At 36.7% G+C, this 72,089-nt stretch overlaps 4 protein-coding genes across 6 annotated transcripts; 2 read left to right on the plus strand and 2 right to left on the minus strand.

The window, feature by feature from the left end:
• Window positions 1–26,262: 26,262 nt before the first annotated feature.
• LOC104090210 (receptor-like protein kinase HSL1) lies at window positions 26,263–30,352 on the plus strand. Of its 2 annotated transcripts, XM_009595261.4 has the most exons (4): window positions 26,485–26,625; window positions 26,826–26,878; window positions 27,442–29,609; window positions 29,761–30,352. In XM_009595261.4, exons 3-4 carry the CDS (start codon window positions 27,560–27,562, stop codon window positions 30,132–30,134), a joined length of 2,424 nt encoding a protein of 807 aa, XP_009593556.1. In that variant the 5' UTR covers window positions 26,485–26,625; window positions 26,826–26,878; window positions 27,442–27,559; the 3' UTR covers window positions 30,135–30,352. The 2 variants fall into 2 exon arrangements, with proteins under 2 accessions (XP_009593555.1, XP_009593556.1); XM_009595260.4 differs by having other exon boundaries at window positions 26,263–26,878.
• A 21,424-nt stretch (window positions 30,353–51,776) lies between these two features.
• Window positions 51,777–54,338, plus strand: LOC104085330 (NAC domain-containing protein 73-like). Its single transcript, XM_009589337.4, has 3 exons — window positions 51,777–52,217; window positions 52,493–52,682; window positions 53,386–54,338. Exons 1-3 carry the CDS (start codon window positions 52,071–52,073, stop codon window positions 53,919–53,921), a joined length of 873 nt encoding a protein of 290 aa, XP_009587632.1. The 5' UTR covers window positions 51,777–52,070; the 3' UTR covers window positions 53,922–54,338.
• Window positions 54,339–59,602: 5,264 nt separating this feature from the next.
• Window positions 59,603–63,915, minus strand: LOC104085331 (uncharacterized). 2 transcript variants are annotated; one of them, XM_009589338.4, is made up of 2 exons: window positions 63,089–63,908; window positions 59,603–60,069 (listed from the first exon to the last, which is right to left on the minus strand). In XM_009589338.4, exon 1 carries the CDS (start codon window positions 63,793–63,795, stop codon window positions 63,121–63,123), a length of 675 nt encoding a protein of 224 aa, XP_009587633.1. In that variant the 5' UTR covers window positions 63,796–63,908; the 3' UTR covers window positions 59,603–60,069; window positions 63,089–63,120. The 2 variants fall into 2 exon arrangements, with proteins under 2 accessions (XP_009587633.1, XP_018622569.1); XM_018767053.3 differs by lacking the exon at window positions 59,603–60,069 and adding an exon at window positions 62,836–62,998 and having other exon boundaries at window positions 63,089–63,915.
• A 3,028-nt stretch (window positions 63,916–66,943) lies between these two features.
• On the minus strand, window positions 66,944–69,875 carry LOC104085332 (zinc finger protein MAGPIE). The gene is made up of 3 exons (XM_009589339.4): window positions 69,556–69,875; window positions 68,847–69,243; window positions 66,944–68,022 (listed from the first exon to the last, which is right to left on the minus strand). The coding sequence occupies exons 1-3, from the start codon at window positions 69,647–69,649 to the stop codon at window positions 67,107–67,109; spliced, it is 1,407 nt and encodes a 468-aa protein (XP_009587634.1). The 5' UTR covers window positions 69,650–69,875; the 3' UTR covers window positions 66,944–67,106.
• Window positions 69,876–72,089: the final 2,214 nt, after the last annotated feature.

The following is a 72,089-nucleotide window of genomic DNA, read 5'->3' on the forward strand; positions in this document are numbered from 1 at the left end:
GGATTTTTTTCAGATTTTGTTTTTATTACTTTATTTTTTTATTATTTTTTAATTAAAAAGGATTCCCACTTCCCATTTTTCTTCTATTTTTTTAAAAAATTAATTCCCCACTTTCCTTTACTTTTCTTTTTTTAATTTCCCACATTTTACTTTTCTTTTTTTTTTTCCCACTTATTTAACTTTTTTTTTAATTTCCACTTATCTTACTTTTCCTTTTTTTTTTAATTTTTACTTTCTTTTACTTTTTTAAAAACCAATTTCAGCTACCTTTACTTTTATTTTTTAATTCCAACTTCTTTTACTTTTCATTTTTTAAATTTTCACATTCTTTTACTTTTATTTTTTTTAATTTTTCACTTTCTTTTACTTTTTTAAAAAAATAATATCCACCTACTTTTACTTTTAATTTTTTAATTCCATAATTTTAATTTTCCTATTATTTTATTCCCATCCGAAACTTAAAAAAAATATTTAATTTTTCGGTTTTGTTTAAATTTATTTTATTTAAAAATAAAGATAAAAAATAAAAATAATACTAATAGTAATAATTTGACCTTTTAAATTATTTTTAATTCTTACCCTATATAAAAAAAATATAACAAAGCTAAAAAAATATATATATATATTAAATTTCTAAAAGTAATTACATAGTAGAATGTGGTAAAAATTCAAATATAGTCAAAAATTAGGTGCTCACAGCTGCCCCTCTTTACTTGGAAACATGAAGAGTTTTCACGCAAAGACTAGGTGAGCCATGTGACTAATTTTTGACCAAACCGTTATTCAAAAGGAAAAGAAATAAAAGATAGGGTGCAACCGAGTCCTGGTTTTAAACAGCCTACAATCACTGGTTATAGGGGAATCAGGTCACGTGTAGTTCAAGGAGAATTATAGAATGATGAGTTGAGGGGTCGAGTGAGGTTTCATCGAGGCTCCGGTCTGCGGTCCTGCTATTATAAAAATAAAACTAAACAAGCCTATCAGCTATGAGTTACAAGATTCCTATCTATGAGTCTTCTGAAACTTGATCTTGAGTCTTGACTGGTTCTTCATGCAGACTCTGCTCTAAACCTTGATGTTTGCTAGCTGTAGATGCTAGTTCATTGTTCTATAGCTTCTTCTAATCAAAAAAGGACCCCAATGCTCATGGTTTCAGTCATGTCTTGAGTATTCCACATCTTTTCAACTGCTTTTGCATTTTGGATTCACTTATTTTTTCTTTTCTTTTATTCTGAATTGAGACTTCTTCTTTTGGTCATCTCGAACCCTGTGCCTTGAGGTAAAACCTACTCAGACACCAAAACAAATAAACGAACGAAATTTTTCTTCCCCAGTTTGCACTAGGAAAATTTTGTGAGTTATTGTAACAAAATTCTAAACTACTTCTTTATTGAAAGCAATAAAAGGTCATGAATGGTATACCCCGAAAAGAAATAGAGACTAGGGAATTGAGACCCTATATCTAAAATGAAAGAAACTAGGGAGTGGAGACCCTATATTAGAAAAAATGACTAGGGATTGGTGTACCCTGATACTGGTAAGGAAATGTAACCAGGGGTTGGTACCCTATATTACGGAAAAAGAATGTAATCAAGGGTTGGTACCCTGTATTACTGAAAAGAATGTAGTCGTGGGATGACATCCTGTATTACTAAAAGGAAATGTAACCAGGGGATGGTACCCTGTATTACGGAAAAGAAATGTAACCAGGGGTTGATGCCCTATATTACTGAAATAAAAATAAATCCCCTAGGCAAAAAGGTTATACCAAGGTTAAACTACGAAAACGAGCCTGGGTGAAGAGTACTTCTACCCGGAATATGAGCTAGATCCCCGTAGGCGAAAAGTTTCTACCTGGGTTAAGTGTTACGATCCCAAATTCTCTCCGTAGAATGCCGTGATGGAACCTAGTTTCTAAGACTAGGTAAGCCTATCAATGCGGAATATTAATAAATATATGAAATCAATAAGCTACAATTTAAACAATTTCAACTCCCAAAAATCGGTAGAAATAAGTCATAAGCTTCTAAGAATTTATTATCAATGTCTCTTTATATCAAGGTCTAAAGAGAAATAAGGAAGCAACATAAAAATGATATAAGGGGACTCCGGAGTCTGCGGACGCTGATAGATTGTGACGACCCAAATTTCCCTCCGTTTGGGTATCGTGATGGCACCTAGTCTTAAGGACTAGGTAATCCTAACAATAATTTAAACAACGACATCATTTAAATAGAATCTCTTACAATTCCCAAAACCGGCAGTACAAGTCATAAGCTCTACAGAGTGTTTTCTAGAAAACTTCTAGATACAACTGTCCAGAAATAAGAATAAATAGTGCAAAATGAAAACTGGAAGGTGACTCCAAAGCCTGCGAATGCAGCGTCAGGTTCACCTTGAGTCTCCACAGCTAGCTAACGAACAAGTACCTGGATCTGCACAAAAATGTGCAAAAGAGTAGCATGAGCACACCACAGCGGTGCCCAGTAAGTATCAAGACTAACCTCTGTAGAGTAGTGACAAGAAATAGTTAAGACACCCACTGGTCTAATAAACTGAACGGATATAAGTACACGAACAACAGAAGTATGATGTCTACATAAAGACTAAGCAATATGGCTCACAGTACAATAATGGCAATCAGGAAGAAAACAACAAGTATCAACGGAATATCATGAAAATGACACAGAAAGGTGAATGGAAAACAACCTAAGTCCGGAATCACAAATACAACAAGGACAAATAATAACTCAGGAACTACAACCGCTTTTACATCAGGTTTTAGTCAGCAACTCCACGAAGTACCGAACCTCGGGCAAATCACAACTTACGGGTCTCAATACCTGAACTCTAACACTTGGCCTCATGTGCCCTCATAACATCTCATAACCGCACTGACGACTCATGTGCCAATAGAGTCATTCTCCCATATAAGGCAAGTAAACAAGGGTGAGCATCTATGCTCAACAATATCAAGAACACCTCTTATCCGATAAGAGTACTTAACTACATGTATGCTGGTGCAAGTGTACTACCATAGTCCATATCAGCAATTAAGCATAAGGAAAAAAAGAACGGATATCACGTAGAATATTTTCACACAACTTTCATAAGATAAAGCTCACACAGGTATGTATACCACTATACAAATATAAACAACAAGAATGCCCCCAGGCCACAAATCATCACAAATCAACCCCTGACACAGCCCCCCTTGTCTCGCCACATGTGCAGTAGTAACATAAATGCCCGCCTTGTCTCGTCACACGTGCATAACAATGTTCCCACCTTGTCTTGCCACATGCGCAACCCACATATATATATATATATATATATATATATATATATACATACATATCCCGCCTTGTCACGCCGCATGTACAAATATCAATGGTAACAATAGCACGACAGAAACCTCGTGCAACCCCATAATAACAACCACACGGTAGAAACCTCGTGCATCACAATAATAAAAACCACACGATAGAAACCTCGTGCATCACCACAACAAGTACATCGGCAACAACGACAATAATACAAAGTACGACAAGTAAATCAACTCAAGAACTTTAACTCACAAGGAAAACGGTAGAACCAATTCATAAAGAATAACCACAGTAAATAATGCTAGGCGTAAAGTGAACAACTCAACAAAGGAAAAACTAAGGTGTAGCAACGAATCCCACAATATACACTTCAACAACAGGGAAGCTAATACGAATCCAATAATGCCAAATAAAATAAGTCGACTAAGATATAGAATATCTAAACTTCTTTTAAGGTTGAGGAAATTACGAAGGATATTCAACAATTCAATTAAGGATAACAACGGAAAAATAATCATAACCTCAATTAAGACTGAACAATTATAGGATAAAATAATATAAGTTCCAAATAAAGATAAGCAGCTATGAAAAGATAGCATGGCTATAAAAGAGATAACAATTTCAATTAAGGCACATATGAATCAAGTAACAATAATAGTGTATCATGAAGCAATTTATTCTAATTATGCAGGTAGATGTGAATCTAGTAATTAAGATACATAATCATAACAAGAACAATTGCATATTCAATAAATACAAGGACCTAAGAACTATAAAAGTCCAACTTTCCACAAATAAGTCCGTGCATGCACTCGTCACCTCATGTACACGGACTTCAATCAACATAGAAGACTCGAATCCTAAGGGAAAGTCCCCCACACAAGGTTAGGCAAGATACTTACCTTGAACCAAGCTCGAACAATCGGTCACAATGCCTTTCCATGAATATCCGGCTCCGAAAGGCCCAAATCTAGCCAAACACAACTGCATAACATGAATACAACAATAATAGACTCATCTAAACAATGAAATCAATATTTTAACAAAAATTCCAAAATTGCCCTAAAAAGTCGACCCGGGCCCACGTCTCGGGATCGGGTAAAAATCAAAAAATATGAACAGCCATTCACTCACGAGTCCAACCATATAAGAATTACTCAAATCCGACCACAAATCCCCTTTCAAAACTCAAAATCTTTATTGAAGAAGTTCTTCTAATTTTTTCCAATTTCAACCCCAAAAATCCGAAATTAAATGGAGAAAATAACTATAGATTAATAGAATACAACAAAAACGAGTTAGGAATCATTATCCCAAAGCTTCCTCTGGAAATCCCTCGAAAAATCGCCAAATTCCGAGCTCTCAAGTCCAAAAACGAAGAATGAAATCAAATCCTCGAATTTCTCTTTTCTGCCCAGGCGTGTCCGCACCTACGACATAACTAGCCGCATTTGCGCGACCGCAGGTGCGCACGTCCAAACCACACCTGTGCTTCCTCTCTCTTCTGTGTGCCAAAATCCGCTTCTGCGGAGCCTCTGATGCGCACAAATTCTCCGCACTTGCGGAGACTGTCAAGTCCAGCTCTTCTCACACCTGCGCCTCAATCTGCCAGCAGATGCAGATTTTTCCTCGCACCTGCGACCCTTGGCACTCCTCCACTTTTTCGCTTCTGCACTTGCCTTTCCGCACGTGCGCTTCTGCACCAGAAGCCTGAAGACTTAGGAGCAATACAAATCAAACTTTTAATCCGTTATGCACCCGAAACTCACCCGAGGCCCCCGGGATCTCAACCAAACATACCAACCAATCCTAAAACACCATACGAACTTAGTCGAGCCCTCAAATCACATCAACTAATGTTGAAACTACGAATCACACCATGAATCGAACTTATAAATTTTCAAATTTTTCAACTCCTAAAACCCGTGCCGAAGCCTATCAAATCAACTCGGAATGACATCAAATTTTGCAGGCAAGTCCTAAATAACATAACGGAGCTGTTCCAACTCTCGGAATTGCATTCCGACCTCGATATCAAAAATTCCACTTCCGGTCCAAATCTTCAAAAATTTGATTTTTGCCATTTCAATCCTAAATCAGCTACAGACCTCGGATTTACAGTCCAGACACGCTCCTAAGTCCAAAATCACCCAATGGAGCTAATGGAACCGACGGAACTCTATTCCGAAGTCGTCTTCACATAGTTTTGACTACTATCAAAATCCTAAGACTTAAGCTTCTGTTTTAGGGACTAAGTGTCCCAAATCACTCTGAAATATCCGGTAACCGAATTCAACCACGCACGCAAGTCAATACATATAATATGAAGCTGATTAGGGCCTTATGCCATCGGACGGGACTTAAATTCTCAAAACGACCGGCTGGGTCGTTACACAGATATACCTCGAAGTCTCCGTGTGCAGGTAACTCACTGACGTCTAAGCTGGAAAGATATACCTAGATCTGCACAAAAAGATATGCAGAAGCGTAGAATGAGTACACCACAACAGTACCCAGTAAGTGTCAAGCCTAACCTCGGTAGAGTAGTGACGAGGTCAGGTGAGACCCTACTAGAATATAATAATGGCATGATAAAATATTTAACAATATAGTAAAATAAAATGACATTAAAAATGAATCAAGTAGTGTGTCACCATTTAATTAAGCAAAATAATGGCAAATAATATCTCGTGGAAACAAAACAGAATTTCAAGTAATATCTCCGAAAACAAAATCGAATTTCCTTTCAACTTTAAGAAAATCACAACAAATAATAAAGGCAACTGCGGCCATAAATCAATATCAACAAGGGCACTCTCGAGGTACCGCCTCATAGTCCTAAATCATAAGCAAACTCACAATATCTCATTTTCTTATCTCACCGAGGGAGCCTTCACAATTTATTTGAAAGAAATGTTTTCCCGAAATAGCATCCCGCGTTTTAGCCATCCTTATCACACCGCATGACTTCTAGTAGTTCCCCCTACTAGCCACACGTATCAAGCCACCCTTATCTCACCGCATGCGTTTCAATACCCAGACCTTATACCACCGTATGTGTATTAATATCACAATATATCACAATTTACACCTCAAGTGCTCAAATAATGTAACTAGCCAAAATAATTCAACAACAATATTTTTCCACAATAAAGAGCTCACGGCTCATGCCAAAATAAATCATCAATAATATTTTTCCACAATAAAGAGCTCACGGCTCCATCACAATGAGTACAAAAATGTCAAATACTTCATATTAATAATGTTTAATTTAAATAAAATCACCCTTCAAGTAATGCACAGAAAAAAAAAGAAACCAAGTTTCAACTAAACAGGTATAACAATTAGCAGAAAAAAGTCAAACAAATTTAAGGTATATATCTCAAATCACTAATGAAGAATATAACAAGATAAAATAATTTAATAAATGCGCAACAATGATCTACACAATTTAAAAATATAATTTTTTATATTTAGCCCGTGTACACACTCGTCACCTCGTGTACATGACTTTCAACACATTTCAATAATCACATTAATATCAATTTTAGGGGAAATTTCCTCCACACAAGGTTAGACAAGTCACTTACCTCGACTTGCTCCAATTTAACCAAGTAGTATGCTTTTTCCTCGATTTTCCGATTCCGATCGACTCGTATCTAGTCATAATTAATTCGATACAGTCAACAAAAATTATAGAATCAATTCCATAAGAAAATACTATATTTTTCAATAAAATCCGAAATTAACTCAAAAATGGCCCATGGGGCCCATGTCTCGGAATCCTACAAAAGTTACGAAATATGAACGCCCATTCAACTACGAGTCCAAGCATACCATTTTTACAAAAATCAGACATCAACTTGACCTTCAAATCTCAAATTCTCATTTTGAAATCCCTAGGCCCAAATCTTCTAATTTCACCTCAAAAACATGTAATCTATTCGAAATATTCAATGATAATCCAATATAATTGACTAACAATGATAACATGTGACTTATCTCAAGTTTCCCCGTGAATTCTCTCTGAAAAATCACCCAAAAACTTGTTGAAAATGTCCAAATGACAAAAATATCGGAACCTCTCTGTTTTTGTAATCTGGTCAGTGCTTTCGCACCTGCGGACAAAATTCTCACACCTGCGGTCCCGCATCTGCGGTGAAATACCGCATCTGCGGAAATTGCTCAGCCCAGCTGCCTTCGCTTCTGCGAGCTTTGGACCGCATCTGCGCCTTCACAGGTGCGGAAAATTCCATCGCACCTACGGATCTGCCTGCACCTGCGCCCTTCCTCTCGCTTCTGCGCAAGCGCTTCTGCGAAACATGAGCCGCATATGCAGTTCCAACTGGGCAGCCCTTTGTCCGCTTTTGCGAGCAACAGCTCGCTTGTGCGAGTCCGCACCTGCGGTCAGTCCCTCCGTAGGTGCGATGACAACAGAAGCTGCAAATTTCAGGATTTGCCTAAGTCCAAAAATTGATCCGATTTAGATCCAGATCTCACTCGGGGTACTCGGGACACCACCCGAAAATACCAACAAGTCCTAAATCATCATACAGACTTAGTCGAGTCTTTAAATCACATACCACAATACTAAAAACACGAATCACACATAGATTCAAGCCTAATAAATCTTAAGAATTTTCAACTTCTACATTCGATGTCGAAACCTATCAAATCAAGTCCGATTGACATCAAATTTTGTACACAAGTCATAAATAACATAACGGAGCTGTTAAAATTTTCATAACTGGATTCTGACTCCGATATCAAAAAGTCAACTCCCCGGTCAAACTTCCAAACTTGACTTCCTATTTTAGTCATTTCAAGCCTAACTTCACTACGGACTTCCAAATAAAAATTCGATCACGCTCCTAAGTCCAAAATTACCATACGGAGCTATTGGAATCATCAAAATTCTATTCCGGGGTCGTTTGCACATAATTCGACATCCGATCACTATTTCAATTTAAACTTTTAATTTTTTTTCAAAATTCCATATCTCGGGCTAGGGACCTCGGAATTTGATTCCGGGCATACGCCCAAGTCCTAAATCACGATACGGACCTACCGAAACTGTCAAAACACTGATCCGAGTCTATTTGCTAAAAATATTGACCAAGGTCAACTCAGTTGAGTTTTAAAGCTCTAATTCATATTTTAATTCATTTTTCGCATAAAAACTTTCCGGACTATGCACGCAAGTCGAGTAATAATAAATAGTGCTTTTCGAGGTCTTAGAATATAGAATTAATTATTAAATTTAAAGAAGATATTTTGGGTCATCACATTAAGCTACGTAAAACTACCTGAGCGAAAAGTACTTCTACCTAGAACTATGAGCTGTATCCCCCTTGGAGAAAAGGTTCTACCTGGGTTAAGCTACGAAAAACAGCCTGGGCGAAGAGTACTTCTACCCGAAAACTATGAGCTGGATCCCCCTAGGAGAAAAGGTTCTACCTGGGTTAAGCTACGAAAAACAGCCTGGGCGAAGAGTACTTCTACCCGGAACTATGAGCCGGATCCCCCTAGGCGAAAAGTTCTACCTGGGTTAAGCTACAAAAAATAGCATGGGCAAATAGTACTTCTACTCCGAACTATGAGCTGGATCCCCCTAGGCGAAAAGGTTCTACCTGGGTTAAGCTACGCAAAATAGCCTGAGCGAAGAGTACTTCTACCCAGAACTATGGGCTGCATCCCCTAGGTGAAAAGGTTCTACCTGGGTTAAGCTACGTAAAACAACCTGGGCGAAGAGTACTTCTACCTGGAAATATGAGCTGGATCCCCCTAGGCGAAAAGGTTCTACCTGGGTTAAGCTACGAAAAATAACCTGAGCGAAGAGTACTTCTACCCGGAAACTATGAGTTGGATCCCCCTAGATGAAAAGGTTTTACCTGGGTTAAGCTACATAAAAAAGTCTGGGAGAATAGTATTTCTACCCGGAACTATGAGCTGGATGCCCTTAGGCGAAAAGGTTCTACCTGGGTTAAGCTACAAAAATAATCTGTAATAGTGATGCATGCTGAAAATAAAAGAAAATATAGATTTTGCGAAACTCACCTTTGGTGACATTCGTCCTTTAGGAATTGTCATTCTGCACTGCTTTGTTCCTGAAGCAAACAAAGAAAAATTGTGAGTTTTAAAAGTGGTGGTCGGTGTGTGGCCTTGATGTCTTTGGCAGCTTGGGTTTTTGCCCATCTTCTTTTGGTGATGATTTTAACCTACCACTAGATATTTCCTGAATATCACTTGCATTTCTAGCCCCAAAGAGTCTTTGACTTTTTAAACTTTTACATAACGGTTGGTCGCATGGGACTTCACCTTTTTAACTTTATTTTGCCTTTGTGGCATTTCACTTTCGACTTCTTTCCTCTAAAGCTTTCAATTTCAGAGCATTAGGGAACTTTTGGCTTTTCAAACTTTGCCAAAACGGTTAGCCACTTGGGACTTAACCTATTCAACTTTATTTTGCCTTGTAGGCACTTTTAATTTGATTTACTCCTTACAAGAGTTTTTGATTTCTAAGCATCGGCCGCCATGGCCAGTCGGGGTCGACTTGATGCCCCTGCCGAGTCTGGATGCCTCTTGAATATTAGCTTGTATCAAACGAAAGCCCTGTAAATCAGTCTTGCTATCCTTTCTTTGCCTTAGTTTTGGAACAGAGTTAGACCGAAAGGGATTTAAAGAACAACAAACAATGGAATGGACAATGAATTTAGACAAGAGATATCCCTTTCACGGGAAGGAAAAAAGGACTTATCTGGAGTATATGCGGACTTCACTGTACTTGTCATGGCTTTTGGACTGGGTGCCCGATCTGTGTCCACTGTACGACTCTCAGAAATTCATCACAACTTTTTCCTTGAAACCGAGAAACCTTGTCTAGGACTGTGTCAATGCCAATGGGTGTGAGGATCCTCTTTTCGATCAGTGGCGCCCTTTACGGGTTTTCACCAACTGACCTCTCTCATTTCTCTTCTCGCCATCGCCTTATAGTGCTCTTTGCGTATTTTCACTAACAAGACTCTCATTTTGGTGTCTTTACTCACCATCGCCTTGCAATGCCCGTAAGTTTTTTCACCAATAAGACTCTTTCATTTTACTTCTCTCATTTTGTTGTATCAGATCCAAGTAACTGTATCCTCTAATTCTTGAACATTCTCGTTGATTGATCGAAAGGACTTGAAAAGGATTTGGGTAAAAATGATTTGGATTGAATTACAACTTTGGAACCTTTCAGGAGAAACCATCGCCGAACCATTGTAACATCTGCCCCAGTTTCAACTTTTGGGGGAATGTGAATTTTTGTTTTGGTGTGACTGAACCCCAGAGAGAGGCTACCTACGTATCCTTTCGGAATTAAGTCAAACGTAGTTCAATGAAATATGAACTTCTTTGGATTTTTGTTTTGTTTTCTTTTGTTTTTTTCATTTTTTTCTCTCTTTTTTTCATTTCATTTTCTTTTTGTATTTTCTTCCTTTTTTTATTTTTTTTTATAATAACTTCCAGATTCCAAAGAGGATAATAAAAAAACCCAGCTAAAAGGGTTTGCAAAGGGTTGAATATTTGGATAGTGAGAAAGAAAGCCTTCTTCATCCCAACCGGAGAACATTAGTGATATATAAAGGATCTAACATAGTTCCTTTTGAGTACACTTGCGTTGACAGTTGTTGCACGGACATTTCCTTCGATGTTTCTTAGGTACAACGCTCTCTTTTGGTAGTACTCTCATTACCATGTATGGATCTTTCAAATCTGGAGCCAATTTTTCTTTAGTTGTTCTGAGTCTTTGTTTTATTTTCTTAAACTTATCTTTCTTGCATTCTGATTCTTGATTCATTATTTCGAAGTCTCACAGTATTTTATGATCTGGGCATGAAGTCCGCAAGCATGTCATATCATTAAAATCTGCATTAACAGAACTGAAAAGAGAATAAAAAAATGACAAGATTAAGAAAAGAGACCTTCCTGGACAACGAAATATTAATTTCATTTGATTTTTATTTTATTTTTTTGATTTTTTTGATTTTGAATTTTAAAGATAGAAGGGTTTACATTGGAAAGTAAGACAATAAAGTAAAACATCCGGATCACACCCTGAGATAATCCGAACACAGAAAGGATAGCAAGACTGGTTACCGAGACTCCCTTCTGATGGGGGACATTTAGGCTTGGCGACCCTTTTTTGGCTTTTATTCTGTCTCAGCAATGGCTGCAATGGCCTTTAGTGCAGATCAAATTCCCTATCTTCACAGATCATTCTGACTACTGGCCCATTGGTGTGAGTAGCAGAGGATTGTTCATCATATTAGGGGCCTCTTCATCCCTAAGTACTATTGCCTTGACCTCGATGAGGTCTTCCACTACTCTCTTAAGAGTCCAACAGTCTTCCGTATCATGTCCCACTACTCCAGAGTGGTATTCACATCTAGCATTAGCCCGGTGTGATGGGGACTCATAGTTTGGCCGGTTCGGGACTATTGGCTGCAGTAGACCTAGCCTAACTAGCTTTTGGAACAAGCTCGAGTATGATTCACCAACATGGGCGAACTAATTCCTTATCGGAGGCTCTTTTTTTTTTTCTTTTTCTTTTTTTTTTGAATTGTTTTTCATATCTTGATATCATTTTATTTCTCTTTTTGTTGTTCACCGCTCTTTGTTTTTCTCTGTTTTTTTTGTCACTTTATTCTTTCTTTTTCACTCAATTTATTTTTTGGTTTATTTTTTTACTCAATTTGTTTATGGCTATGATCGAATCCGATGGGGATTGCCTACGTATCATGACGCCGCATGAATCAGATCATTACTTAGTTCAGGGGAAGATCAGGAATAATAAATAAACTAACTCTTTTTTTTACTCATATACAAAACAGACCACGAAAGCTTCTAACAAGGAAAATATTTTTGAATTTTGAATTTTGATTTTTATTTTTGGGAAATTTTTGAAAGGAAAATTTCTTTATGAATAAAGAAAATATTTTTGGATTTTGATTTTTTAATATATTTTTTTATGTTTTCTTTTTTTGGTAATTTTTAAAAGAATATTATTTTTTTTTGGATTTTGATTTTTTGTTTTTGAGAATTTTTTAAAAGAAAGACTTCTAAAGAAGAAATAAAAACATATTTTTGGATTTTAATTTGATTTTCTTTTTCGAATGAAAGACTTCTAAAAAGAAAAAAAATATTATTGGTTTTTATTTTTTTTATTTGGGATTTTCTAAGGAAAGACTTCTAAAGAAGAAATTAAATAAAAATATTTTTGAATTTTTTAAAATTGGGATCGGAACCGATGAGGTTTGCCTACGTATCTCACATCCGGTGAGAATCAGACCCGCGTAGTTCAGTCCACTTTGAAAGAATAGGGGAAATATATAACTTGAAAATTTTGGCTCAATTTGAAATGCCTTTTTTTTAAAAAAAAATTTGGGCAGAATTTTGGGATTTTTCAAATACCATGATTTTTGAAAACCGGATGAATTTTCTCTCTCCCACCTCTCACTCCTGCTTTTCTCAATTTTCTGTTCTTATTCTATAAGCCGTTCAACATGCAAACCAGATCAAACAAAATGGACAAGTAGCACGTAGGATGCATTAGGATGGTCTTTTATTTTGGGTACAACTATCTTAGACGGACCCAACCCCTAAGTTGAGTCCCCAAAATCAAATGCACGTGATGCAAACAAATATTCCTACTAGGGGTCCGGCATGAGGCTATGTTATTCTAGGTTTAAATCCTAGGGGTGTGTTTTAGACCTGGCTTACCCAAGCAGACAGCTCGAGCCGTGGTGGGGGCAACGTGTCGGGAGCATGAAAGTCTACCCGGCCTAGTTATTGATCCAGCATCGTTCTATTTGGTATAACCTCTAACAGAAAAGTAGGCCACGCGCACGTATGCACCATAAATTCAGAAGACTCAGAAGGGAGGCGTAAGAAGGCAGTTTATATAGTTCAAATAATATCAAAGTGGTAAATGAGCGGCAATTAGCACACTAGGCCCACAAACACAGTAATATCAACAATCAAGAAAGCCAAGTATAGATCATATTACAAGCTCGAATTCTGAACCCTGAACCAGAAGTTCTGGGTTCTTTTCCCCAGCAGAGTCGCCAGAGCTGTCACACCCCCTTTTACCCCACAAAAAATATGTGTATGGATTGTTGTGGGTTAAAGAGTTTTTCTAATTAAAGTGACAAATTTGAGTAGGGATTATTTTATTTACAGAGCCGCCACTTGGAATTGATTTTTTGTGTGTTCCAAGTCACATTTTTATTTGAATCCCTATTCAAAGGAAGATTTGACTCTTTTATTATTGGTCTGCGAAAACAAAGTCTGAGTAAGGAATTCTGTTGACTAGGGAGAAGGTGTAAGGCATTCCCCAAGTCTCGTGGTTCCAGCACGGTCGCTTTATTGACTACAACTTGGCTTGCATTAATTTTGGATAAACTGTGATTTATTGGTTTTCATGTTTTATATATCCGCTTTTAATTATTAAAATATAAAATTATCTTTCAAACGAATCACGTGTGTGAATCCATTTTTTTTATTATGCCAAAATCTTGCCATGCGTACGTGTACACAATTAATAGAATTTTATTATTAAGATTGTTTTGGCCATAGTTAACACATACTTCAGTTTTATTTTTGGAAATCACAATTATGTCACGCGAACGTATACATAATCGCGATAAACTAATTAAAGGCGTGTCTAAAGCACTCTATCAATGTTCATTATTCTTCCTATATATTTGAGATTATTGTAAGGTCATAAATTATGGAATTACTTGTAGAAGAAGTGTATGATTTTAGATATTTGAATAAATAAACCGTCATATACCAATACCCTACAATCCAATAATTGAAGCCTAAACTTATTAGGGTCCTAATCTTCCCAACTTTAAAGCAAGTTTGAATACCATATTTCCAGAAACATGATTAAGTATATAGCATTTAAGGACTAATTTACATTATTATTTATAAAGTTTAAAGGCAAATAAGTAAAATCACATGAAATAAGATTAAAAGAATAGAGGAAATAATAAACCTTTAATGCAAAATTTCCAATTAAATGAGTTTTCAAGAACATGTACAGTAACTCAGACGAACATCAAACAAGCATAAGCGAAGAAGAACATCAAAGCTAGTGAACGAAGCTCCAACGGAATCCTCGATCTCGACTATTGACTTCACTTTTAGGCGTGTAAAAAGGGATGTTATGAAGTATTTTTGTTGGGTTTTGGTTGATGAATAGCTAGATCTTTCGAAAAGAAGGGACGAAAAAAGAATGACACGAGTAGAAATTCCCTTAGCATAGAAGAAGAAAATAAAATTTTCTCAATTCCCTCCTCTCTTTTTTTATTCTCTTTATCCTCCTTCTATCTCCTCACATTTCTCTTCTATTTATAGAAAAAAAAATTCGGAATTTTTTCAGATTTTTTAATTTATTTATTACTTTTTAATTAAAAAGAATTCCCACTTCCCATTTTTCTTCTGTTTTAAAAGAAAATAATTCCCCACTTTCCTTTACTTTTATTTTTTTTAATTTCCACTTATCTTACTTTTTTTTTTAATTTCTACTTTCTTTTAATTTTTTTAAAAACAATTAAGCTACCTTTACTTTTATTTTTTAATTCCAACTTCTTGTACTTTTTATTTTTTAAATTTCCACCTACTTTTACTTTTACTTTTTTTATTCCATACTTTTAATTTTTTTTATTATTTTATTTCCATCCGAAAATTAAAAAAATATTTAATTTTTTGGTTTTTTTAAATTTATTTTATTTACAAATAAAGATAAAAAATAAAAATAATACTAATAGTAATAATTTGACCTTTTAAATTATTTTTAATTCTTACCCTATATAAAAAAAAATATAACAAAGCTAAAAAAATATATATATTAAATTTCTAAAAGTAATTACATAGTAGAAGGTAGTAAAAAGTCAACTATAGTAACAAATTAGGTGCTCACAAGGAGCATGCGAGTAGTAGCAGTGTAGTATAAATAAGGTAAATAGATCGTAGGACTCCATAGTATAACGATTCAGAGATATTTTTGGGGTAAGACAACTAGGATTCGTAGAAGAAGAGAGCGTGTGAGGGCAGATGGGCAAAGAGAATGGTCTCTAGGGTTTGGGGTAGGGATATAAGGAGAGTGGGGTTTTATTTTGGGCCGTTGATCATTTGAAATCAGGGACCAAGATTAAAATGAGGGTAGGGCGGGTTGAGGAAACGGGTCCGACCAGGTTGGAATAAAGGGGTCGTTTGGTTTGGGCCAGGGCAGATTGGGCTAAGGTTTGGGGTGTTTGGGCCATTAATTTGGTCCGGAATTGGCTCCAAATTGGGCTACAAATTTAATACACAAATAATTATAAAACAAATTTATAAGAAGTAATTAACAAATAGTAAAAATATTATTTATGTTGTAAGATGCTTTAAAATAATAGTGTAACATTATAAAAATATAAAAATGCTATTTGGGCACAAATAATATAATAAAATATAATTATGCACAACATATAGACTATTACTGCAAAATTGTATAAAATAGCTTTAAAAATGCAAATATGATTATATAAAATAAAGTAAAATATTATGAATCATATATGTGGATGAAAATAATAAATTTGGATGATTAAGTTCTCAAAAAATAATTTAAAGGGATAATTAATACATATTTAAATAATTTAAATGCAAGAAAATCAATTTTAAAGCTTAAAAATTATGGAAAATTTTGAAAAATACTTATTCGACCCCTATAAATTGGGTAATAACACAAAAGTATATGGAATACTTTATAAAATATGAGGACAAATTTGGGTATCAACAACCATTGTGATTATTGATGACGATGGAGCAGCCAGTGATGAAGGAGCTTCCCTACAAAGGAGACAACGACCTTCATCGGCTCAACAAAATGCTCAATCTAAAGAGCTTGCAACCCCAATCGAGGATGACGCTCAAGTGCTCTACTGAGGGTTTGACTTGGTGAAGAATGCTAATTCTCGCTTTCCGGTCCCAGTTGCTGCTCCTGGTACTATGAGGCTGAGTACTGGGCCTCTTCCTTCTTCGGTTGGTGAGCAATCAACAAGCAGCACTACCTACGCCGTAGCTGCTTCTCAACCCACAATACCATCAACTTCATCTCCTTCCACGTCAGCCGTACCTTCATCACCAACAATTGTTACATCACCCCCACCGGTCGCAGATGCCCGAGAGGATAATGTCCATCCTCCTCAGCCCACTGACCATGAGAATTTGGGGCACAACTATTCACCCCTTGCTGCAGATCCCCTGAGGAGGAGGAGTGTCTCCCTCTCGGTATCTACCGATTGCCAACTGCTATCCCGACTGGTGGAACTTGCCAATTGTCTGAAGCCGTTGGCTTCAGAAAAAGATAAGAAGAAGATACACTCTTTCTCGGGAGAATGTTTGTTAAACAATGCCATGCACAATGCAGTAGTGGTAACATACTTGTTCTCTTTACTATTTGTTTCTTCTTGACTTGTTATGACATAGTTTCTAATTTGGGTTTTCGTTTCGCATGCCAACTTCCTTGCTCCCGAGGGCCTTCAGAAGTTGATCCTCGATAAAGAAAGGCTTAAGTCCGAGCGGGATAAACAGTTGGCTGAGAGGGATTAACTCGCCGCACGCCTCTCGGTATTAGAAGCAAAGGCCTCTAAAGCGAGTGATATCGAGGACCGGTTGCAGATTAGCGAGCATGAGGTAGTAACCTTGAGCTAAGAAGCTTCTCAATTAAAAGTCCAAGAGGCTAAGGCTAAGTGGTCTGAAGTCTTTGCTATGCTTGTTGCTGCCGAGCGCTGGACTACCTCCATTGAGCGAGTGAATAATTTGGAGGCAGCCTTGAATTCCAAGACTGCAGAGGATGTTGCTGCCGAGAAAAAATGTGCCCAGATGGAGGATAAGTATAAGAGGATCATGGATCAGAATAAGTTTCACATAACCACTATTTTTTATCTTAATCTTAGCCTTAACACCATGAGATCTGAGCGGGATGGCCATCTGACCGAGGTCGATTGGCTCAAATCAGAACTTCAACGCCGAGCTGATTCCCTCATCATTGAAAAAGCATATTCTATGTATAACATGAGGGGGAAAACCTTGGAAGAGGCCAAAGCGGACGTCATTGATATAGATGATGAAATCGCCAAGGCCCGAGAACTGGAATCAAATGCTCAAAGACGCCTCCCGACTCAGCCTGATGCAACTGACTCTTCTGGTTCCGGTTCCGAGTTCTCAAGAATTAAGGAGGAACTTGAGGAGAATAATGATGAAGGACAAGATCCTGAGCCGACGACAGATCCACCTACTTCTCCTGGGATGCTGGTGCTTCTCTTCCCCCAAGTTCTGGGGGCGATATAGTTTAGCTTTTTGCTTTCTTTTCTTTGTTATTTTCTTTTTGTATTTTTGTGCTTGTGCTGCTTGGGACGTTTGATAAATAAAAGTGCTTTTTGTTTAAGCATTGCACAAAGTTTACTTTTTTGCGTCGAATTATGCAGGCCTTTGGGTGCATTTTCCCCCAATAGCATTTGGGTTACGGACATAAATTCTTCCGGAACCAACCCTTTACTGTGAAGGTTTCATAAGAGAGGGACCTCTTATGTTTATGGTGCTCTTGAAGATGATGTCTCCTATTCATTCCGGCACTAGCATTTGAAGTACTTAATTAATTTTCAAATGATAAAATCAATTCATCGTTTGGACAAGAAACAAGGCAAAAATAAAAGGACTTTATTTTATTCCTTCTATATTCAAAAGTACATAAGCATTCGTTTTGTTGAAAGAAAAAAAATTGTCATTACATGTGGCTAATTTGTACAACTTATTTCTATGAGGCTGGCTGTGGAGTCCTCGGTCCTGATGAGACATTTTTGTTCCTGAATTTTGTAGTCCCAATTTCTGTGGCAATCAGATTGCCATATTCTCATATCATTCCCCCCAGTGTTCGAATGCGAAAAATGCGAATTGGAACACTAGAAGTCTTGCTCGTTTGAGGATTCCACTAGTGAATAGTTAGATAATCTTTAGTCCGGTAGCAAGCTTTGTTTCTCGTTAGGAACTTTACTACCGAGCCAAAGATTATCTAACCACCCCAATGACTTGTAGGAAAAGAGCACTCGTGAATGGTTAAATACCCTTTAGTCCGATAGCAAGCTTCATTTCCCGTTAGGAACTTTGCTATCAAGCCAAAGACTATCTAACCATCCCGTAGTGGCTTGTCATTTTCATGCCTTATCATTTAAAGGTCTTGCCAGAAAAACCCAATTGGGACAAAGACTAGACGAATGGAAAAAGAGTGCAACACATACTTTCAGTATAAGCGGTGCTCATCAGCAATAATACCTTTTGAGGTGAGTCACGTTCTAGTTACTCGATAATTTGACTCCATCTTTGTTTTCTAGTTTGTACGATCATTTTCTGTGATAACTGAAACCAGGTAGGGGCCTTCCCATGGACCTAGATTTCCTACCTCTCGGGTGATTTGAGTCACTTTTCTTAAAACCAAGTCTACCACTTTGAAATATCAGAGATTGGCACTTCGATTATAGTACCTTTCAATTCTTTGTTTCTGGGCCACCATCCTTATGTGCGCTAATTTCCTGCGTTTGTAAAGCAGCTCCAATTTTACTAGCAATGCTTCATTTTTTGTTTCTTCATCCGCCGGGAAGTACCTCAAGGTTGGTTCTCCTACTTCTACTGGAATCAGAGCTTCTACTCCGTATACGAGAGAGAAAGGTGTCTCTCCCGTTCTTGACTTGGCCGTTGTTCGGTATGCCCATAACACTCCCAGTAACTCTTTAGACCACTTGCCTTTGGTTGTTTCTAATCTTATTTTGAGGTTTTGAATAATCACTTTATTTGTTGATTCTGCTTGCCCATTTGCTCTCGGATGGTAAGGCGAAGAGGTAATTCTTTTGATTTTCAAGTCTTCAAAGAATTTTGTGACCTTTGAGCCTATGAACTGTGGCCCGTTGTCTCAGGCAATCTCCTTTGGTATTCCGAACTGGAAAATTATGTTCTCCCTTAGGGATTCTACCACTTTGCATTCGTCGATTTTTTGGTAAGGACATGGTTCAACCCACTTTGTAAAATTATCAGTTAAAATTAAAAGAAATCTTACCTTCCCATGAGCTGGTGACAACGGCCCGACTATATCCATCCCCCGTTTCATGAAAGGCCATGGGGATAATACTGAATGCAACAGTTCTGCCGTTTGGTGCACTAACAGTACATGGCATTGGCACTTGTCGCATTTCTGAATGAAAGATTTAGCGTCTTGTTCTATCTGTGGCCAGTAGTATCCTGCCCTAACTAATTTTAACACCAACGAATCTGCACCTGAATGATTTCTACAAATTCCTTCGTGAACCTCTCTCATGACGTAATTAGCCTCGGAGGCTCCTAAACATCGAGCCAACGGGCCTTAGAACGACCTTATGTATAATTGTCCTCCCCGGAAGCTGTAGCGAGCTTCTTTGGTGTGGAGTGCCCAGTATGCCTTCGGGTGTTTAGGCAGTTTGCCGTGCTCGAGCTAGTCAATGATCTTATTTCTTAAGTCCCAGACCAGGTTGGTTATATTTACTTCATAATAACCATCCACATCTATTACTGAGTGCATGAGCTGTACGACTGTACCGGAATTTGATCCCTTCATTTCCGCTGATAAGCCCAGATTGTCCAGTGCATCTGCTTCTGTGTTTTATTCTCTCGGGATATGAGTAATCGACCATTCCATAAATCGTGCGAGTAAACTTTGAACTTTCACCACATATTGCTGCATGCATTCCTCCTTGGTGTTGAAGATTCCATACACTTGATTTACCACCAGTTGGGAATCGCATTTGATTTCGATGACATCGGAGTCCAGTCCCCAGGCCAGTTCAAGTCCTACAATCAAATACTCATACTCGACTTTATTATTAGTCAAGGGAATAATTTTTATGGCCTACCTCAGTACTTCTCCCTAGGACGTGATTAAGATTACCTCGAGCCCAGACCCTTTCACGTTGGAAGCCCCGTCCGTGAACAAGGTCCAAGCTCCAGATGTCGTTTCTGACATCATCATCGCTTCCTTTGTGGCCAAAGACAGTAGTCCGGGACTGAAATCGGCCACGAAGTCAGCCAAAACTTATGAGATAATCGCAATCCCGGTTTTATATTCGATATTGAATTCACTAATTTTTACTGCCCATTTGGCTAATCGACCTGACAACTCGGGATTGTGAAGGATATTCCGCAGGGGAAAAATTATCACCGCGGCTATCAGGTGGCATTGAAAATAAGGCCTAAGCTTTTGAGCGATGACTACGAGAGCTAAGGCTAGTTTTTCGAGGTGCAGATACGAGTTTCTGCCCTCAATAAAATTTTGCTAACATAATAAATCGGAAATTGTGTACCTTCATTTTTCCGGACTAAAACGACACTTACCGCTACCTCCGAGATCGCTAAGTATACTAACAGTTGTTCGCCTTCCTCTAATTTTGATAGTAACATAAGGCTTGATAGATACCATTTCAGATCTTTCAGAGCCTGTTGGAATTGCGGAGTCCACTCAAAATTGTTCTTCTTCTTCTTCATAAGTGAGAAGAAGTGACGACATTTTTCCAAGGACCGAGAAATAAACTTGCTTAGAGCGGCCAATATTTCTATTAGTATTTGGACTCCTTTCATGTTTGTCAACTGGTCTGGAATGTCCTCGATGGCTTTAATCTTGCTAGGACTTGCCGATATTGACTTCGATCCCCCTTTGTGACACCAGAAAACCTAAAAGTTTACCGGAGCTGACTCCGAACGCATATTTTTCGGGGTTGAGCTTCATGTTGTGCTTTCCAGGATATCGAAGGTTTCCTGGAGGTGCTTCAAATGGTCACCTGCATTCAAAGACTTAACTAGCATATAATCTATGTAGACTTCTATTGTTTTCCCTATTTGCTTTTCGAACATTTTGTTCACGAGCCTCTGATAAGTGGCTCCGGTGTTTTTAAGCCCAAAGGGCATCACATTGTAGAAATATGTGCCAAAGTTCGTGATGAACAAAGTTTTTTCCTGATCCTCCAGGTTCATCTTGTTTTGGTTGTACCCGGAATAGGTATCGAGGAAACTCATCAATTCGTGTTCGACCGTTGCATCAATCATTTGATTAATGTTTGACAATGGGAGCGAGTCTTTTGGGCACGCCTTATTCAAATCTTTATAATCTATGCACATACAGAATTTATTATTCTTTTTTGGAACTATACTACGTTAGCTGGCCAGTCGGGATACTTTACCTACCGGATTGAATCGATATCGAGCAATCGAGTTACCTCTTCTTTGACAAACTTGTTTTTGACCTTGGCAATTGGGCGCTTCTTTTGCCTTACCGGCGAGATACTGGGGTCTAGACATAGCATATGCACGACCACCTCTAGCAGGATACCTATCATATCCGTGTGCGACCATGTAAAATAATCAATATTAGTTTTAAGAAATTCTATAAATCCTGACCTGAGCTTGGGGTTTAATGTTGTCCCCAAGTGGAACTTCCTCTCTAAAAACTTTTCGAACAATGCCACTTGTTCGAATTCGTCTGTCGTGGATTTGGTCGTGTCCTTCTCTTCCGGTACCTGGAAATACCTTGGTACCTGGTGGGATTCCGACGACTCATCCCCTTTGCCATCTTAGTTTGATTCGGGAGCAGGCATCGGTTCCTATAATTGCTATGTCGTGTGTTCCTTCCCTTTACTGCTGGAAATCGAGACCGCGTTCATTTTCCTTGCCACTAGTTGATCTCCTCTTATTTGTTTGATTCTCTCTAGAGTTGGGAATTTAAGAAGTTAGTGATATGTTGATGGTACGACCTTCATCTCGTGCAGCCATGGTCTACAAAGAATTATGTTGTAGCCCATGTCGCCGTCTACTACTTCAAATAAAGTAGTCTTCATGACCCATTCAACGTTCATGGGCAGCAAGATCTCCCCTCAAGTTGTCACACTTGCTAAGTTGAACCCGACGAAGAGCTTTGTTTCCGGAATGATGCTTCCGGTTAGCTTGGCTTGCTCCAGCACTCTCCATTAAATAATGTTGGCTAAACTTCCTGGGTCCACCAAAACATGTTTAATTTTAAAATCTAGAACATTAAGAGAAATTACCAGGGCATCATTGTGCGGTAGTAGAAGTCCATCGGCGTCCTCCTTTGTGAAGGTCATATCATCCTCGGCGAATTCCCAGAGTCTCTTGCTATGAGTCACCGATACCTTTGTCTTTTTTATTGCTGAAAAGGTTACACCGTTAATCTTGTCCCCCCTGAAAATCATGTTGATATTTAGTCGAGGAGGGTCTTCTCCTATCTTTGAGGGCTCTGTGTTGTCCCAGTTGCGGCCGTAGTTATTTTAGCCCGGTCTCTTAAGAACTCTTTGAGATGGCCGATTTTCAACAACGTTGCCACCTCCTCGCGCAGATGTCGATAGTCCTCAGTCCAATGGCCGTTAGTCCTATGATACTCACACCATAAATTAGGATCCCTCTGACTGGGATCATATCTTATCAGTCTCGTGAATCGTGCTTTCTTGATGTTCCTCATCGGGGATACCAGCTCCACTATGCTGCCATTGAAATTGTATTCGGACAACCTTAGATAGGTGGAGTCTCGGGAACCCAATACCTCTTTATCTTGCAATGACCTGCTATTCCGGCCATGGTCAGTTCTTCTATCGGGAGCGAACCTATCCGCTGACCGGAACCCTTTGCCGCGTCCTTTGACCCTTTCGTAGGGCAAAAACTGGACCTTAGAAGATCGCCGATCTATATCAAAATCATCCTTTGATTTATCCCTGTTCTTTTCTCGATCCCGACCCTTGGTTGATGCCGAAAACCCGAGCTGATCATCTTCTATTCTTATCTTTGACTTGTAACAGTTATGTACATTCACCCATGTAGTCGCATGGAACTGAAGTAGGTTTTCTTTTAGTTTTCGGGAGGCGTCGGAGCTCCTAGGGTTCTGTCCCTTAGTAAATGCCTCACCTACGCATTTATCCGGCACGATCGGTAGCAACATCCTTTCTTTCTAAAACCTGATTACGAACTCATGCAGCAATTCGAACTCTCTTTGCGCAATTCTGAATATGTCCGTCTTCTGGGCATGTACCTTCCTGGCCCCGGCATGGGCCTTGATGAAAGAGTCTACGAGCATCTCAAAGAAATCTATTGGGTGTTCTGGTAAGAGTGAGTACCATGTCAGGGCCCCCTTCGTGAGGGTTTCTCTGAACATCTTCAGCAGGACCGATTCAATCTCGTGTGGAGCCAAGTCGTTCCCTTTCACCCCCGTTGTATAGGTGTGAAGTCCCATCATATTTTGGTACATCTAGCATTTTGAATTGCTTCGGAATTAACTCTGATGTTGCTCTCAGTTTAAATGACAACTAGTATATTTCATTGAGTTCGTTCCTTTCAACACTGGCGGTGCGCCTGGAATTTTATCCATTCAGGCATTTATTTCCCTCATAAATCGCATGTGCTCGATTTTGAAGGGATCATTACTATTGTTGTCACCAGATCCGCTGCCGATCCCCCCGGCCTCGTCGAAGTCGACCTATCGCCTCGGGGTGTTGTTATCAACCCTTTGTGTTGTTTGATTCACGGGAGCACCGGGAGGAACTGGATTTCTTCCATTCGCGTTGTTGGAAGCACCCGCCAACGCTTGCCTTAATTCTGTCATGACCTGGTCTTGCCGTGAGAGATGGTCCATGATGGCCTTTTGTTGTTCTCCTAAGATCCCCACTATTTCCGTAACGTGCTCGACTTTAGCATCGTCAGGAGTCGCCTCACGTTCGTGTCATGGATATCGCCCGCCATGAACCGGCGTGGCTACGTCCTCCTCGTTGTGGGTTTCGCTGATCGAATCCTCGTGTTGAGGCAGATTTTCTTGTGCCTCAATATTGTGTGCGATGTTGCCATTGTTAGCTGCCATCTTTTGCGATTTTTGCTAAAAAACAAAGAATCAAACGTGTTAGTAATAGATGCAAGGATCAACTCAATTACGCAATTGTCTAAGGCCCACGGTGGACGCCAAATTGTTTACCCGTAAAATAGTACAGTTGAATTTATAGCGTGGTTTATAGATAAGCGAATTGATTTGATCCCAAAATGATAAATAAATTAAATAAAATGTAAGACTTAGCGTTGAAATCGAGATAAAATAGCAGACAACTTGGTTCCGGGAGCAAGGCTTCCGAAGGCAACAATAGGAATATCGTTAGACAGAAAATAAAGTACTATTATTTAGCTTGGAATAATGTGTAGCATAAGATTGCTAGAATTTTTATGTCTTACAATGGCTGTTGAAGTCACTATTTATAGATATACTTAGGGAACAAGGTCCGAGGATCAAGCCCCTCTTAAATGACGATATTGAGGGCCATTGATGAGTATGTAACGGCAGGTCATGAATGCCAAAATTTCCTGGAACGGATGCGTATTTAATATTGAGAAATATTTTTCATTGAATGTCATCTGGTGGTAAATATTCGTTTGTCCTCGTTGATAATGTTCTCTTCGGGGTTTATCCGGTGCCAACTGAAGCTGTTGTTCTCGGTATTGACTTCCACTCGCTTCGTCTTCCGTCTATCCTCGATTCCACATGTCACTTTACCATTCGAGTATTTAATATGAACTGATTTTACTCTATATAGATGTTTGTTTCTGTTGTTGTAGTATACTGGAAAACTTGTCTCATAAATATCGGTATATGCTAAAGAAACAGCTTCAGAACCATCACAGACGAATTATGCATTTGGTAGGGATGAGAAAGTTTTCCGTTGAAAAGTATTTTACTTTGAGAAGTAGATTTCAAGATAATTTTCCAGCGAATCATATGATTTCTCCACTAAGTGTTGGAAAAACAAAGTACAGTATTGTTAAATATGGGAAAACAGAAGTAAACCATGAGTCTTTGTGGGAGCTAGGCCGCTCTCTTTTAAAAGATTCAAAGTTCACTTTTTATGTTCAAAGGAAATAGAACTGTGAGAGTCCCCACAGCCACACCAAATTGTGGCAGTGAGACTTTTACTGCTGAATATTCTTCTAAATACTGCTTTCTTTCCTTTTCAGTTTGACTACACATACATGCTCAGTTACTGCTCTTACCACTAATTAACCGCAAGGCATGGGGAAAAATACAGTTCCATTTGCTCCAATTCCCAAAAGTACTGAACCTTATGCATTTACTTCCATTCAGTAAATAAATGAAGGAAAATTGCTTTCCTTCTAGCTTTATTTTAACTAGGAATACATTCTTATTGAGTTTGCCACCAACATTTTACACATGCAATGAACTGGAGGTAGTATTTCACTAATGTTTTAACTGGTCACTAATGGTGAAACTGAAACTAGTATATAAGCAGTCAGAAATTTCACGTGTTAAATATAAAGAAGTAAACACGTAAAAAAATTTAAAAAAATTAACATAAAATATTATATATATAAAAATAAAAGTTTAATTTAGCTATACAGTATATAAGCATCAAGAAAATATGGCAAAAATAAGTTGCTCTTTATTAATATCCCTTTGTTACCCTAGTCTCGTGAGGTAATACTCTCAGCTGCAAATTTCTTCGACCCTTTTTCAAAATTATTGTTAAGAAAACGTGAAATGAATATCATGCTAAATCTCTTTACTGTAGTGATTTACTCTTTTATTTTGACCATAACAACCTAACTACTAACAGCAACTTTATGAGAGAATTTCTTTTAACTTAAAATAAAAGGAGGACACTGTTTTTAACAATAACAAGAATAGTAGGAGCAATTAATTATATGGACAATATCAACATCACAAAAAACAGTAGGCCCCAAACAACTTGGACTAAGTTTTCACATTAAACCACCCCTTGTCCTTTCCCAATCCTACAGTTTCCCAATAACTCATTTTTCTTCCCTCAGTCCTATAGGCCGCTGTCTCATCCACCCCTAAACTAAAGTAGAAAACAACAAACTAAAGGCTAAAGCTACATTCTTCTCCTATCTCTTTCTTCACAAATTCCCTCCAAAATTTACATTACTTAAACAATTTCAGCAACATCCATTTCACCATTTTTATATGATACTTATAACATAAACAATTAAACATCTTTTCTCTTTGCATGAAAAGCCATGCAACTATTCATCTTCTTTTTGAGTACTCTGCCTTTGATCTTTGCTTTAAATCAAGATGGGCTATATCTGCAAAGACTAAAACTTTCTCTTTCCGACACAGAAGGTGCATTTTCTTCTTGGTCTGAACAGGATCCTACCCCCTGTAACTGGACAGGTATCACTTGTAACGACGCGCCGTCTCCCTCCGTTATCGCCGTTAATCTCTCCGGCGCTTCTCTCGCCGGACCCTTCCCTATATTCCTCTGCCACCTCACTTCACTTTCATCCCTCTCTCTTTCCAATAATCTTATTAACTCTACTCTTCCACTTTCTATTTCTGAATGTCGTAGCCTCACTTACCTTGACCTTTCTCAGAATCTCGTCGGTGGCCCTATTCCTGAAACAATTGCTGATCTGCCTTACCTCAGGTACTCAATTTGAAGCTAAATTTCACATTTCCCCTGTTTTTCTCTTCAAAATTTCTTACTGTACCAATTATTTTCTCTGTTTCAATTTAACGTGAAACTCTTTTCTTATTATATGCATTTTAATCTTTATAAATAATTCAACTTAAACTTTCTATTTATTATGACTTGTTTTAGATTACAAGTTTTTAAAGCTTTTTTTCTGTAAATTTCGTGTCCAGTCAAATAACAGGACTAAAATTTAGTCATATATGTGCATTTAGTCTGTTTAGAGGTGAATAATGGGATCTACAGTCGATGTATTTTAAATGAGGATGATTTTATTATATGTATATATTTTAAAATTTATAGACGCATCTGAAACTGTAAGCATTAGCATTTATATTATGTACTAGCTGTAATCTATTTTGAGATGTGTATTTCAGTAAAAAATAATGAAAACATTTCTCTCTGCTGTTAGAGATACTCCAAATTATTGAGTACTTGAATAAATGCAGATGGAACAAAATGAATGTTGAACATTAATATAGCTGGTACTCCACCTAACTTGTGATCTTTTATTGCAGATACCTTGATCTTAGCGGGTGCTATTTTACGGGAGATATTCCGGCAAGTTTCGGAAAATTCCAGCAACTGGAGACTCTTATACTGACTGAAAATGTTCTTACTGGTAAAGTTCCTGCTATGTTAGGTAATGTAACGAGTCTCAGGACAATTGAACTCGCTTACAACCCATTTGCACCGAGCCAGTTTCCTCCTGAACTTGGTAACTTGACGAATCTTGAGACATTATGGCTAAGTATGTGTAATCTTGTTGGTTCACTTCCACTTAATATTGAGAAATTGAGTCGATTGACTAATTTTGATGTGTCCAATAATAGACTCGTTGGGTCAATACCAAGTACAATTTTCCAGCTTAATAGTATTGTCCAAATTGAGCTATACAATAATTCCCTTACTGGATTTTTGCCTAGTGGATGGTCTAACTTGACTAGATTGAGACGATTCGATGTGTCAACTAACAAGTTAAATGGAACAATTCCTGATGAGTTGTGTGAGTTGTCACTTGAGTCACTCAATTTATTTGAGAATCAATTTGAAGGTTTATTTCCAGAAAGTATAGCTAAGTCTGCTAATTTGTATGAGCTCAAGTTATTCTCTAACAGATTTTCAGGGTCATTGCCTAGTGAACTAGGAAAGAACTCTGCTTTACAGTATCTTGATGTTTCGTACAACAAATTTTCTGGTAAGATTCCAGAAAGTTTGTGTGAAATGGGAGCTTTAGAGGATCTTATTATGATTTACAATTCGTTCTCCGGGAGTATTCCAGCTAGTCTTGGTAACTGTCGGAGTTTGAGACGTGTCAGGTTTAGGGGTAATCAGCTATATGGGGAAGTCCCTACTGAGTTTTGGAGTTTGCCTCAGGTTTATCTTTTAGACCTTTTTGGCAATGCATTTTCAGGAAATATATCACACATGATTTCTGGTGCCAAAAATATGTCTAACCTGCAAATATCAAGAAACAAACTCTCAGGGGTTATACCTAGTGAAGTAGGAAAATTGAAGAATTTAGTTGAGTTTTCCGCGAGTCATAATGAGCTAACGGGAGAAATTCCAGGCACATTAGTGCATCTAGGTCAGTTAGGAACCCTTGATCTTAGTTTCAATGAGTTATCAGGGGAAATCCCCTTGGGAATTCACACAATGAAGCAACTCAGTGAGCTTAACTTGGCTAACAATGGGTTTTCGGGGAAAATTCCAGAAGAAATTGGGACTTTGCCAGTGCTTAATTATCTTGATCTTTCTGGGAATTACTTCTCGGGTGAAATCCCACTCAGTCTGCAAAGCTTGAAGCTTAATAAGCTAAATTTGTCTAATAATCGTCTGTCGGGGACTGTTCCTGCATTTTTCGATAAGGGTGTTTACAGCAATAGCTTTCTAGGAAACCCAAGTTTGTGTCAAGGTGTTGCTGGTCTTTGTACTGCTAAAAGTGGAGGAAATCGTGAACGATATTTGTGGGTGTTGAGAGCTATCTATACAATTGCTGGCTTTGTTTTTCTTGTTGGGATTGCTATGTTCATTTGGAGGTACCAGAAATTCAAGAAAATTAAGAAAGGAATCACTATATCAAAGTGGACATCATTCCATAAACTCGGATTCAGTGAACTCGAAATACCTGATGGACTAGATGAAGCTAATGTAATTGGAAATGGAGCTTCGGGAAGAGTTTACAAAGCTGTCTTAAGCAATGGTGAGGCAGTAGCAGTTAAGAAGCTATGGGAAAGATCAGTTAAAGATGAAACCGGTTTTGGTGCACTTGAGTCTGATAAAGATGAGTTTGAAATGGAAGTTGAAACTCTGGGTAAAATTAGGCACAAGAATATTGTTAGATTGTGGTGCTGTTGTGATACTGGGGATAGCAAGCTCTTGGTATATGAGTACATGCCGAATGGAAGTTTGGGCGATTTGCTGCACAGTTGCAAAGCCAAATTGTTGGATTGGCCGTTGAGATTCAAGATAGCTTTAGATGCAGCTGAGGGACTCTCTTATTTGCACCATGATTGTGTTCCTCCAATTGTTCACCGAGATGTTAAGTCAAACAACATATTACTGGATGGTGAGTTTGGCGCCAAAATTTCAGATTTTGGTGTGGCGAAAATTGTTAAAGCAGCCAGCAAAGGTGGTGCCGAATCCATGTCCGTAATTGCTGGTTCCTGTGGTTACATTGCACCAGGTATTGCTTTGTCCAAACGCAAACTATATCACTGGCTTTAATCATTTTCATGTATACTTTGACAGTTGTAACTTAGTTTTTGGAAAGGTTGCAATTTCATTTAAAGTGACCATAACTAATGTACTAACTAGTAAAATTTCATTGACTGCAGAGTATGCATATACTCTTCATGTGAATGAAAAGAGCGATATTTATAGCTTTGGAGTGGTCATCTTGGAGCTGGTGACAGGCAGAAGACCAGTTGGTCCAGAATTTGGGGAGAAAGATCTAGCTACTTGGGTACGCACCACCTTGAACGAGAAAGGAGTTGATCAGTTGCTCGACCCAAATTTAAATTCCACCTTCAAAGAACATATATGCAAAGTTCTTGATATTGGTCTATGTTGTCTTAACCATATTCCAGCTAATCGCCCCTCAATGCGCAGAGTTGTGAAAATGCTCCAAGAATCAGTTCCTTATAATGTGCCAGGGATGGTAAACAAGAATGGTAAACTTCTCCCTTACTTTTTTCCAAAGTCAGTCTAGTTAGATCAAGTAATAGAGCAGTATGTTTCCTGTCAATAATTAGCAAGGAAGAAACTGCATAAGTGGAACTTAGTAGTCTTATCTAGATTTAAGCATCTTGTACTCTTTGGATTCTGCAAATCTTTATGATTCTATTGGATCACAAATACCAGGTAGGGTATTGAAAGTTCTTGCTTTTTGACTAAATTCTAATACTAAGATAAATTATTCTTATTTAATGCTTTCAATTAAGTTTTGTTCTGCTTCCTTCCATCTAATTTTGTTCTTGGATTGCCGTTTGTTGTTGTTGGTGGTGGTCTTCATTTGCCGCCCCTCATTCACTGAAATGGGGCCTTTAGAATTGTACCTCTACAGGCAAAGTGCCAGTTTTCATTGACATTGATACATTATGTGGACTTTTGTGGCTGACTAGAGATATTTAACCTCTTTGGTGACAGTCATTTGGGATATGCAATAATTAGGATAGCTACCTGATTATTTAATGAGGCAGCATGAGTAGTTAAAAAGGTAGTTCTATTTAAGTTGAATGGCTGAAAGGAATTTGGGTTTGAATTCTGCCATGAGCTAGTGGGAACTAGGAAACACATTGAAAATAACTTCCATTTTCTTCCAACTATGACTTGATATTCAGAATTGAATGATTGATTTGCAATACTGAAGGACCATAAATTTATAATGACAAAGGATTTAAATTCTATATAGTGATCATATTGTAGATATTTAAATTTTATTGGATTTAAATCCATAAAATTATTTGGACTGTACTTTAAATTCAAGGTATATTAGTCCAAATAAATATTACGGGCTAATATAGTTAGATTAATTATATTAGTCAAACACGTGTTAAATAAATGAGTCCAAATCTACTGGGCTAGCTCATTCAATTGAGCTACAAATGATGAACCCATTTCATTAGGCCCAATATGCCATCTTCCTAGAGGCCCAGTTTAGTGCCACGTGTCAAATGTTGTGGCACGCTACGTCAAACGGAAGAGCCAATAGGATCATGCCACGTCTCAAAATGACAAGGCATGCGAAGTCACATTAAAAGGCCAATAAAACCGCGCCACGTGTGCAAGTGACATGTTCTGGCCAATCAAATGCGACCTTGTCACACTTCAATTTGATTGTTCAGAATGAGTTTGTTCTTATCATAATTCTTTCCTCCCACAACTATAAATAGGGATCTTCATAACCCAGAAAAGGGACCAGAAGTTATAACAAGAAGACACAAGGAAACTCATAGATCAAAGGCCACAATTCTTTGCAAACCGCAAGTGTTCAAGCATTCAAGCACTTCAACACAAATTTCAAGTATTCAAGATCAAGAACAAAGTCAAATTAAATACAAGACGTTCAAGATCAAGGCTACTTGTTCGTGATATAATTCGTGATAACAATAAAAGTATTCGCGACGGATAAATCAAATTCAAATTCAAGATCAAACTCAAAGACCCTTAAATTTATATTGAAAAAGTAGAATCAGAGAAATTATAGAGATTGTAACACTCAAATTACTCGAAATCAAATACTACGATTATTGCAATATTTTCGGTCTCAATTATTTTCCTGACGCAAATTTATTGTCTACAAATTCTGGCACGCCCAGTGGGACAATCTCTACCTCTCATCTCAACTTTTCAATCACCAAAGTTCAAGAATATCGAAATGGCTTCACAGAAAATCAACTCCAGATCAACTTCTATTAAGGCTATTAATTTCAAGTTCTATGCTAATGTGGAAAGTATACTCGATGTTACCTTTGAAAGCTTTGAGCCAGTTACAAGGAGCAAAGCAAGCTCTTCAGGACAACAAGCACTCTAAGTGTCGTTCGTATCAACCCCTATTTTGGGATCTTCATCCTCAAAAGGAGTGAGATCTTCTGTAAGCACGTCCCAAAAAGGGAACAACGTCGCCGAAGTGATTGAAAAGGTTCTTGCCCAACTTAGTTTATCTAAGTCCAAGAAACCCTCCATGATAGCCGATGATGATGACTTGAGCACTAAATCTACTATAGCCTCCATTAATGCGCCCTCTGAGCTTTATCCCGATTGTGACCTATACCATTCTTCATCCTCTACGCCAATCATGCAGGCAATGGTTATTGAAGCTTCTACCATAGAAGAACAATTTGCAAATTTGATGAAAGCAGTTGAAGTCCTATCAAAGCGCATGCATGATCAAGATGCTAAACTTTCCAAGTTAACAAATAAATTGGATAGCATGGTAGAAGGAGAATCCACACAAATACCTTTAAATTTTCAAAGGTCACAAGAAAAAGGAGACTCTTCAGAAAAGCAAGCAACGACAGCCAAGGAGATCCAAGTCTCCGTCGTAGGTCTGATTCCCGTTGAGAAATTAAATGACTTCATCATGGAGGCTATCAAAGATAAGCCTGAGTCGTCGTCCAAATTATATGTCACATATGCAAAGCCGTATACGCAAAGAATTGATAACTTGAAGATGCATGCTGGTTATCAACCTCCTAAATTACAACAATTTGATGGCAAGGAAAATCCAAAAGAACATGTAGCGCACTTTGTTAAAACTTGCAACAATGTTGGAACGTACGGTGATTATCTTATCAAACAGTTTGTTCGTTCTCTCAAAGGTAATGTTCGATTGGTATATAGATCTCGAACTTGATTCTATCGATAGTTGGGAGTAGTTGGAGCAAGAGATTCTCAATCGTTTCTATAGCACAAGACGCATTGTAAGCATGATCGAACTTACAAACACTCATCAAAGAAAGGATGAGCTAGTTATTGACTTCATCAACCGCTAGAGGAGCTTAAGCCTTAACTGCAAAGATCGCCTTCGCGAAAATTCTGGCATCGAAATGTGCATTCAAGGCATGCATTGGGGTCTTCGATATATCTTACAAGGCATAAAGCCATGATCGAACTTACAAACACTCATCAAGGAAAGGATAAGCTAGTTATTGACTTCATTAACCGCTGGAGGAGCTTAAGCCTTAACTGCAAAGATCTCCTTCGCGAAAATTCTGGCATCCAAATGTGCATTCAAGGCATGCATTGGGGTCTTCGCTATATCTTACAAGGCAATCCGTGCTCATGATATGGAACTAAATATGGCCATAAGTGCCGATCAAGGGCTACATGTATCTGAGCATTATGACGAAGAAGAAGAAGAAGAAAAAGAACAAGAAGGCGAGGATAGGGGCAAGTTCTCATCCGAAAATAAAACCGAAGAGTCTATGCATGTCACTATGCTCCTCAACGCATGAGCCTAAACTGCAAGTTATAATGTTCCTTAACGTACGAGCCTAAAACTGTAAGTTATAATGCTCCACAACGCACGAGCCTAAAACTATAAGTTATAATACTCCTTAACGCACGAGCTTAACTGCAAGTTATAATGCTTCTTAGCACATGGGTATATATTGTATGTCACGAATCTCCCCAAGTTTGAACTAAATCTTTAAGATGTAAAGCTCTTCAAATTCGAGCAAAGTCTTCAAATTATAAAGCTCTTCAAATTCGAGCAAAGTGTTCAAGTTACAAAGCTCTTCAAATTTGAGCAAAGACTCAAATTGAAAGCTCTTCAAAGTCGAGCAAAGACTTCAAGTTGCAAAGCTCTTCAAATTTGAGCTAAATCTTCAAATTACTACGCTCCTAGACGCACAAGCCTAAACTGCATATCATGAAGCTCTTCAAATTTGAGCAAAATCTTCAAGTTGCAACACTCCTAGACGCACAAACCTAAATTGCATGTCATGAAACTCTTCAAATTTGAGCAAAATCTTCAGGTTGCAAAGCTCCTCAAAATACGAGCTTAAATTACAAATTTCTACGCTACTCAATGCAAGAGCATAAATTGCATGTTACTCCTGGCCCGCAAGAGTATAAACTGTGTACAGACCCAAAAATAATATCCGCTAGGTTAAAAATCTCGAAAGAGACGGCCTAGGCAAAAGTTAGAGCACTAAAAAAAAATTCACCCATTCTGAACTACGGTATGACTTGATCCTCTTCATCGAGGTACATAGACAGCTTAGAGTTTCATTCTAAGTTCAGTCGCATGAGTTCAAAAGATACATATTGCCCCAATCATTGTTTTAATGAAGCATGATAGAATATAATCAACTTGATTAGGACTTAAAAAAAATCGGGCTTACATGTATTCCTTCGTTGAACTTTGTGCCTTATCAAAGATTGATGGTTCAATGGGGGAAAGTCTCCGTAGAAAATTGGCATCTTTGATGTATGGGTGTAGTCTTTTAGTAGAAGGACAAATCTTCAAGTTGGAGTCTTTAATACCAAGTCAAGTTGAATTTATCTTGGCTGCTACGCCTTCAGTTTGAAGTATTCAAAGTCTGCCAAGTCTTAAAGTCCGTCGGTTTTCAAGCTCGTCAGTCTTCAAGTTTAAATGTTTAAGCCCTCTAAGTCTTCAAGTTGAAGTCTTCAAGTCCGTCAATTTTCAAGTTGAAGTTTGCAAGTCTTTCGGTCTTCAAGCTGAAGTATTCAAGCATTCGCCGGTCTTCCAGTTGAAGTATTTAAGCCCTCTAAGTCTTCGAGATGAAGTCTTCGAGTTGAAGTCTTCAAGTCCGTCAGCCTTCATATTCATTAGTCTTCAAGTTGAAGTATTCAAGCCTTCTAAGTATTCTAAGTTGAAGTTTTCAAGTCTGCTAATTTTTCAAGTTAAAGTTTAAAAGTCCACCGCTTTTCGAGATAAAGTATCGAAGTCTGCCAAGTCTTTAAGCCCATCAAATCTTCAAGTTTATCGGTTTCCAAGTTGAAGTTTGCAAAGTCAAACAAATCTTCAATGTTTTCCAAGTGTTCATGTCAAAGTAGTCAAGTCCACCAACCCTTCGAGTTGAAACTTTTTATTTTTCTAATCTTAAGGCGGACGTTTAAGTCTCTTTGCACCTTAGGTTGGCCTTTACGCGGGTTTGTCCTTAAAAAGAACTATAATTTTCCAAACTTAAGGTGGACGTTTAAGTCCCATTGCACCTTACGTTGGCCTCTTCGTGGATTTGCCCTTAAAGAATCTATAATTTTTCAAGCTTAAGATGGACATTTAAGTTCCTTTGTACCTTAAGCCAATTTTGTTGCGGGTTGATCCTTCTATGTGATGATGAGAATTTGTCCTTCTATATGATGATGTGGATTTGTCCGTCTATATGGTGATGTTGATTTTGTCCGCCTATATGGTGATGTTGATTTTTCTGTATGTATGGTGCAAGGGATTTTTTCGTCTATATATTGCAAGGGATTTATCCTCCTATATTTTGTGATGGATTTGATCCTTTTATATGTTGTCATAGAATTGGACTTTTCTTTTTTCTTACCTGAAAAAAAAAATCGCAAAAGAAAAGAAAATTACCTCGAGCACTAGCACCGGTCGCCGAAACAGGATTTAAAAATAAAACGACTTGAAGATGTCAAAAATTGATACCCCTTTGATGTGAGCGCATGGGGTTTATATAAGTTCTGGAAGTTGGCGCAAAAGAGTCTTTTGCCGGTGTGGGATCAACAAAAGAGGCGGCTAACAACTAGTTTCCATCACAAATTGGGATGCTATAATTTGATTCCTACTCAAACTAAGAAAATGCTAGCTGTGCATATTGGGTTTGGAATTTGACGATGATAGTCAAGAATGACAGACACGTCTCAAAATACATCTCGGATGAAGAATATCCAAGCGTTTCTTCTCTATATGTTAAGTGGAGCAAATTGTTTGTGTTTCCTTATTGGAGACAATAATGGTATATGCTTGCATCACCTCATTGGTATTTCACGTGAGAATTGGGACATTGGAAAAGATATAGTGCATTGTCTTTAGTGGCATTGTCTTTATTTTCATTCACAATTGATTTTGGATTTTACATGGGCATGTGGGATCCTGCATTAATCAAGTTGGAAAGTTTATCCAATTTTGCAATTGTATTAACCTTAAATAAAATAAGTTTGAAAATTATCGAAAGCTTGAGAATTGATAGAATTCATCCATATGATAAACAACTTGCAATTTGCACAAGTGTGTAAGCGTGGATACTTCAAGCCCGGTCTTTCAAAGTTTGATAAGTTGATATTTTGATAAGTTTTGAAGTAGGGGCATTTGTAGACATTTAAATTTTATTGGATTTAAATTCATAAAATTATTTGGACTGTACTTTAAATTCAAGGTATATTAGTTCAAATAAATATTACGGGCTAATATAGTTAGATTAATTATATTAGTCAAACACATAAGTGTTAAATAAATGAGTCTAAATCTACTAGGCTAGCACATTCGGTTGGGCTACAAATGATGAGCCCATTTCATTAGGCCCAATATGTCATTTTCCTAGAGGTCCAGTTTAGTGTCACGTGTCAAATGACGTGGCACGCCAAGTCAAACGGAAGAGCCAATAGGATCATACCACGTCTCAAAATGACAAGGCATGCGAAGTCACATTAAAAGGCCAATAAAACCACGCCACGTGTGCAAGTGACATGTTCTGGCCAATCAAATGTGGCCTTGTCACACTTCAATTTGATTGGTCAGAATGAGTTTGTTCTTATCATAATTTTTCCTCCCACATCTATAAATAGGGGTCTTCATAACCCAGAAAAGGGACAAGAAGTTATAACAAGAAGACACAAGGGAGCTCGTGGATCAAATACCACAATTCTCTAAAAACTGCAAGTGTTCAAGCATTCAAACACTTCAACACAAATTTCAAGTATTCAAGATCATGAACGAAGTCAAATTAAATACAAGACGTTCAAGATCAAGGCTACTTGTTCGTGATATAATTCGTGGCAACAATCAAAGTGTTCGCGACAGATAAATCAATTTCAAATTCAAGATCAAGCTCAAAGGCCCTTGAGTTTATATTGAAAAAGTAGAATCAGAAGAATCATACAGATTGTAGCACTCAAATTACTCGAAATCAAATACTACAATTATTGCAATATTTTCGGTCTCGATTATCTCCAAATTTATTGTCTACACGTGTAAAGTATCTTTATGATCAGTATAATTTGAACAGTTTCAACAGGTGGCTGGCCAGCCAACTGTTTTAGAGTGTCAATTCATGATTAATGTAGATATTTACCTGCAGCTAGTTTAAGTCCCCTAATTCTAAACTCCGAAAATGAAAATTTGAAGCCATTTTGTGTGATTAAGAGTCTCCTCCTTCAGCTAATTTACATAAATAGCCACTTTTGTAGTCTTATGTTTAGAAATGAACGCTTTTACAATATCGACCAGCTGTGGTTTGAACTTCTAAATTAGGCACTTGGTCTGAAGTTTAAACTTCAAAATCTAATACTAGTCAAATCGGGTATCTAATTTTGAAAGAGTCGCTAATTTATAAAAAAAAAAATACAACGTATGACACAGAAGTGGTCTTCTAGTGTAAATATCACCTTCATGATATGATCAAAACAGGCCAATCCCCGTCTGGACAAGAGATTCACGAGAAAAATCACAATTTGATCCTAATGAGATTTGAACCATGCACCAAACTTACATTTTGATTTTTAATTATCAGCGGCCATACCTGCTAATGCTTGTGGAAAAAAAAATGATAGCGCTTAATGTAATCATTTTTTGAGAAACTTATCACTATTTAATTTGGTGTATGCACGCAATTTAGTTTATTTAACTATATCTCCGTTTATCGAAAAAAAAAAAACTATATCTTCGTATAGGAACATCCAAGAAAAAGATACTATATGTGCCAGTATTATCATTAAGAAAGTTACTTTTTATGCGGAAAACTAAATAACTAAAATGTTATATACCCGCAATTTTTTGTAAAATAATTATCTTGATGAAAATGCCCAACATGCTTAGCAATTTATAGGCAATCATAGGCTGAAAAAGTTAATTTTAGTTTTGGTAACAAGGTGAATCACATTCTCCTACAAGTAACTCCCTCCATAATTTGTTGGGAAATTCGGAAAGTGAGATGCCAACCCTATTATGAACACGAAAATCCAAACTGAACTCTAATTCTAATTGTATTTTATGTAATATATCTAATTGGTCTAAAGTACTACTCCCTATGTTTCAATTTATATGATATTTTTTATTTTTCGAGATTCAAATTTCTTACTTTTGACTATGATTTGGATATAGGATTTTTTAATTTTTAAAATTATATATATATATATATATATATATATATATATATATATATATATATATATATATATATATATATATATATATATATTGAAAGCTACTTAAAAAGTATCATAAGTCATAATAATTAATAATTTAAAATATTTCAAAAGTATATGAAAATATTATGATAAAAAAATAATTCGTTTGACTCTCCAAAATGTGTATATCTTCACATAAATTAGGATGGAGGGAGTATTTTTTTTGTTGTTGGTAATATGGTCTAAACTATTAAAATGGAGAGAACAAGAGAAAGACATATCGAGGGGGAAAAAAATTCTTTGGAGAAAGCCAACAATGACAAAGTCATAAAACTCATAAATTGTGTAGAAGCAAGAGCAGTGACATACGAATTGGAACTTTATTGCAAGAATGAATAATTCACGGATTTTTCAGTTGAAAAAGATTAATCATGTCCTAAAAAAAAAAAAGACTTCTCTTTAGCCTAGACTCTCGGCACACGTTAAGCTAACCTACGCCGACAGTGATAACCATGGCTAGAGGGCGAGGACAACCGAAAAAACAAACAATTGTAACAGTGGGAAGCTCAGTCAGTACTAAGGTAATAGCAGAAACCCTAGAAAATGACAATGAACAACAAGTTGTAACACCATTAGCAACCCAATTCCCGTCTCTCCCCCTGGTATTGACAGCCAAATCAACCACTGGGGTTAAGAAATTAAATCTTAGCAGAGCTCTACAGGAGAAATTGATAGGAATTGATGAGCAACAGCATGCGACACAACCTAAACAACCAGCAATGAGGAATCCTGAGCTGGCAACAAGAGAGGAAATTCCAGATTCCACTTGGTCCGGACTATTAACTCGAAATCGAGCAATAACAAATGGTATGTCTCTTGATTACATACATCCGAAATTGGTTGAAGGAAATATTGTGGTCAAACTTGACAAAGAAGAAACATATAGAGAAACTGATAAATGAAAGGATGCACTAGTAGTCTATGTGATAGGAGAAATGCTAGGGTACAATTTTATGAAGAAGTATGTGACCTAAAATAGGAATATGGTGGCAGAACATGAGGTTTATTATCATGAGGAAGGATACTATGTTATTAAATTCCAATCCATAGCATATTTAAATGAAATAAAATATGCAGGCCCGTAAAGTATTAACAACAAACCTATGATATTGAAAAAATAGTGCCCAGAGTTTGATTTTAATGCCGAGTTTCTCATAGAATTACCTTTGTAAGTTAAGTTTTCAAGTTTCACATGAGCTGCTGGAGTCGAGACTCTCTAAGTAGGATAGCTAGTGCTATTGGTGTCCTAAAATATGCAGATGAGTGCACAACAAAGCAAACTAGAATCTCATTTGCTAGAATGCTTATAGAAGTCAATGTCACCAAGACCCTACCAAATGAAGTAACTATGATAGGCCCTTCAGGAAAGACATTTCAGTAGCCAATGATATTTGAATGGAAACCAGAGTGCTGTGAAGATTGTCTAATGATATGACATAATTGTGTTGCACAAAAAATGAAGGAATTGAAGAAAGAGGAACTCAAGTAGCCCAACATGCCAAAAAGGAAAAGAGGTCCTCAGAAAGTGGTGCCAACTTGGGTGCCAAAGGTTGATAAAAGAGTTCCAGCTACCTCTACTACTGATCAGAAGGGAGCTAGCTATGCAGAGACCATTAAACAAGATCAACAATTAATAGAGAGTGAGGATAAGGAAGAATTGAACTCACAAGCTAGAGAGAAACAACTATTGAAAGGGAGGGTAGCTACAGAAATTAATGGTAGACCGGTGAATCAACTAGTTGAGGTTGTTATCCCAGTGAGAATTGTATTTGATGTTCTACAATATGATGATGTTGTGGTAGCGCAATTACTCCCTTCTGATATAGGATGAGGCTTTATATTCCATCATTAATGCCTTGGTTAGCATGGAATGTGAGGGGGTTAAATAAGAGGTATAGGCAGAAAGAACTAACTAGATACCTCAGAGAAAACATAGTCCAGTTAGAAGGGCTAGTAGAGACAAGGGTAAAAGATCATAAAACAAATAGATTTAGCAATTAATTGCTCCTGGATGGGGGTTTGAAGCTAATTATACACATGCAATGAATGGGAGAATTTGGATACCATGGGACAGTAATGTATATAAGATTAAGATTCTGAAAAAGGAAGCACAACTTATTCACTGTAATGTGATTAGCAGGAATTAAGTAATAGATTGTGACGTGACAATGATCTATGGTCATAATACATTGGAGCAGAGGAAAGAACTTTGGTAGTAATTAGTGATCTTCTCACACACATGCTCTAAGCCTTGGCTTATTTGGGAAGATTTTAATTCAATACTGCTAGTTTACAGTTATGTACATAGTGTAGTCTTGTCCCACATTGAAAGAGGAGTAGTATGTCCTTGTATAGTATAGTTATAAATAAGGACCTCTTGTATTGCATTGAACATCCAATATCAATAACATAAATTCTTCCATGCTTTCTCACATGGTATCAGAGCAATTGTGAGAGATTTATCGCTGTGCATAAATTCCAGCGATTCCGGAAAGAGAAATCAGTCACCGGAAGTCTTTTTCCGGTGACTTTTTTAAGGCTGTTTTGCGTATGCTTCGTCTCCGTCAGTGTTGTGCAAAATCCAATACTACCACAAGAGTCGTCACTGTCCGGCGACCAAATTCCAGTGAAAATCTCCGGAAGCAGCCTCCCCATGCGCCTCTACGCGCCACCAGAAGCTCACGCGCTGGCATGTATCACCACTTCCGGCCATTTTTTGAAAAGCTTCCTTGAGAACAATTGGGTCACCTGGTAATTTCGATCCTACCCCTATTGTTTTCATTTTATTCCGACCACTTTGAGTTTTTTCCGGCAGCTATAGTAAGATTCCAACAGCTATAATATTTACTTATTCTGTTTCTGTGTTTCCTTACTCTGTTTCAGTGTATTACCGTTGATTGTTTCTCTTATTTGATAATAATTTACAACCATGTCTTTGGGATTTGATGTTTTGGGGTCTAAAAAATGGGTTCTGGAAACTCTAGTATTATGATTACCTCGGAACCCTTAATGGAAAGTTCAAACTACTTAGCTTGGGTTTATCTGTCGAGTTGTGGTGTAAAGGTCAAGGTGTTCAAGATCATCTAATCAAACAGTCTAGTGAAGGAGATAAAAAGGCGATAGCACTTTGGGCAAAGATCGATGCTCAATTATGTAGCATCTTGTGGCGTTCTATTGATTCCAAGTTGATGCCTTTATTTCGTCCATTCCAGACATGTTATTTGGTTTAGGCGAAGGCTCGTACCTTATACACTAATGCAATATCTCGCTTCTATGATGTGATATCACGTATGACAAACTTAAAGAAGCAGGAATTAGATATCTCTACTTACTTGGGTCAAGTACATGCAGTCATGGAGGAATTTGAGAAGTTGATACCAGTTTCTGCTAGTGTGGAAAAACAACAAGAGCATCGACAGAAGATGTTTCTAGTTCTTATCCTCGCTGGACTTCTTAATGATCTTGATTCAGTATGAGACTAGATTTTGGCTAGTCCGACTGTCCCCACAGTTGATGAATTATTCTCTCGATTACTCCCCCTTACTGTAGCACCAAGTCATCCTGTGATCTCATCACAGATACTTGATTTCTCTGTTCTCGCATCCCAGACAGTAGATGTTCGGGTGTGTCAAATTATGGAGAATAGACGAGGAGGAGATCGTTTTGGGAGATCTAGACCCAAGTGTTCTTATTGTCACAAACTTGGACACACTCGTGAAATATGTTATTCCTTATATGGTCGTCTACCTAAAAATACTTACGTTGCTTAGACCAAAACTATAGGTAACCAGGGTTTTTCTGTATCTAAAAAAGAATATAATGAGCTCCTTCAGTATCGAACAAGTAAGCAGACATCTCCACAAGTAGCCTCGATTGCCCAGACTGATACTTCTGTTGCTGGTAATTCTTTTTCTTGTGTTTCCCAGTCTAGTACTCTTGGACCATGGATCATGGACTTAGGCGCTTCTGATCACATCTCTGGTAATAAATTACTTTTGTCGAATATTGTATATTCACAGTCTCTTCGCATTGTTACTTTAGCCAATGGATGTCAAACCAAGGCAAAAGGAGTTGGACAACCTAACCCCTTGTTTTCTATCACCGTAGATTTCGTTCTTTATGTCCCTGGTTGTCCTTTTAGTCTTGCATCTGTTAATCATTTGACTCATTCCCTCCATTATGGTATACATTTTATTGACAATTATTTTATTATGCAGGACCACAGTACGAGACGGACAATTGGTACATGACGTGAATCGGAAGGCCTTTACTACCTTAACTTACTCAGTTCTTCCACAATATGTCTAGTTACAGATCCTCCAGATCTAATCCACAGACGTTTAGGACATCCGAGTTTATCCAAACTTCAAAAAATGGTGCCTAGTTTATCCAGTTTGTCTATATTAGATTGTGAGTCGTGTCAGCTTGAAAAACATAGCCGAGCCTCATTTCCGCGTAGTGTTGAGAGTCATGCAGAGTTTGTTTTCTCCTTAGTTCATTCTGATATATGAGGTCCTAGTAGAGTCATTTCAACCTTGGGATTTCATTATTTTGTTAGTTTTATTGATGATTACTCGAGATGTACTTGGATTTTCTTAATGAAAGATTGTTCTGAGTTATTCTCTATATTCCAGAGTTTTTGCGCTGAAATCAAAAATCAATTTGGTGTTTCTATTCGCATTTTTCGCAGTGGTAATGCCTTAGAATATCTATTTTCTCAGTTTCAGCAATTTATGACTTCTCAAGGAATTATTCATCAGACATCTTGTCCTTATACCCCTCAGCAAAATGGGGTTGCAGAGAGAAAGAATAGGTACCTTATTGAGACTGCTCGCACACTTCTAATTGAATCTCGTGTTCCGTTGCGTTTTTGGGGCGATGCAGTTCTCATAGCTTGTTATTTGATTAATCGGATGCCTTCATCTCCAATCAAGGATCAGATTCTGCATTCAGTATTGTTTCCCCAGTCAGCCTTATACTCTCTTCCACCTCGTGTTTTTGGGAGCACGTGTTTTGTTCATAACTTAGTTCCTAGGAAAGATAAGTTAGCTCATCGTGCTCTCAAGTGTGTCTTCCTTGGTTACTTTCGTGTTCAGAAGGGATATCGTTGTTATTCACCTGATCTTCGTAGGTACCTTATGTCAGCTGACGTCACATTTTGAGTCTAAACCTTTCTTTACTTCTGCTGACCACTATGATATATCTGAGGTCTTACCTATACGGACCTTTGAGGAGTTTACTATAGCTCTTCCCTCACCTTCGACCACATATGTTTTACCCATACCAACCGTTGAGGAGTCTAGTGTTGTTCCTCCTAGTTCCCCAGCCACAGGAACACCATTCTTGACTTATCATCTTCGTTCGTGCCCTACATCAGGCCCAACTGGTTCTCGTCCTGCACCCGACCCTGCTCCTACTGCGAACCCTGCTCCTAGTACACCGATTGCACTTCGGAAAGGTATACGGACCACACTTAACTCTAATCCTCATTATATCCGTTTGAGTTATCATCGTCTTTCATCTCCCCATTATGCTTTTATATCTTCTTTGTCCTCGGTTTCTATCCCTAAGTCTACAGGTGAAGCGTTGTCTTATCCAGGATGGCGACATGCTATGAGTGACGAGATGTCTGCTTTACATATAAGTGGTACTTGGGAGCTTGTTCCTCTTCCCTCAGGTAAATTTACTGTTGGTTGTCATTGTTTTTATACAGTCAAAGTTAGTCCTGATGGCCAGATTGATCGACTTAAGCCCCGTCTTGTTTCCAAAGGATATACTCAGATATTTGGGCTCGATTACAGTGATACCTTCTCTCCCGTGGCTAAAGTGGCTTCAATCCGCCCTTTTCTATCCATGGATGTGGTTCGTCATTGGCCCCTCTATCAGCTGGACATTAAGAATGCCTTTCTTCACGGTGATCTTGAGGATGAGGTTTATATGGAGCAACCACCTGGTGTTTTTGCTCAGGGAGAGTCTCGTGGCCTTGTATGTCGCTTGCGTTGTTCACTTTATGGTTTAAAGCAGTCTCCTCAAGCCTGATTTGGTAAGTTCAGCACAATTATCCAGGAGTTTGGCATGACTCGTAGTGAAGCTGATCACTCTGTGTTTTATCGGCACTCTGCTTCAAGTCTCTGTATTTATCTGGTAGTCTATGTTGATGATATTATTATTACTGGCACTAATCAGGATGGTATTACCAATCTAAAGTAGCATCTCTTCCAGCACTTCCAAACTAAGGATCTAGGCAGATTGAAGTACTTTCTAGGTATTGAGGTTGCCTAGTCTAGCTTAGGTATTGTTATTTCTCAAAGAAAATATGCTTTAGACATTCTTGAGGAGACATGGATGATAGGTTGCAGACCTGTTGACACTCTGATGGATGCGAATTCTAAACTTCTGCCAGGACAGAGGGAGTCGCTTAGCGATCCTGCAAGCTATAGGCGGCTGGTTGGTAAATTAAATTATCTCACAGTGACTAGACCCTATATTTCTTATCATGTGAGTGTTGTAAGTCAGTTTATGAATTCTCCTTGTGATAGTCATTGGAATGCAGTTGTCTGCATTATTCAGTATATAAAATCGGCTCCAGGCAAATGGTTACTGTTTGAGGATCGAGATCATGAGCAGATCGTTGGATACTCAGATGCTGATTGGGCAGGATCACCTTCTGATAGGCGTTCTACGTCTGGATATTGTGTTTTAGTAGGAGGCAATTTGGTGTCCTGAAAGAGCAAGAAACAAAATGTAGTTACTCGGTCTAGTGCAGAAGCAGAATATCGAACAATGGCTACGGCAACATGTGAGCTAGTCCGGACCAAACAATTTCTCAAGGAGTTAAAATTTGGTGAATTCAATTGGATGGAACTTGTGTGCGATAATCAAGCTTCCCTTCATATTGCATCAAATTCGGTGTTCCATGAGAGAACTAAACACATTGAGATTGATTGTCACTTCGTCAGAGAAAAGATATTTTCAGGAGAGATTGCTACAAAGTTTGTGAGATCGAATGATCAACTTGCATATATTTTTACCAAGTCTCTTACTAGTCCTCGTATTGGTTATATATGTAACAAGCTCGGTACATATGATTTGTCTGCACCGGCTTGAGGGGGAGTGTTAGTTTACAACTATGTACATAGTGTAGTCTTGTCCCACATTGAAATATGAGTAGTATGTCCTTGTATAGTATAACTATAAATAAGGACCTCTTATATTGTATTGAACATCCAATATCAATTATATATATTCTCCCGTCCTTTCTCACAAATACTATGTATACAAGACAGGCTGCATTGTGCAACAGTTACTAGTCTTGAGATAAGGGACTTTGCCAATTGTGTGAAACATGCCAACATCTGATGCTCAATGAACTGCCTTGGAAAGGAGACTACTACACATAGACAAATAAACACAAAGAGGAGATAGAATCTGGAGTGGAATAGACAGAGATATGGGAAATGCAGAATGAATGATGCAATTTGGGCATTTAACTAATGAGTATAAACTCCCACATATATTAAATCATTGTCCTATGATGATAGCCACTAACATTAGAGAACCGAACATCAAATCTTCTATTAAATTCTTCATTGTCTGGGAAAACATGACATATTTCTTAAATTAGTAGAGGAATGCTGGACACAGAGGAATCACTTGCACAAGATGAGAAATATATGGATGAAACAGAAGGATCTCACAGAGAAGTTAAAGATGCTAAATAAAATTGAGTTCAAGAGTATTGCAACAAGATTAAATCAAGCAAGAGATGACCTACAAGAGATTCAAATCAAGATAAGCAAACAATACTAAGATGAACTCCAGTAGAAGAGAAGAACCTCATTTTCCAACTTGAGAAATGGTTTATGATTGAAGAGAGTGTCATGTAACAAAAGGCCAGGGCAATGTGGCTAAAACTTGGAGATGCCAACACTAGCTATTTTTCAGCTATTATAAGAGACAAAAAATAGAAGAAGCAAATCCTAGAACTTGGCTCTCAAGAGGGAAGGAGACTAGTTGATGTAGCAGATACCAAGAAAGAATACAGTTTCATAGGTCACTTATGGGGACAATTCTACCTACTGTGACAACAGTAAACAAGAAATTCATAAAAAGAGGGAATGTCCTAAATCATGCCCAACAGATCGAATTATGTGAGGAGGTCACAGAAAAGGAAATTTATGATGGTCTCAACTCCATAGGGGATGACAAAGCCCCATGAGTGAATGGTTATAATTTTGTGTTCTATAAAAGAGCATGGCCTATCATTAAAAATTGAGATCATTGAAGCTGCACAAGAACTCTTCACAACAGGTATAATGTATAGATGAATTAATTGTACAGCAACAGGTCGGCACAAAGTTCTGCCTCTATCAGGCGGCGACAGCCCCCATCTAAAGATAGCCAACCCTGCTACAATCAAGAAATATAGACCAATTTCTTGTTGCATAATACTTTATAAAATTATAGCCAAAGTCCTAGCAGGGAGAATTTAGAAAGTGATTGCTAACCTTATCATAGAGACTCAATTAGGCTTTATAAATGGGAAGAAAGTTGTAAATAATGTGATCCTAGCTCATGAATTGGTGAAAGCATACACAAGAAAATATATTTTACCTAGATGCATGATCAAGGTGGATAACCAAAAAGCATATGACACTATGGACCGGAGGTTCCTGGAACAAATGTTGGTAGAATTACATTTCTTCAAAAGTTTGTCAGATGGGTGATGGAATGTGTCACAACACTCAACTACTCCATAGTTATAAATGGAGAGTCAACTCCAATATTTGATGCTGCAAGAGGACTTCGACAAGAGGATCCAATGTCTCCCTTTCTGTTTGCTATTATCATATAGTACCTGAGTAGAAACCTTAGTGCCCTGAGGGAAGATAAGCAGTTCAAATATCACCTTAAATGCTCTAAACTAAATGTCACACATATGTGCTTTGCAGATGACCTCCGAATATTTGCTAAGGGTGGTGTAACCTCTGTAGACCTTTTACATGAGAAATTTGGTATATTCACTGTTGCTTCAGGCCTACAGGCTAACTTGTCCAAAAGTGCTATCTACTATGGTGGTGTTTCAGAATCTACCAAGCATGATATTCAGTAGCTACTAGGATGTGGATATGGGGACTTACCATTCAGATATCTAGGGATTCCGTTGGCTACTAGAAAATTAAAATTAGTAGAATGGCAGCCTTTAGTAGCCAAGATCACAGCCAGAATTTTATCATAGACAATAAAGAAGTTATCATATACAGGCAGAGTTCAATTGGTAAAATCAGTGCTTTTTGGCATTCAATCATACTGGGCACAGATGTTCATCATACCTGCTAAGGTGGTGAAAGCTATTGAAGCTTATTGCAGAAGCTTTGTCTGGTCTGGAGCAAATAAAATTACTAGAAAATCACCGGTATCATGGAGCAAAATGTGTCTACCTAAATTAGCAGGAGGGCTAAATCTTACAAACCTAAAGCTCTGGAATAAGGCAGCCATAACAAAGACCTGCTATGAATTGAATAGGAAGAAAGACACCCTTTGGATTAAATGGATTCATGAATACTACATAAAAGAGCAGCACATGGAGAGTATGTCTATCCCTCACCAAGCAGGCTGGATGGTTAGGAAAATACTTAAGACATGAGAGGAACTATGTCATGTGCAACCTGACTTTGCGAGCAGTACAAGTATGATCAGAAGCATCTACATGAAAATGCTGCCCAAAGTTAACTGGAAAAACCTCATGTGTGATAATGTAGCAAGGCCAAAAGCACTACTTATAGTATGGCTTCAACAATAGGACATGTTACTCACAATCAGAGGCGGACCTACGTTGTGAGTTGAGGGGTCACGTGACCCCGTTAGCCTCGACAAAAAGCATGTATATACATATTATATATATCTGTACATTTATACGGGACCTCTTAATATTTTAAGTGTGCCCCCAGAAACAAAGAGACAGATGGGAGAATTGGTTGCTTTTGGCACTTAAATTCTCAAATTTGCTGATGACATAGGTTCGAAACCCACGTTAAGTTTTTTTCTCCTGCTTTCTATTTTTATTCTTTGAGTACAATATAATTTATATTTAATAGCAAATTGCTTTATCTTTTACTTTTATCTCTTTTTTTTGAATTCAATTATAATTTATTACTAATATATAATAGTCAACTTAATTAATATTTTAGTTCTTTGAATACAGTGTAATTTATATTATAGCAAATTACTTTATTTTTTACTTTTATCTTTTTTTTGAATTTATTTATAGTTTAGTACTAATACCCAATAGTCAACTTAATTAATTTTATTCCTTCTCTTCCCATAGCACTCATTTTGCCAAGAAATCTCTCTCCCTCTCCCTCCCTCCCCCTCCCCCTCCCTCTCTCTCTCTATATATATATTAGTTCTTTGAATACAGTGTAATTTATATTTAATAGCAAATTGCTTTTTTCTTACTTTTATCTTTATTTTTAATTTATTTATAGTTTAGTACTAATACACAATAGTCAACTTAATTAATTTTATTCCTTCTCTTCCCATAGTACTCATTTTGCGAAAAAATCTCTCTTTCTCTCTCTCTCTCTCTCTCTCTCTCTCTCTCTCTCTCTCTCTCTCATATATATATATATATATATATATATATATATATATATATATATATATATATATATATATATATGTTTGGTGCTTTTTTTTTCTTTAGAACTTTTTTTAATAATACTTGGATGATAAGTTATCATAATCGTTAAGTTTTCAAAGAGTTGCACACCGAATTTTATCGCTAGTGATTAGCATACAGCGGTGCCCCGTCGTGCTCAAATCCTGAGTCCGCCTCTGCTCACAACAACAAGGTTGAAAAATTGGGGGATGTAAGTTGATACCAACTATAATATGTGCAAACTGGTAGATGAAAGCAAGGATCATTTGTTTGCTGAATGTGCAATTGGCAGGCAAGTGTGGGGTAAACTAATGAACTAGTAACAAATTGTTTGGCCAGCAATGAGTTCATGGAGCCATATGCAGCACTGGATAGAGCAACATACACAAGGGAAAACAAACCATGCAAGACTTGTGAAGCTGGTGTATGCAGAGTTTGTCTATGCAATTTGGATTGAGAAAAATAATATAATATTTGTCTAGAAGGAGAGATCAAGTGAAACTATAGCTAGAGAAATAGCATATACTTGTCATGTCAGAGCTAATGATACTATTAGGTTGTTACTTCAAAACCGTAGATTTCCTATTAGGAAGTGAAGGAGAGATACAGATAGTGAGCTTTTCTTTGTTTTGTTATCAGCTAAGCAGACTGAGTTATAAAGTCTAGCTGGATTTGTAAATGATTTCTTGGTAATCAACGAAAGTAGATAGTTACAAAAAAAAAAAAAAAATTAATCTTTTACCCTCATTTTAAATTTTTAGAAAGATTTACCCCCCCCCCCCCCAATATCCAAGTTGAAGTAAACAGGATTTGGAGCTTATCACAACTAGTAATCATGCTTGCTAAAAAGTTGATGTTAATTAAACTTTTTGCAAATAAACATCAACCCTTTGGAACACATAATCATTCACCAGCAATACTTAATTCTAAACCATAGCCCCCCGCCGCCGCCCCCCCCCCCCCACCCCAAATATTTATCTCTATTTCTCTCCAGACAGATTCTTTCTGTTTTGGGGTGGGGGTGGGGATTAACTGAAGACTTTTTAAGTTTTCTTTTCTTTTACTTTGGTACCTCTTTTTGGCTTTTTCGATGAATATAGGTAGAGAATTGTCATTGCTCTAAACACATGCCTAAAATCTTCAAGATTACAAAAGTTTGGCTTCTGAATGATTATGAAATCCATATTTACGGGAAGTCTTTAAGAATCTAGTTTCCCATAACTGCAAGAATCCAGCTTTCTCCAGGTTTGCATACTCCTAATAGAAAACACAAAAGAAAAAGCTCCGGTTGTTGGATCATCAATCATGATTTCACTGCAGTACTCATGTTATACTAATATCAACTCCATTACTTGATACGCTATTCTAATTATAGCACGACCAACACATTACCTTCGGAGTAGGGGGATCACCAGCACTCGGTAACTTCGAAAAAAATATATGTATATATATTTTAAGTAATAAGTATATTTTGATTGCCATCTTAAGATTAAAGTTTATAGACAGTTGCATTGGTCGATTTAGGGGACACAACTTGACTTTTGGTGCGTTGCCTAGGTTCGATGTCGACTTTAGTATTTGCTCAAATTTTATTCGATAATGGTCATGCCACTTTCAAATTCTGAGTCCGCCTATGAGTACCTTGGTTACTTCAACGATTAGACGTGTCTCGCATTGTACTTAAAAGACATGTACAATTTCGACATTTACTTAAACTGTAATCGTTCTATTCAATTAAACATTGACTAAATTTTTTTTAGCCAGTTGCTTCTATTGGCTTACATTTATGTTCCCTTTAATTTTTTTGTTATACATATATTTACTAGTAATTGTCAAAAATGGAAAGGAGATCGATGCAGCTCGCATAGCAGCTTGGATCGAAATTTCTGTGACCGTTTGGTATAAAGCCACCAACTTTAGATTTGACAATTTGGGATATATATAAATTCAGCAACCAGAAAACGCAAAACTCTTACACCCTATATAAAACTTGTGAATGAAACAAACGAGGCTCAACGTAACTACCTTCCTAGATAATACAAATTCTTTAAGAATCTGAAAAATAAATATTATTAATTATTCTTTCTATCCCATTTTATAGAAATCTTGAGACGTACTAATATGAGAACCCCAGGGCTGTCTCTGTGTGTGCCAAGGTTTCTTGCATTGCATGAGAAGTTTAAGTGAAGCAATGAAATTATTGGTGGATGTTAAAGTTCATCTAGTTTTCTTTTCTTTTCTTTTCTACCCTAAATGTTTGTCTTCTTGTACACTCTAGGGCGACATTGGAACTGATACTAGGTTGCCCTATTTACACTCAAGTACTTAATTTCACCATCTTTTAAATTTAATTTTTAACAATACATGTTAAACTGTCTTTATTAAGATGTTCTATGGTTACTGAAAAAATAAACAAAAATAACCCAAATAACCGCCTACATAATTTCTTAAACCAAAAACTAGCCGGCGGATATATATATATATATATATATATATATATATATATATATATATATATATATATAATTCATGCTTTATATATGTATAAGTGTATATAATCAATATATGATCTATGTATACTGGCTAGAAAAAGTATGCGTTGAATCCTGACCGGTTTGTTTATTGAATAATTAACAATAAAAAATTCAACTATACGCTTTTGGTGTTGCACAAAGATCCGGAAAATACATTTATTCCACATGAAGCATTCTTACTTAAATAAGCTGAAGAAGAAGTGAATTCCAAGCAAACACTTTTTTTTCCATCTAAGTACTAATTATATTGCTCAACTTTTCTTCAACCCCTAACTTTAATCTATTAGGTATAGCATAACTCTTTCTTTTTAAGTGTAAGATGGAGTAAGAAGAACAAGTAGGTACTATTGAACTGAAGTGTGCTAAGGACTACTACAAAGTGGCAAAAAGTAGGATTAAATATACCTTCCCAACTTTGAAGAGCAATTAGCTTGAGGGAGAACATGCCTCAAGGACACAAGTTACTTTTTCCTTTTTTCCTTTTAACCCTTTGTCTCTCCTTCTACAATCTTGTTATATTTTGGAATAGTTAGAAAACAATAGTGAAAAGGGTTTTTCCTAATTTATGTTCTTAACAAAAGAAATGATTTGTATCAATGACTCTGCCAACGAGCAATCTATCCCAACAAATGTTAACAATGAAAGCCCCAAAAATACTACCAAAACAAGAACTTGTCCTTCTTGTGGTCATCTGATCAAATCTGAAGAAAAGGTTAGTAATGTTATATTTTTTAAATTGTTTGATTATACAGTCAAACCTCTCTATAACAGCTTCGTTTGTTCCAATATGTTTTGGCTGCTATAGTGAAGTGCTGTTATAGATAACAAATATTATAACATAACATAAAAATCGGTTCCGATAAAAGTTTGGCTTTTGTAGTGAATGATTGTTATATAGAGATGTCTGACTTTAGGTTATTATAACGCGATTGATTTTAATTTTTTTGCTTGTGGATTTTTGTGATTTTTTTTTGTTGAAAAGAGTAGGCTGGGATTCACAATCTTCCAGGGTTGCCTGCTGGGGTGAAGTTTGATCCAAGTGATCAAGAGCTTCTTGAACATCTTGAGGCAAAAGTGAGATTGGATGCTCAGAAACTTCACCCTCTAATTGATGAGTTCATTCACACACTTGAGGGAGAAAATGGAATTTGCTATACTCATCCAGAGAAATTACCAGGTACTTACTCTACTAATCCTTTGCATTAGGATCAAGATTCATGTGCTTAATTAGTGTGAACATGCAATGCAAGAAATTAACCTGGTATTTGTTTAGTCATTCAAATAGCGGCTGGCCTTTTTTTGGCTATGGATTGTACATTTCAAGTGGATTTAAACTTTAACTATGTCAAAGATAGAGAGGATAGTACAAGAACAAGATGGTTGATAAAAGATTTTGAGCTATATATAAAAACAATAATAACTATGTCCCAGTCCCAAACAAGTTGGGATTATGAGCTATATATACCCTTAATTTACTTGTTGTGAACTGATTTTAAATTTGATGTTATTCAAACTCTTTTAGATTCTGAAATACAATTTTGAAAATGCTCTATCAGAGGCACAACTAAACAAAGATTATGTTTTCATATATGGTCTAATAATGAGGTTACGTTATTATAGAATGTTGCCAAAAAGAATGGATTACTTTAAGAATACATTTTCATGTACTCGCATTAATTCTATGCATATTGATGCACCCATAGTGTAATAAATTATTTACATGTAGCTAAATAAATTGGTAACTAACTTGGTATATATTACAGGTTAAGTTACACTGATATATACTGTCAGTGTATATAACTTAAATCCTAATCAAATATTTCAAATATGATTATTGACGTTGACAATTTGTTGTCCATTATTTTTTTTTTATGGTGCAGGAGTGTCTCAAGATGGCTTAATCCGACATTTTTTTCATAGACCATCCAAAGCATATACCACAGGTACAAGAAAAAGAAGAAAAGTACACACAGATATAGAAGGGAATGAAACTCGTTGGCACAAAACAGGCAAGACTAGGCCAGTTGTAGTTAAAGGCAAAGTGAAAGGACACAAGAAAATACTTGTACTCTACACAAACTATGGAAAGCAAAGAAAACCTGAGAAAACAAATTGGGTAATGCATCAATATCATCTTGGTGATAATGAAGATGAAAAAGAAGGAGAGCTTGTTGTATCAAAAGTCTTTTACCAAACTCAACCAAGACAATGTGGTAATTCTCTCCTTAGAAATAATTGTCCTCCTCCTGCAGTTAGAGCAAATATTGGTCAAGCATCTCAATTTAGGGACAATACTACATTTGTTCAATGCTTCAATAATCCAACTCTCATATCCTTCGATCAATATGAGCATAATAATCGTTCAACTCCTCGTCTTCCAAATTTTAATCTCCCTGACACTACATTTATTCCTTGACTACTTTTTTCCTTTTAGATGAGATAGTCATACGTTTTAACAGTTCTGAATAAGTTATCGAAACAGAATTATTATAAGCAGGAGGACGGGGAAGAATAAGGAGAGTTTCTCTTGTTATTGAGGACTATATACATAGGGTTTCAGGATCTTCTAGAAGTTGGAAGATGAAGCTCAGCTCCAAAGTTAAATTATCATTTTAATAATATTTATATTTTTGATGTGGTTATTTATGCAATTGATGCTTCCTTTGTATAGTGAGGCTGAAGAAATAAGTGTACATGGCTCATGATACATAGACTGGGAGAGTAACTAATTGGAGTTCAACTGTACAAAGATATATACTACTATGATTTAGCATATTTACACTCATTATTCATTATATTTTCTTTGGCTATAATCTTAAGGTGTTCTTTCTTATATTTGGAACTTTATGATAAGCACTATAATAGCTCTTTCATCTAAATGAGTTTGTAGTGATAGTGTAAAAGAATACCCTATCTCCTGTCAGAAATTCTAAAGATAAATGCAGGTAACCGTCCATATTTGGAATAGTAACTTCGAACAAACCCAGTAAAATCTCATAAGTAGGGTAATGAGAAGGATAGCGTGTACACAGACCTTACCCCTATTGTGCAGGTAGTAACTTCAAAAAATAAGGTACCAATTTTAACAAGTTGAAGATTCTAATAGTTTAAATTGTCAATGTATAAAAGTTAAATCCTATTTAAATAAAGGTCAAGGAAGTCATATTTCAGACTAGCTAGGTGAGGCAATCTTGCTATGTGATGGCGATTTGGTTGCAACCGCAGTAAATAAATCTGGTATCGATAAGGAAAAAAATTGTGCTGAAAAAGAATTGTGGTTTCAGACCTGGTGCCTTATACAAGGTAAGATTGTTCTTCATTTCCAACTTCTATGAGGAGGTACAGTCAGATAATACAAGGCAAAATTTGAGAAACCCGTACGAAGATGCATTGTCATATTAATTCGATTATAGACGTACACATGATTTTTTTTTGTAAGCGAGGTCAAAATTTATAGAAGAACGAGAACAAATAACTTTAATTATCATATTTCTAGACAAGAAATAGCCTTAATTCATTGATTTTGTTGAGCTTTAAGTTAGAAAAAGTCATAAGTTCAATTTTACTTAATCACAATTTTTAACCAAAGAGGCTCTCTCAAATATTTGAGAAAATTACGTGCTAGTCGATATTCAAACCTTCGATCTATTAGAATAAAATCAGGCACATAACCAATGCACTAGGAGATAGTCTATGTCAAGTTGTATCATTTTTCCTACTTATCAGTATGTATTAATACACATATTTAGTAAAATTTTCCGACGAAGCAGTATCGCGCGACATGGCTCATGCATCTGCCCCTGGGTGCGAACGACTCTTCGTTGAGTATACTTTGTTTGATCCCATGTGTTTGGCGTAAGGCCGGCAAGTGGGCCGGGATGGGCCGCAAACGGGCCAAATGAGCCGGTCTTGCGGTCCTGGTCCCTAAATAAACGGTTCAAACAATCCCGGGCTAAATATACTTTTTGTAGGAACCAGTCCGGGACCGGGCCCACTAGCTCATGATCCCGGGCTAAATGGGTCGGGTCCGCGGTCCAAATGGGCTAAATGGGCCCATTATAGACAAAAAGATGTTAAAAAAAATCTAAGGCAATGCCTTGTAATTTTATTATAGAATTGTAACCTAATTTTTGGATTCAAATTTAAACTCCTAATTTACAAGTTTTCAGATTATGGCCATTGGTCCAACGACTAATTTTCAAAAATAGTCGTTGGGACCATTTGACTTGAAAATTGCATACAAGTTACATACTAATTTTTGAATTGAAATTTAGAGACAAAAATATTGTCAAAAAAATATTCAAAGCAATGCCTTATAATTTTATTATAGCAATAAAAAATATGACAACATATTTCTTAGTCTTCTTCCCCGCTATGGAATGAGCACAACAAGGTGCTAATACCACCATTGAGAAGAAAAAAGAACTAATCAAGAAGTGCAAAAAATATAAGTTACATACTAATTTCTGAATTCAAATTTAAACTCCTAATTTGCAAGTTATTCTGATGGAAAACAAACTTGCAAATATAATATTTAATATATTCTAAAAACTTGCAATTGATTTTCATAGCTATCTCTTACAAACTTCATAAATCCTTCAAGGTTTAGAGGAAGTTCTGCTGGTGGTGGCGAAAATGTAGCTTGTTCATTGCCGCTTCCATTGTCGGACGAAGCACCATCCTCAACAAGTTCAGCTAGCATTTCTTCATAAGTTTCGTCTATCTCTGATTGTGATTCAGCAAGTCCAAAATTTCTTCTTTCTGAATTGATCTAATCTCTTAAAAGTACTGATATTTTCAAGCTATCCCTCATAGACTGTCTATGATCACCAATTTGAAGTCTTGCTTGACTGAAAATGCTCTCTGATGCTATTGTTGAAGCTTGAATAGTTAAAATATCTCGGGCCATCCTTGAAAAAACTTAAAAGTATTTTTCTTTGTCCTTCCACCATTGCAAAATATCAAAGGTGCCGTCGGGATTCACTTCCTCGAGCCTCTGCGATAAATAAACTTCAAGCTCATTTAGTTGTAAAAAATTATTACTACTAGAACTAAAAGAACCTCTAAACCCCGCCCAAATATTAAGTCTTCTTACTCCCGCAGTTCTTTTGGAAGATTGAGAATCATAAGAAGAAGGAGTTGGAACATTTGGTCTAGCTTGATTTAATGCAACTTGATAAGCATTATAAATAGTTTTAGCGTTTGTTCTAATTGAGGCTATTGCTTTCGGAAGTTTAGGCTCATCATCATCTTCAAGTGCTAAACCCTTATAAACAGTTTCATACCAAAATTGAGGACCTCCTAATTTTATACAAGGCCGATTTAACAAATTAGCAACACCATAAATAGCGAAAATAGGCATAAAATAGTTTTTAAACTTTCTTCTCAAAGAATTAATAGCAAGTTGATAAATTTCCCCACCCTGTGAAAAATGAGCAAATAAATTTACAAGTTCTGCAATATAAACCAAATAGTTAGAAATAGTAAGATAATATTGCCCCGAAAATTCTTTTGTAGCAATATAATTTTTTTTAAAAAAATTAACAAGTATTTTAACATTAGCCCAATCCACATTCGTAAGGTAATCGTCATCATCACCTGTATGTGCATTAAACGTTGAACTTATGGGGTTTCTATAGTCATATGCAACAACCAAACTTTCATACATGTAATTCCATTTAGTTGGACAAGGTTTAGGAACCTTTCTTTCTCTTAGGCCACAATCAACGCACCTTCTAAAATATTCTTTAAGTTTACTTCTACAGTTAGAATGAAAAGGCCAGTTAAGAGTCATTTTAACCTTTTCAAATTGAATATTTAAAATTCTCATACCATCACCCACAATTAAATAGTAAATATGACAAATACATCTAACATGAAAAATGTTACTAAATACATGATTTAATGTAGTGGTAAGAAAATCTATAACATTTGCATTATTAGTAGCATTATCCATTGAAACCGATATTATTTTATCACTAATGCAAAAATATCTACAAATATCCGTAACCGTGCTAGCAATAAACTGTCATGTGTACCTAAAACAATTATTCTATAAGCAATTATGCGTTTTTGCATTATCCAATCCTCATCAATCCAATGACATGTAATAGTAAGGTAATCACAGTTGTTGTTACCTCTACCAATATCAGTTGTAATAGCAACATGATAATTTATATGAGTAAATAAGTAGTGCAAATATTGATCATATTCATACTTATATTTGTAAATATCGCTCTTTACGATTGTGCGAGGAAACCTTTATAAGTAGGATTATAAATTTTCTAATGTAATGCACAAACGAAGGGTCAGAAGAAAAACTATAGGGTAAGCACATAACGGTTACCAATTTTGCCAATTCTTCCCGATCTTTTCTTGGATCATAATATAAAATACCACCAGTAACAGTGTTAATTCTCAGTTGAAATTGATTTGAACCAATACCGCTAGGGTCAGTCTGACTAGGACTAGGTGCACTTTTCTTCTGGGCCAGAGCTTTCATACGAAAATATTTGGCGTTATCACCAGAGTGTTTAGTTATGTGTCTAGCCAAACTTTCCGTCTCCGACCACGCTGGTGCATATTTAAAAGTTAACTCTAGACCACACGTTTTACACTTAGCCTTACTTTTTTAACTAGTTGAGTAAAAAATGGCAAACAACAGATGTTTTCGTCTGTTTGATAGGTTCTCTAGAAAAAGCAAGGGCAGTAACAGGAGTATCAGTTGGGTCATCATTAGGATTAGCAGCTTTATCACTAGTTGGGTCAACATAAGGAGCATGACTAGTGGGTGTATCATTGTCCGGTTGAATTTCATCAAAATTAATTTCTTCAATATTTTTTTCATTAATAGTAGTATAATCATTAGTGTAGAGAGCATTCATTAATTCATAGTCTAAAAAATCACCGGGTGCAATATTATGGCCAAATTCAATGTCGGTAAATTGTAATAAACTATTATCGGTATCAAGAAGAGCATGTGCGGGACGGCTACGAGGTTTGGATCGGGGAGCCAGGGCAGGGGAGAAGGAACAACAGTACCACTAGTTTCGCCAGTCTTAGATTTTGCCTTATTCTTACTTTTACTGTGCCCAAAAATATTTCTTAAGGAAAACATCTTAATTAATCTAGTAACAATAATTAAATAAAACAAATAAAATTATAATATTAAGACTTAAGAGTTGGAACGAGTTTACCGAATTGACGAACAACTTGTTGAAAATTGATTATCGTTGAAGACTTGAAAACTCCAATTCACCGACTTCACAATTGTTTCACAAATTCTAACAACCTCAATATTTTTTGACTATTTTTTTGAGCAAAGTAAGTAATAGTAGCAAACTCACAATTTTTTCACTATTTTTTTTATAAAGTAAACAATTGTAGCAAGTATTGAGGAAAATTAGAGAGAGATTTTGATATATTGATATTGATTTTATAAGAAAAATGAAAGAATGAGGGGTATTTATAGTAGAAAATAAAAAAAAAAGTGTAATAATAAAAAGTTTTGGGTTAAAAGTTAATTGAGGAGTTAAATGGTTGTTTTTTTAAGAGCCAACGACTCTTTTTTTATTTAAAAAAAATCGTTGGGCCCGCCATGGGTCCGGTCCGGACCAAACGGGCCCGGTCCAAATGGTAAAACCAGCCCAAGAGACCAGCACGCGCCCACCAATCGCGGGCTAAATGGTCCCAGCCTGTTAGCCCACGGGCCTGACCCGACCCAATTATCAGCCTTAGTTTGGCGTAAAAAGGGTAAATAGTTAATGCGTACGGATTCTTGTCACTTGTTGGAGACTTGGAAGTTATTGTACCTGATATGGTACTACAATACTAGTTTTTACCCAAGTCAACATTGTGCCGTCTTTGAAAAAGAAAATTAATGTAACTGTTTTTGCTCATTTTGTCTAGGGCTTAAGCCCTTGAACCTTTTTCCACCCGCAATGGAGGTCTCTAAGATCTTATTATTAAAATAAATAAAAGATCCTAAAAGAAAAGGAGATTATAAAAGGAAGTGCACAGGTTCAATTGCAAGCCATTATTTGCTTCAATGATCCTGCAAGAACTGCTATGTGAAAAACAAATGGAAAACAAAGAGCATAGCTAAAACCAGATGATTTCCCAAAAATGCAGCATCAACATTACAGATTCTTTTATAGCAGTGACGAGATGGGTAGCAATTTCAACCGTCTATGTATAGTAGAAGCAAATAACACATTGACAGCTAAAAATAACACTCGGGAATCATAGCGCTGATACAGTGTAAAACTGAGAACAAGTATTCCATCGTACCCAGCGAAGCAAATATGCTATGCCCACGGGTTGTGGGAGCGCGAAATATATGAACAGTAGATGATTTTACTTAATATCCTTTGGCAATAGAATATAATAAAGTTCGTCACACCATCTATCCAATTAGAGTCGCAGCAGAACAGCCATCTCACAGATATATCGGTTTCAACTATAATTATTTCATGCATGCGAACAGTTTGTCATTGTGAAGCCAGCAGATGGCTAAGTTGATCCTGCTTGGAGTTCTGCATTAGCTGACAATGCTAGTCTCCATTCTGCAACAACACAGATCAGACTGATTAGATGGAGTGAGTATAATGGGTTGCAAGTTTGACCTAAAGCACATCACAAGATTAACCATATCATGCAACTTATCAAACTTGTACTTTTAAAATGTTTCTTCATGCATTCAATAAGAACGTTCAATTATTTCTCCTCATACTTTTTGATTGGTAACTTGTATTGAAATACCAGCAAAAAGCTGCGGAAAGTTACAATCGAAAGAGTGAACCATTTCAAGTCACTTAAGTACTCCTCCTCATACTTAAAAGGGCAGCCCGGTGTACTAAGCTACCGCTATGCACAGGGTCCGGGGAAGGGCCGGACCACAAGGGTCTATCATACGCAACCTTACCCTGCATTTCTACAAGAGGTTGTTTCCACGGTTCGAACCCGTGACCTCCTGGTCACATGGCAGAAACTTTACCAGTTACGCCAAGGCTCCGTTTCTCCTCCTCATACTTGAAAAAAGGAGCTGAGGAGAAAAAGTTTATACTCGTATGCAATAAGAACGTTTGATCCCAGTTAACTGTATATACATCAGTGCAACTGCTCTCTCTTTCTCTCACGTGAGTTCATCCCATGATTCTCCAACGCTGAAACAGCCAGCCATGGTGGCACAACAAAATCAAACCACCTCTTCCCGGACTTCCCAGAGGAGGGTAATGAAAGGAACGCCAACCAAACTCAACCAAAGAAACCCGTAGAAAAGCAACTAATATTCATTCATACAGGCAAGCAAGCAGCCCTCTTCTCCGAAGAAGCATATTACGAAACCCTAAGGGAAGACTGCAAGCTCACTCTAATAGGGACATTATCCTGAAGGGCACCAAAATTAGAGGATGTTCATTCTGATTCAATAGCTAAAATCCTCTGAAGGGGCAGAAAGGCACGTGCTTTGTAATAAAAAATATGGGATAGAATGTTTCTTTTTAAGACTTCTTACGTGAAAACTGCTGAGCCATAAAATGCCAAACAAAGATGTTTTGCAAGAGAAGAGTTAGATTAACTCTTATTTACTAATGAAGAGCTTATGTACTAAGGGACACCTAGCAAAACAGCAAGATAATTAATTTGTAACAATTAAGAGTTTAAAATGTAAGGCCATCCCATTTAGGCAACAGTTGCTTAATTAGTAGATAGCCAAACCAAGAAACAGAATGCATGAGACAGTGCTGAGCTAAACTCAAACACAATGTAAATACGCAAGCAATTGCCTTCTAGAGCACATGCATCTTGTTATGTAGATAGGACTGAATCCAAGCAATTGCCCTCTTGGGTCCTTTTATAGAGATTGGACGAAGCTCTTACATGGGAAGAAAACTAGGGGACATCACCAACAATTGAGAGTAAGTGGGAGAATCCTCTCAGATTAAAACTAATATACGAGGAAATCCGGAACATGCACAGCAGAAGGAAGCTTTAGCGAGTCAAAGGGAAATCTACTAATGGCATAATCTATTACTTCAGGAGATCTATTAATTTATTTCGATCAGTTCAGCGGATGTACTAATTCAAATGATAGTGCAGGCAATGCTTTTTGAAATGAGTCTCAGATGGTGTAAGAATCACTCGGTCAAGGATTTTTTTTTACAGAAAACGGATCTCTTGTGCTCTCCAGAGCAGTTGGAGGAACAACGGTTCCGAATTCACGGCAGAAGATAATACCAACGAAATCAAGACCTCACTAGTGGAAACAAATGGTGAGGTGCACCATCAATACAAAGCAGATTATAGAATAGCAAAATCCCCTGACAACTGATGATGGACATCAAGTTACATCTTGTCAAGTCTATGGCGACTTAATGGAGCTCCAGCGTGAAACTACAGGCTATCCCAACTCAGATAAATTCCAGTACTTATCCTACAAGATCAGATCTCAAAATCCAAATAATAGGAGATCAAAATATATAGCAAACATAAATTTACACTGCAGATTTTTTTCACCTTAAAATTGAGATTGCAACAGAGGCTGGTTTCCTATTTGAAGCTAGATAAACCACATCAGACAAGGAAGCAGTAAGAAGGTCAAGAGACACTAACGGCTCTCTCAGTCTCAAGCATTTTAGTAAAAAGTATCAATAGGGTTCTTATTTTCTAATCTAGTCACTCGAATCTCAGAATATTAGGTTCTCTCCATGTTGTAAAGTCATAACGGTTTGGAGGTGATCTTTAATAACAATGCAAACAAGAAAAACAGATATGATGAAAAAGGAAACATAGAATTAGGCACCAGAGGAGTCGGTACAGTTTGGGAGAAATGGGACGTGCAAAAATCTAGTTGTTTCAAGGAAAGAACTCTGCCAAGTGCCATCAATCTTAACAGGTGAAAATGGTGGTTTACAACAGAAAGTTGTGAGGCTTAGCTCTTAATTTCTTTCCTTTTGGAGGGGTCCAAGCAGGACGAGTGATTACTCTTGCACCTAGAACACCAACCGGTGAAAAGTTCTTAGGCAACATTGTTGAGACTTGAAAGTTGGAGCTGTGCTTCATTTCCATACTAGCAAATAAAAGCTTAAGTCCTAACCTATATACTTTTGTTCTCTTCAATGCTTGTGGAAGATTGTACGTCATATGTTATCTTATAACGGGAATAGTGCTTGCTTTGTTAAGGAGTCAAATTCTTGAGAAAGTATCAAGCAATAAAATTTATCATCAGGCATTAAATAGTTGACATCAAAGAGAAATAACGACCTCCTGATTTGAGGCCACATATCTCGTACCACTAGAAGTACGAATATCTAGTAGTATAAAGTTCGTAATTTTTGTAAACCCCAGATCTTTTTATTTCCTCAACAACAACAAATACCAAACTAGTCGGGGTAAGCTATATATGAACCTTCATTATCATTCACTCTATTTGGAACATTGCATCCCAATACTCAATAATTTAAACATTAATCCTCCAATTTGAGAAATGTTTTCCTAAAGAGGCGAAAAAATTAATTAATACTACAAAAGATCGGACGCTAAAGCAAAGTACAATTAAACAAAAATAAGCTTGTCATTCATCACCTGTCAAGAGAAGGTAAATTCGAAGGAGGTTCCTATTGTTTCTTCTTCTTTCTGAAAATATAAACGTCGGTCTCCTCGTACGCGTACTCTGGATGTAAATGCTCGTGTGGAACCTTCTCGATATCAAACATGTCTCCGCTAAGCTCCCAGAACTTCGTATGCGCTTCAGGAGATCTCAGCTGGTAACCCAGCAAAACGACGCCGTTTTCTCCCACTAAAGCTTCCATAGCCGACAGCAATGGACCCACCGTCTCCTCCAAGTACACCACATCAGTGGCAACAACGACATCAAACGGTGGGTTAAGGGACTTTATCTGGTCTTGATTGGACCAATTCAACTGAGCCGTTTTCAAAGACTTATTCAAAACGGGCTTGTTTTTCTTAAGGTTGTGTTTTAGGGCCGGCATAACGGGAGAGATATCAGTGATAACGACGTTGTTCAGTCCCAGCAAGAAAAGGCCCATGGCGGCTACTCCACAGCCGGCGCCGAGTTCTATACCGCGCTTGTTGTGGAGGTTAAGAATGTCGGAATAAGGATTTGGAGTAACGGCGCATGTTTGAGGATGCCAACGTTCGGCGAATTTGACGAGGACTAGTGAACAGGGCCATACGCTGGTACCTACGTGCATGGATCCATTGTCTTGGTGGAAAGATAGCTGAGAATTTAGCACTTGAAGATCGATCACCGGCGAATCTGTGAACTTCATCTTCTCTATTTCTCTTCTGCTCTCAGTAAACTGCACTTTCCCTTTGAGCTGAAATGTCAGTGGATTAATGGGCCAGACGTCTCTAACATACCGGTAGTGGGCTAGGTCTTCTTCAGCCAAAAGGGGATTTTGGGCCGCGACCTGAGTGTTAGTCTGTGGAATGTTTATGGTCGGATTTTCTATTTACTTTTTCTAATTGGTATATATATATAGAGAGAGAGATTATATATACATATATATTATATATTCGTTATTTATTTTTACTTTAAATGATTGGGCGAACGACTATTTAGATTATTTTTTTATTTTTTTGTCTACATAAATTTCAGAAATTTTACCGGATAAAATTTATAAATAGCCCTTTTCAATGTCTGTAAGTGAAAAATAATGACTATCGTAGAGTTTCAAATTTCACACGTGAAATTTCAAGATATTATTTTTAATTACAAGATGGAAAAATGGTTAGCTCGCGTTATTGCTACTAATTATTTATAAAATCATTAATAAGAATTCTTGTTTTTTTCCTTTCAAATGATAATCAAAGGAAGTTGGTCCAACACCTGGGAAAAAGAGATGAATTTATTTACAGTAGATTAGCTATGATGAATACTTCGAATTTATTCACCAGTAAATCCTAATCTTACAAGTTAATATTTAATAACCTCTCGTAATGTGACAGTTCTCTTTGAAATTATAATTTAATGTGTTAATGGGTCATATTTAGATGTAACTTTGTAAAAAGTAATTAATCAATAATGTAAGAAACTTGTAAATTTCAAGAGTCATTCTTTGTTTGGAGGATAATGCAAGCTAACTAGTATTATCACCATATTTGTTGTCAACATCATAACAATTTACCCCTTTGATTACATTTTTGTTTAGAAACAACTATTTTACTCTCGCCTATATATATGTTTGAAGATTATTGTAGTCTGGTTGTAGCACCCAAAAAAAAAAAAAAATTGGGGAGCCAAAATTTTAAAGAATATTTGTGGATGAATTGCAATAAGGTCTAACTTTGGAAGCACAAGTGCTAAACGTTTACAAACAGGAAGCTATACGTACAAGCCACTCGAAAGAAGAATATACGTAACAAATTGAAAAACCAACAAAAAGAACTAAAGAAGTAGTACAAAAAGATAGTGCAGTTAGCTAGATATAGCCTAGCTAGTCCTTTGATGCCTAAAACATCAAAATAATTGCAGGGGTGACTAAGAGGAAGATTTCTGAACATTGACAGAGACATTACTGTCCAAATTTACTTAGCTGAAAAAAATACCAGGTAACTAAAACCTCAGTCGCTAAGAAACTTCTTAAACATGCACATGTATTACCTATAAGGATTCTGTGCACGAGTAGAGACCCCATGCTTTTCTGTTCTTTTGTCATTTCACGTCCCTTGTAGATGATTGAGACACTTACTTTTCTTTTTTACTCAGCACTAGTCAAAAGGCAAACATGAACACATTGATATGTAGCTTTCTTTTTAGCCCCTGGCATTACTCATTGTCTTTTGAATTCGCAATTTGCAAGCATATTAAGGTTGAATTTGAAGTTTGGAACATATTTATATGAAGAACTAACATTATTGGTGCATGGAGCAGCTTTTCAATGATAGTGTCAGCACAAAGTAAATCAGTACTCTTTGAACTTATTTGACTAGGCGTAGAATTTAAGAAAAAAAAAAGAATATTTTTGAAATTTATGTTCTAGAACAATTTATAAATATTTGTGTGAATCTAAATCATCTCATTAAGAGTAAAAATGATAAGTTTAAGGTTACATTCTTTCTAAATTTAAAAATGCAGCATTCTTTTTGAAATCGACTAAATTGAAAATAGTTTTTTTTTTTTTAAACGAAGGAAGTATATTAAAATTGTAGAGACTGTTTGATGCAAGAATTTCTTTCGGTCAACTTGGACATACCTTGATTATTTCGATGAATACAATTGCTACTTTCTACCCGTACAAACTCGTATAACTAATCAATCATAAAAATGTATTCTCTTTTTTATTTCCTGATGAAAAGAAATTATTAAATGTTTTGTTGTTTCTTTTTTTCTTCTCATAATTTTTCTTTTCTGTTACCGGTACATTAATTTAATCCTCGATTGTGCCCCTAATACACGGTAACTAACAGCTCTCTAAGGTGTTAGTCATTAAATTGAAATTTTTGAATTTAGAAAGCCTGCACATTTTCCAAGAAAATTTTGCATGACCAACTGCAAGTTACTTTGACCCTAAGAAAATTACCCAACTAATTCTGTAGTTATTGTGATTTTTTGGTAGAAAGGAAATCATGAATGAGTTTATTTTCTGGAGTTAGAACTACATCTCAACAGAAAACCCACTTCAACATAACCATTTCAAAAGTGACCTTAAAGAATCCATAATATAATTATGCAGGAGAAATTAGGCACAAATAAAACTACAATAAAAAAGTTCAAATCCTTTTGTGGGTGGGATCACAGAAAATTTTAATGAACTTCTATTCCTTGCATGCAACTTATATAACGAGAATAACTACGCTCTTAACTTTGCATGGTTATTAAACATAAAAAAAGTTAATTACACAATCTTATTTTAAGCTGCTGTGGTACTTGGGCTAGATTCAAGGCTTTTTGCCATTAATTTTAATTTAGTTCAAAAGCAGTTTGAGATGAGAAGATAATAACAAGAACAAATATGAAAGCTAGCAATAATGGAGTTGAAAAGCGCTATCTACATTGCCCCCACTAAGCACCCCGCTTTTATTAAAAACATAAAGCCATCCTTTTAAAGAGAGTTCAACAGAATATGCATGGATCTCCTCTTTGATAACATTTTTTGCAGAACAACTTTTTAACTTTCTTCAAGCACTCAATTGCTACCTTTTCTTCTCTGCAAAGTTTGCAAATACTAAAATCCCCCATCTTTTCCTCCCCGCCCCCAACCCCACCCAACACCCAACTCCACTTTATTATTCCACCGGTTTCAATTTAAATTACATATTTTTCTTATTAGTCCGTTCAAAAGAGAATGACACATTACTATATTCAAAAGTTTTGATCCTCTTAAACTTTTAGGATCACGTATTTCAAAAGTTTTTTTTTTCCTTAAACGTTGTGTAAATCAAACTAAATTATCTAAATTGGGAGGGAGTATCATCTTAGCTTTCTTCAGACAAAATATTTAAAAATAAAATTTATTACATTGGGGATTAGATAAGGAGAAAGGAGAACGAACAGCGAGAACTGAACTCACACCTGCTGATTAAGAGGCTTTCACCTATACCAGAATATTTAATGTGAAAATAAAATTACCCAATTTAATCATATCCATCCATTGATGGAAGAAGGGTGGCAGATTGATTGTACCCCAACTCCTAAGAAATCTCTAGTTTGCCCTCCCACTCCTCCTCCTGTCACACTATCTTCACGAGTTTGTATGTGACGTCGTTTTGAAGGAGGATTATACATCTGCAGCTGGTTCAAAGTAGAGAACTCATTCACTGAACCCTGATCTACATCACTTCCAAGACTAGTACTGATTGAGTTATTTGTAGTAGTAACGTAAAATCCACAGAACTTGTTGTTGTTCACTTCTTGAACTTGAACATTATTGTTCTTGCCGTTGCAATTATTCATCCCAAAATTGTTTCCAAGAAATGATGGGTCTGTAGTTGTGGTTGTTGATCCTATCTGAGCAGCTTTTTGTAGCAAAGCTGTTGCTGACATACTTGCAGTAGAAGAAGGTGAAATTTGCTGATGAGATTGGTGTTGGTTACTAAACAGTGATGGAACAGTTATGTTTGCAGATGAAGTGTTTGTTAATTGTTCCCAGTTAACATGGTTGTAATTTACTGGTGGAGGATTTGAACGTGGTGCAAGAAGGGTATTTGTGTCATAAACAGCTGCAGCTGAAGTTTGAATTAGAGGACTTATTTGATGGATTTCTTGGAGATTATTGTTGCCTATTGTTTCTTGCTGTTGAGATACTTGACCCATATTCCAAAGCGACAGTTGATCTCTTCTCATAATTGGGTCTGAGTTTTCATTGTTGGTTGAAATTGGTTTGAAAAGAGAAGAGAAATGTTGTGACATGTTTGGACCTAAGGGGGAACCTATAAAATGGTAATTGATGTTGTTTCCAGCCAATAGGTTGTGCATATTTGATGCTGCAGTAACTCTAGCTGTTTCCTCAGCTAATGCATCACAAAATGCTCTATGAGTCACGAAGCTATCTCGCCTGCTCAATTCAAAATATCATAAGATCAAATTAAGTCTAGGGCCAAAAAAAAAAAGAACAGAAAAAATTACAAAATAAAGACTTTCTATGAATGTGAGAGGAGACACTTAAATGGCAAAAAACAACAACGACCCGGTGAAATTTAACTAGTGGGGTCTGAAGAGCCAGTGTGTACGTATACTTTAGCTCTACCCAAGAGAGTAGAGAGGGAGGTTGTTTCCGATAGAATTCAGCTCAAAACAAAAGAAATTGAAAAAAAAAGAAGACAACTCTTTGGGACCCTAGTACCAAGATGAAGAAAGATATTAACCTAAGGATATCAAAGCTAAAATCCAAAAAACATAAATAACTCAGTAGGACAAATAAAACGAACAAGAAAAACAAAAGAAAGACTTTTTAATGAATGTGAAAATGGAGGAAAGGAAAAAAAAAAAAAAAAAGGTGCACTACTCTATAGGACCCTAGTAGTACCATAGTGAAGAAAGATATTAACCTACGAAGATAAAGAGCTAAAAAATGACTTTTGATTACGAGCAACTATTTTGTCTTCAGTAAACTACCCACTAAAAGAAGACACCAAAGAACAAACAAAGAAGAATTTCCACAATTCCACTATTTGCAGTTTATGAAGAAGACAAACAAATCACAATCACAAACTTCATTTTACACGCATAAGGTAATTAAGATTATTCTTCATTAGCCTCCTTAATATTTCTTCTTTTGGGACTTTAATGAAACATTGTGAATAAATAACCATACCAAATCATGAAAAGTAAGTTAGTATGTGATGCAGTTGGAATTTCGAGAGTTGAACGAGTTTTTACCTGGAAAAAATAGTGCCACAATCACATCTATATTCCCTAGTGCCACAAGTTTTGGAGTGAGCTTTCCAATCCGATTGCACAGCATAGCGTTTAGAGCATTTCTCACATTTCCACTTCTTCTCTCCATGTTTTCTACAGTAGTGTTTCTTTATCCCAGTGAGATCTCCTAAAGCTCTTGAAGCGTGATGGTGAACACAGCTCTTTTCAGGGCAAACGTATACTCTCTTTCTCACTTCTTTTGAAGTCCTTTGCTTTAGTTTCCAAGGTAAATTATGTCCTCTCCTATGAAGTTGCAGATTTTGATCCCTTTGAAAACCTTTTCCACAAATTTCACACAAGAATCTGTTGGTTGCCATCAGTGTCTTTGGTGATAAGGCAATCACTTCTGCTTCAGGATCTGTGATTATAATAGAAGGATTAATTACTTTCTTAAGTTATATTGTAAAGAATTAAGAAAAAGAAAAAAAAACATTAGTAATATTCATGAATATACATGATGGTAGCTTGTAAAGCCACAAGAAGGCAACAAGAACAAATCCAGTCTAATCCCTCGTGTAGGGTTCGAAGAAGTTAATGTATACGCATAACTTACTCCTACCTTGTAAAGGTAGAGAGACTTTTTCCGATAGTTCCTCGGTTCTAAAGCTAAAAAAAGGCATCACAACAAAATAATACTATGTTGGTAATTAAAATATGAGGGTTTGCTTGCCTGGATTTCCCGGAAGGTTTCTTTTTTTCTTGAGAGGGAGAGGATTGGATCCTTCAATTGAGTTAAATCCACTTGAGATCACTTCCTCTGTCATCTTCTATTAATTTCTTTTTCCTTAGCTTGGATTCAATCTAGAAAAACAAGTTCACTAAAAGAGTACTAAGCTTGCTAACTTGATCTTTTTTTGGGAAAAAACTAGATATGAAGTTTGAAGGATTGAGATTTAAATCTGATGTTTGAAGGATTGATTATTTAGATCTCTTTCTTGGTAGAATTAAGAGAAGAGCTCAAAATAAGAATGGCCACTTGATTTAAGGTTCTGCTCTAAATAACATGGAACTAGGAAGATAAATAGAGTATATTAGATCTCTTTCTCTCTCTAGTTGTCTCACGCACACATTCTCATATACTGCAGTCTTTTAACTGCTTCTTGTCGGAATTGAATATTACTTCTATCTTATGGGAGGTGGTGAAAATTGAAAGTTAAAGAGGAGGTTGTTTCTTTATCTTTTTTGTTTTAAAAAGAAACAAAATAATAATAATTTTGTTATGTTGAAAAGGGGTGAGGGTTGGCAAAAAACACAAAACTAGGTGCATGATGACACATGATGAGGACCGGAGAAAGTGAAGACTCCATACCTTTACATTGGAATGATTATCCCATAATTGTTTTGCTTTTTGTTCTTTTAATATGTTATTAATTCATAAATACTACTTTCTTCGTTTCGATCTAGCGTGAACCCATTTGACTGGGCACGGAATTTAAAAAAAAATAGAAGATTTTTTAAGTTGTGGTGTAAAATGAGACACATATATTTTGTGTGGCTATAAATCATTGCATAAAGGTAAATTGTTTCCCAAATAAGGAAATAGGTCATTCTTTTTTGCACAGACTAAAAAGTAAATAAATTCACATAAATTGAAACGAAAAGAGTATATTATTAGTATATGTTACATGCTTCAAATATTTGCCTTAACCCCACATAGATATGCAGGTCCTTTTAATCTTAATGATATTATGATATGCATGTCTTGATCAGTAATTGACAGTTACAAAATGAGTTTTCTTAATTTGTAAGATGGTTAAATTTTGAGGGTAAAATCATTATATTTGGCTTTAGAGAGGAGAAATCTATTTGAATAAATGTATATATGGTCTTCTTTATAAGAATAGTAAGTTTGAAATATAGGTGACAAAGTGCTTTTGTCTCCTTTTCAACTTTTCTTTTGGACACATGGAAGCTGGAAAGATATGACTTTTAAGATTCTTCAGAGTGCAAAACAAACTTCAACTATATCCTGCATCCTTTCTGTTTAACATGGATATATGCCCTCCTAATTTGTTAATTTTTGACTTCTATCTCTATTTTGTTTTCTAATCAGTTATGTTATTACTTAGGACCGATTTATTAATTGTATCATGGAAAGGTACTCCTTTAGGCAATTAAGTAGTAGTTATAAGTGGAAGAAGAAGAGAAAAAAAAAAAGAATTAACTCAAATAGCCGTCCACCTAATCTCTTAAATTAAAAATAGCCGACGAATATATATATAAAATATGTGTAACTGTATATATTCTATTTATAACGGCTAGAAAAAGTAAACAGTGAATCTAGGGTATTCATAAAAGGATTCTCTTTAATAGAAAAACACCACATCTTAAGTGGTAGTTGGATTTTGCCATTAGTTAAAGAGTTTATGCATCTATCTTTTCTTTTTTTTGTGTCAATTATGAAAATCTTTAAAGGTTAGTAAATAGTATATACACCACCTTTTTTGTATTTCCTAAGATGTTCTTTTAAAAGCTTCTTTGCTATTGAAAAGAAAGTGGGAAGCTTTTCCCAGAAAGATTGCAAGCTAAGGATATAAAAGTCCTTAAATAATTTTGCCATGAACTTAAAACACAGTGAATTATTCCATTAGATTATTTGACTGGTTAAGTAAATCAGATGGCTCCAAACTGAAGTGATCAAAGACTAAATGACACAGCATTGACTCTTCCCATACATTATACGTAGTAAACAGAAGTTTGAAATTGTGAAATTAAAAAGGTAAAGAATAAATGAGTAGATTCAAGAGATGATTTTGTATCCATAAGAATTGATGTTAAAAACCATGCACGTGCCCAACTGTCGAAAACAATGAGGTAATATCCAAAGGAAACGACGAATACACACACACAAACATAAAAGGGAATAATCGTCCTTATGAACAGAAGCAGTCCCACCATGAACTTAAACAGTAGATTTCTTACCCACCCCCCAATACTAAGGAAATATAATTTAGCCAATCCCTTTTTAAAATATTTTTATAGCCACTACCCAAATAATAGTCAGTAAATATATAAATTTTATATATTAATGTGTAATATACACACATATATATAGGTCGGTCGTGTTAGACCACTATATGCCGAGGTCGGTCTTGGCATGTCTATGTCAATGGCACGACGTCGGCCATAGCATGCCTATATCAATGGCACGGGGCCGGCCGTGGCAGGCCACTATGGCACGAGATCGGCCGTGGCATGCCTATG

The sequence above is a fragment of the Nicotiana tomentosiformis genome, chromosome 7, assembly GCF_000390325.3.
Source record: "Nicotiana tomentosiformis chromosome 7, ASM39032v3, whole genome shotgun sequence".
NCBI lineage: Eukaryota > Viridiplantae > Streptophyta > Magnoliopsida > Solanales > Solanaceae > Nicotiana > Nicotiana tomentosiformis.

What these genes read in the sequence shown, in the direction of transcription:
- LOC104090210 (XM_009595260.4), top strand. Translation starts at nt 26,469, where the DNA reads ATGCAACTATTCATCTTCTTTTTGAGTACTCTGCCTTTGATCTTTGCT. An exon ending in GCTGATCTGCCTTACCTCAG is followed by an intron (nt 26,879 to 27,441) that starts GTACTCAATTTG and finishes CTTTTATTGCAG; the next exon opens with ATACCTTGATCTTAGCGGGT. An exon ending in CTGTGGTTACATTGCACCAG is followed by an intron (nt 29,610 to 29,760) that starts GTATTGCTTTGT and finishes CATTGACTGCAG; the next exon opens with AGTATGCATATACTCTTCAT.
- LOC104085330 (XM_009589337.4), top strand. Translation starts at nt 52,071, where the DNA reads ATGTTCTTAACAAAAGAAATGATTTGTATCAATGACTCTGCCAACGAG. An exon ending in TGATCAAATCTGAAGAAAAG is followed by an intron (nt 52,218 to 52,492) that starts GTTAGTAATGTT and finishes TGAAAAGAGTAG; the next exon opens with GCTGGGATTCACAATCTTCC. An exon ending in TCATCCAGAGAAATTACCAG is followed by an intron (nt 52,683 to 53,385) that starts GTACTTACTCTA and finishes TTTATGGTGCAG; the next exon opens with GAGTGTCTCAAGATGGCTTA.
- LOC104085331 (XM_009589338.4), bottom strand. Translation starts at nt 63,795, where the DNA reads ATGAAGTTCACAGATTCGCCGGTGATCGATCTTCAAGTGCTAAATTCT.
- LOC104085332 (XM_009589339.4), bottom strand. Translation starts at nt 69,649, where the DNA reads ATGACAGAGGAAGTGATCTCAAGTGGATTTAACTCAATTGAAGGATCC. An exon ending in AAACCTTCCGGGAAATCCAG is followed by an intron (nt 69,244 to 69,555) that starts GCAAGCAAACCC and finishes TTATAATCACAG; the next exon opens with ATCCTGAAGCAGAAGTGATT. An exon ending in TGTGGCACTATTTTTTCCAG is followed by an intron (nt 68,023 to 68,846) that starts GTAAAAACTCGT and finishes TGAATTGAGCAG; the next exon opens with GCGAGATAGCTTCGTGACTC.